Source organism: Ruditapes philippinarum, unplaced genomic scaffold, assembly GCF_026571515.1.
Source record: "Ruditapes philippinarum isolate M1 unplaced genomic scaffold, ASM2657151v2 ctg3689_1_1_1_1, whole genome shotgun sequence".
In the NCBI taxonomy this organism is placed as follows: Eukaryota; Metazoa; Mollusca; class Bivalvia; order Venerida; family Veneridae; genus Ruditapes; species Ruditapes philippinarum.
Window position 1 is genome coordinate 1,415 of NW_026861147.1, and position 72,089 is coordinate 73,503.

At 32.2% G+C, this 72,089-nt stretch overlaps 3 protein-coding genes across 3 annotated transcripts; all 3 read left to right on the forward strand.

Moving 5' to 3' along the window:
* Positions 1-1,907: 1,907 nt before the first annotated feature.
* Positions 1,908-9,746, forward strand: LOC132714692 (uncharacterized; the record flags this gene model as incomplete). Its single annotated transcript, XM_060697603.1, has 3 exons — positions 1,908-2,078; positions 2,763-2,831; positions 9,652-9,746. Coding segments are annotated over 3 exons (335 nt in total), but the record flags the coding sequence as incomplete, so codon positions are not given.
* Positions 9,747-32,440: 22,694 nt separating this feature from the next.
* Positions 32,441-42,068, forward strand: LOC132714690 (interferon-induced very large GTPase 1-like). The gene is made up of 2 exons (XM_060697600.1): positions 32,441-32,520; positions 32,967-42,068. Exon 2 carries the CDS (start codon positions 33,714-33,716, stop codon positions 36,657-36,659), a length of 2,946 nt encoding a protein of 981 aa, XP_060553583.1. The 5' UTR covers positions 32,441-32,520; positions 32,967-33,713; the 3' UTR covers positions 36,660-42,068.
* Positions 42,069-56,829: 14,761 nt separating this feature from the next.
* LOC132714688 (uncharacterized) lies at positions 56,830-61,137 on the forward strand. The gene is made up of 5 exons (XM_060697597.1): positions 56,830-57,027; positions 57,397-57,585; positions 58,073-58,141; positions 58,543-58,656; positions 61,043-61,137. Exons 1-5 carry the CDS (start codon positions 56,838-56,840, stop codon positions 61,135-61,137), a joined length of 657 nt encoding a protein of 218 aa, XP_060553580.1. The 5' UTR covers positions 56,830-56,837.
* The last annotated feature ends 10,952 nt before the right edge of the window (positions 61,138-72,089 follow it).

A 72,089-nucleotide genomic window follows, 5' to 3' on the forward strand; every position in this document is an offset into this window, starting at 1 on the left:
TCTTTTTTACGTACAAAGTTAATGTTACTTTGACCTTTGATCCTTGAATAAACAGTGGTTACCAACTTGCCAAGACAAATGCACCTGTAAAGGTTGAAGGTAAAGGGCCAATGAGTTGTTGAGATGTTGACCAGGAAGCGAGTTTACATATAAGGTCAATATAATCTGGACCTCTGGGTCCATTGCACCCCAAATTCAATTGTGGTCATCTTCTGACCAAAAGCAATGCATATGCGAAGTATGATCCATGGGTTGTAAAGTTATTGATAGGAAACCGTTTTGACTATCTGGTAGCCAATTTATAAACAGCATTTGATAAAGTTATTAGTCTCCAGTTTTTCAAAAAATGTTTTGGTTTATTTTCGTTTGGAATCCATGTTATTGTTCCTAGGTTTTGACTATTTGGAAAAGTATTTACATTATAAGTATATTTTATAACTACAAAATGTCCAATTTTGTTACAAGAAGTTTTTTTTTAAATGTTGCGAATCTATCACAGCCCGGACTTTTATCATTTTTTACATTACTTAAAATGTTAAAGAAACTTCATCATATGAGAGTAAACCTTCAAGCTTCACAGACTCATCATTTGTCAACTTTGTAACAACACCATTCCTCAGTTCTCTATCAATGTTTGACTCTGCGCTCAAATTGATCTTATTATAAACATTTCATAATAAGAAGTTTTTTCTAATGTATCCATTTGGTCGTAAATAAATGTTCCATTATCCATTTCTATAAAAGGCATGACTTTTTCTTAGCAATGTGATTTCTCTAATCTTAATAAATAATAAGAAGGGTTTACTTCAGATTCTATTGATTTTGACCTTGACCTAATCCTCTTATTTTGTTGGATTTTAACGAATTTAGCACATAATGTAAATTCAATTCAATTCAATATATTTATTGCATAAAACATGTAACATATTTATAATAGCAAACAATACATGAAGTACAATGAAAATGTATGGGTTTTTCTTATGTTTACACAATAGTTGTTGTCAAAGATTTTCTGAAGAGCTTATTAAATGTAAACGCCTGTCTGTATTGTCATTTGTCAAATTTGTTTTATAAAAATAATTTCATCCTCGCAAATATTTCTCCCTTTGACCTTAAAAGAGCTTAAGAAATGGTTTTAACTCTTATTTCCATATGAAGTGTTTCTAAAAATAAACTTATCAGAAATAACAAACTCTGTATCTTTATTATTTTTATCTAACACATTATCAATATTATAAACCGCTTAACAATATTGTAATTTAACTTCATTTATTTTCTCGTTAATAGTATTTAAAAAAATCAATCTCCTGTAAAAGAGCATAATTAAGTTTCAATAACATTTCCCATGATTCACTTAAAAAAACAAATATATTTATATATTATTAAATGGTCAGACTTAAAGCTTACATCAATATCTCATTTTCTTACATATTGATACAAATCACTTGATTAGAGTGAAAAAATCTAATATGCCTTGCTGTATAGGACATGTGCGTTGCCATGTATATTTTTTGAAATCACTATGCAACTCTCTAAATGGTTCAACACGTTCTTTTATCTTCAATAATATCTAGTAAAACATGCATAGCCTTAGTATTATATTTCTTGATTTATAATTATGATATTCTAATTGAGAATTTCAAATATTATTAAAATATTCTGTTTGTTTCAATCAGCATTATCAAACTAATTTGAGGTTTACGGCATAACTGTTTTAATCATTTTGATGCTGTACAACCACATAAGAGTAATCATATTTAAGAAAAATTTAATCGCCGATTTCAATATAATTCTTATCTGTCTCTTCTTTTCCTGTAAGTATTTGTTTTGAATTTGATTACTCCAAATGAGCAAATCGCCTACAATTTGTATTATTCTGTATGATTACTTCATATTTCATTTTTAAGAGGATATTGACCAGCCTAAAAAGATACAAATCACCAACTTCCCAGTCAATATTAATAAAGAGATGATGAAAATGTTCTTCGAAAATAAAACAGATTTTGGAGGAAAAATTATTGACATTAGCATTAAATCTAAAGAGAAAAGTGTCATTGTTGAGTTTGATGATTCTACAGGTAAGAAAGTATATAAACTTACACTGCTATGTAAATCTTTATGAAGAAAATTGATAAGTCATATCTTATGAGTAGAATAAAGCAACGATACTCATATTTCCTACGTTTAAAACGTTGAAAAGAGATTGAAATTGCACACTGCTAGTACAAATAGATTTTCTATATGTATTAACGGACAAAAAGAATCAAAAGATAATATCCATCTATCTCAAAATTTAAGTTCTTTTCATCTTTTGTTTTGTTTACCAGGATTCTACTAAATCATAACGGCATTGTGAAGACAATGTTATTTTTTAAACGAATCGTTTTTTGTTGTTCTATGTCATTTAATTGACAGGCTTAAATATGAGTACGAGTTTGTGTTACACGTTTGGTTTATGTTTTTCACGTAATACTTGGCAATAAAAATGTCTTTAATTTTGCTTTCTTTCGGTTGTGATTATGGAAATTTCAATGAGACACGCTCGTGTAATTAATTCTAGACAATTTCCCTACGGTCACCAAGTTAAGTAATGCACATCTTTTAACTAGAAAAAAAGAATCGACGGGACCAAGAAGAAAAAAATATTTAATTAGATCATGCTTACTTTGAATTACGATAAAATTGTTTTTATTCTACTTAATGTTCATGCCTCTATGAAGGCAGGTCTACGTCATTTTGTAACTTATGCATTCGTTTTACAGCTGTTTACAGGATAATGGACGCACAACCATTGGAAATTCTGGGGTTTTATGTTGATGTAGATGTCTTCGGTAAGATAAAACATACATATTTTGATACTACAACTAGAAACATTAAACATATTGCTCAAGTAAAAAAATATCCACATCAGTTCTATTTTTAAAAAAAATGAAACGTGATAATCATTTTGTCAGTAAAGGCCTCAACAGACAGTAGGATTTAGTTGTACAGCACTAATTAGAGATAAGATGTACAATTTTCAAAGCAATGCAACACTTGCATTCAGACGGTAATTCTACACTGTAGGAATCATCTGAGGTTCCCTAAAAATGATCCCTCCCAATTGTTCCTTTACATAGTTTACTCACTAAATACTTTTTTCGCCATGAGTAATGATTGAAACACCTCTATTAAAAAAAAATATATATATTAATGTTAAGCCTTACCGAGACTCAAACCTGGGACCCTCGGAATACAATACTGCGGCTCTACTGACTAAGCTATCCGGCCCTCCCCTAATTAGAGAACAGTTAAATAATCATTTTCGGAATAATTCGGAATTCGAACATACCACAACTTTGGGCCTCCTGAAGAGTTTTTCAACATCATTTTTACCTCATCTTACTACTATGTTTACCTTTTAGCCCTAATTGTATTGGAATTTCATTCATTACAGCCATTATTAGGCGATTATTTGGTAATCTGTTACTTGTCATTGTGGGAGGTCTGTACAAATCTGTACGACAAGATTTTCAAAATAGAACATGTCCTATCCCTTACATCTAGACTTTAGGTTTACGAAATCAAGAAATAGTAGCCTTCACACATTAATATTTGTCATTAAATCTTAGTTTTAATTGATGTTGTACTTATCCTACCGTCTGTTGAGGCCTTAAGAAATGAAATATTGATAGTGTTGGGACGTAAAACCTAACCATTTCATTAGGAATAGCATAAAAATATTGTTAGTGTTAACGATTTCGGTTAAATCTTCCTTTGTTTATGAAATTATATTGACCAGTTTCAATTTAGGTCATTCTGGATAAAAATCCAAGAAATGCCTACGTACAATATAAATTAATATTGTGTTATTAGATTTCATCAAATGGGTTTGCTTTCTTTGATAAAACTTAATCAAAAGATTGGTTTTTAAATTTTTCTAAGGCACGTCTAATAATCAATTATAAGGGCCCTTATTTTACGTGACAAAGAGTTTAGCGCGGAGGAAGGTAGTCCAGTACTGGTGTATCTCTCCAGGACCGATGGTTAGGAAACTACCCGCCTATATGACTGAAATACTGTTTGGAAAAAGGCGTAAAATGAAACAAACAAACAAACCAACGTGACAAAGATTTGAACAAAGTCGATTATAAATAACCGTGTTCGCAATCAGAACCTTCTTATTTAAATTATAAGTATGATGTTGGTAGTTTTGGATTAAAAACTAATTGTCAGTTATAAAAAAAGAACTTTTAATTAACGTTCTTCTCTCTGATGCAAAATTATATTGATCCTCTATAGAGCGCACAAGATAAAGGGTAATGCTAGTTTTCATTCAAGTGTAAAAACCAATTGGTGTAGAAGACTTTTGTATTTGCATGTTAGTAATCTACTGAGGTTTGAACGTCAACTATTTCAGGGTGTTTTTAAAGTTTCATTAGGCACTCGGGAGATATTTGTACATAGCTTAAAGCAAGCTTGTGGACGTCTGGTCTCACGTTTTAGCATCGTTAGAGTTTTCTGTTTAACGTATGTTTTTTGGTGCTACAAACGAATAGGAATTAGGACATTTTATATACCTTATTTCTTTATTTAGACGATTTGAGCATCGTTAGAATTAAGCATGTGCAATAAAAATAATGGATTGATCATGTCCTTCTGAATACTGCCAACATCATTTTCTTATATATACAACTTTTCCTATCTGCCTATTCACACTTGCATAAACGTATCCTTCTACTTGAGATTTATATAATTTACAACGTTTGTGAACGCCAAAGTCACTTTTAGCTCACCTGAGCTGGCTCAGTATGAGCTTTTATGATCTTTGAAAGTCTGTCGTCCTTTCATATAAATTTCGTTAACACTTGAGTGGTCACATCTTTGCCTCAATTTCCGCAAACCTTTGTCAGGATGTTTGTCTAAGTTATCGCCCGGACGGGTACGAACATTGGTATTATCGGATGACAATACTTTGTAAAAGGAGCTAAACTAAAATATTGTTAACACTCTATTGGCTAGTATTTTGATCCAGATATCATTGAAATTGTTCATATAGGTTGTTGTTGTGATTTTTAGGTCGAATACGGGTTACTTGGGGTCAAAAACTAGATCGCACAGTCCAAATACGGCAAATCATTATTAACACTCTAGAGGCTTCAAAATAGCCTGGACATTTGTCAGAAGTGTTGTTTTGATGATCACTATGTCAAGTCTGAATATGGGTTAATTTTGGTGAAAAACTAGGTCACACAGCCCAAATATAAAAAACATCGTTAACACTCTAGGTGCTACTGTTTAGATCCAGATATCCTGGAAATCGGACATAAAGGTTGTTTTGGTGATTTATAGAAAAAATAAGCATGCAAATCATTAGAAAAGAAAATACAATGCGCAATTATTCACACAAGAATGTCAAAAATATTCAAGAATCTATGACAAAGTATTGTTGTAACAAAGCAAAACATTGTCTTTTAAACGGGACAAAGACAATTCAGAAATTCAATTATCAATTATAGGAGTCTAGTCTCTCTGTGTTTGTTCTCTGCACTGACAAATTATTTTGATTATCTACATTTTTCACTTTATCGACGATTTTGTGCAATCAATTTTCTTTGACACAGATCATTTTTTACACTTTGAATTCCATATCTGATTTGAGCGAATCTAATGTCTGTATTAGTATATGGTTTCAACGTGTAGTGCGCAAATATTTTACATATTGCTTGATTAATTTAAACATGCACAAAAAGGTCGTCATTTGCAACACTTGTTTAGTTTCTTTGGCATCTTACTGTTTTCTATTTAAAAAAACACGACAATGCGGTGTAGTAAATGTTAAATGTGTTAACAATTGACTAACAAGGTGTTACTTTGTATTTTGATTCAACTGTGTTTCCTTTCTTGTTTGTGACAGCAACCTTTTGATATTTGATACCCTTTTACTGGTCAGATTCAATTGACCATATTTGCAATGCTGAAATATTATCAAATGTTCATTTATTCCTGTGTTTCAAAAAAAATCATCATTACTCAAATATGTACGATTACCATCATTTTATTTTCTATTGTTTTTTCTTTTCATTTAGAATATAGTTCCGTTCTTCGTTCTACTTATGAGTGTATTTTTAAAGTCTGGAATTCTTTTTTCTTCTTAATTTAGTTTTTTATTGTCTATTTTTGGCCCCAAAGGATATCAAAATATGCAGCTTAAAATTATGCTTGTTTTCATTTTTTTCCTTAAAGACAATATTTCTTATAACTTTATCTGTCTTTGTTTATAAATTCCTTCTCCGAACATAACCCCATAAGATAATAATAATGTGAAGGTAAAATCGTAGTTTAAAGATACAATATACTTTCAAAAACAAGAACTTAGTTTGTTAGCAATGTCTTTAATAAAACATTTAGTCCGGACATTCATGTGAGATATATATCCTTGACAAAGTTTGTGTTTTTCCTAAAAATTGATGAAAAGAAATACACGATAATAATTCAAAACAACAAAAATTACTGAGGTTGAGAAAAAGACAAACATAATGCACATTTTTACTAGATTGCCATTGACATTCAATTGACTGTAGTAAACTACGAAGCCCCGAGGTGATATTTTTTCCCCGGAACTTAATTCGTTTTTACGAAATATTAATTCGTAATTACGAAATATTACTTCGTTTTTGCGAAACAATAATTCATTTTTAAGAAATAGAAATTCGATTTTAGGAATAATAATACGCTTTTACGAAATCTTTTTTCGTTTTACGAAATCTTTTTTTCGTTTGAATGAAATATTAATTCGTTTTTACGAAATATTTCTTCATTTTTACGAAAAAATAAAATCGTTTTTACGAAATCTTATTTCGTTTTTATATAATCTTATTTCGTTTTTACGAATAATAATTCGTTTTAACGAATAATAATTCATTTTTACGAAATATTAATTCGATTTTACGAAATATTAATTCGTACAGTCATCCGAAATATTAATTCGTTTTTACGTAATACTATTTCGTTTTCTAGAAACAATGAACAATCACGATACCTACATGCAGTGATGAGGACAGCAAGCAAAATTAAATACTTAGGACATATTTGCCTGTCATAGAGTTTGAATTGAAGGTCATTGTGAGCTTGACATAGAACTAACTAACCTCATAATTTACAGAGGTAATGTACAAGTCTCGATCAACATTGCCACCAAATATAATGATTATAAGCATAATGGCTCTCAAGTTATTATATCTGAGCGAATAGGGGTTTTGAGTGAAAAGTTCTTCTCAATCCAAAATACAGAATGTATCCTCTTTTTCTCCCTTTTCAAAAACATATTTCCAACAGCTAGCAAAAATCAAAATGATTTCATTTCTGAGACAATTCATATTTTTCTTTAAAAAAAATAACAGACTATAAAACTGTCTTTTATCATTCACATTAGCAAAACTTAAAGGGGTTGGTTTCCAGATTTTCACCAAAAATATACATCCTTAAATTTTATGTATTGGCACCGTGTGACCATAAAAAACATGGCATTTTGTTTCAAAACTAAATAAAATCGACTAATCGAAACAAAATTTTTTTTGTTGTTTGTGTTTTGAGCCCCTGGAGCTAAAGTGTTACAAACTTTTCTCAGCGTCTGTACTAACTCTGCATCGCGGCAACTGATCAAGAAGCGATTATTTTAAGTTATACAAGTAAACAGTACTGTTATACCGTAGGGTTAAGGTATAAGACTAGGGATGAAAAAAGTAATGCTACGTATACTGTGTTAATCTGACTAAGATTTAGTCGGGAACTCATTTTCAAAAAATTCCTAAAAAAATTTAAACAAAATACCAAAATTCATAAACACAAAAACTCTTAAGAACATTTTTTCTATCATCTTGAGGCCAGCCAGCCCTTTTAGGACAAATCTGTAAGGTAGCTTTTTATTTTTTTAAGGATTTCTCAAATACACAAAATGTCACATAATGTTCTTAAATATAAATCAGGAGCCTTTCCCGGAATTAGCTGAAAAAGGCACTGCATGATATTTAAAAAGTATGTGAAGACTGACTAAAAAAATAATATGGGTCATCTTCTAGCAAGGGTATGACTGGCCTCTTTCCGCATTTAATATCAAGACAGTAAATGCCAAAGGGCGGCAAGAAAGAGGCTATTGTGTCTATTGTGATAACAACATTCATTTCGTAAAAACAAAATATTAAATCGTATTTACGAATTAATATTTCGTTTTAACGAATTAATATTTCGTTTTTACGAATTAATATTTCGTAGTAACGAGTTAATATTTCGTAATAACGAATTAATAGTTCGTATTACGAAAATTTTAATAATCTTTCGTAAAAAATATGTTTCGTAATTACAAATTATTATTTCGTTATTACGAATTAATATTTCGATTTTACAAATAAATATTTCATTATAACGAATTAATATCTTGTAATGACGAATTAATATTTCGTAAAAAAGAATTTAGTCCCGAAAAAAAGTGTTGAAAATGTCACCTTAGGGGCTCTGTAGGAAAGTATACATTAAAGTAAATTATTGATTTTTGCATGGGACACGTTGTCCAGCCGCAAGAGAAATGCAAAAACGTATCAGAATCTTTGCCTTTAACAGTTTGAATGATTATATTCAGTTTATCAATTTAAAAAAAAAATCCTGGTTATTACATTGTGGAAAGGCGGGCAGGTGGATGGGCGGTCTGATTGTCGTTAATCAAGATAGTTTTCGGTCAATACCCTCAGTTAATAATGGCTTATATTCTTAACACTTAGTGTATATAACATGTATAAAGCTTATTGAAAGACCGTGCTTTGGAATCCCTTTTAAGGCCTTTTAGGGTCAAAGACATGGTTACTCTTTCTTAAACGGAAAATCGGTTACCGTCAAATAACTAGAGTTTGGAATAAGATATTTTAATGCAATTTTTGCATAGCCTATTTTGGGGCTGCTTATAGACTCCTTTTAGTCAAAGTCAATGCCGCTGTTAGTAAAACGAGAATAAGTCAAGTCAATAACTAGATTTAGGAATCAGATATTTATAAACTAAACTTGTTGTATAGTATACCCATTTTTTTAAACCTCACATTGGATTGCTTTTGGGCTCCTTATGGTCACGGTCACATAAACGTATAATAGAAAATTTGTTTACTGGAGATCAATAAAGTCAGTGGTGGTATATGAAGTAACATTGGTATAAAGCAAGCTTATGGTATGGGGTTGCTTTAAGGCTACCTAAGATCATATAAAATAGATTTCCCCTCTAAAGTTTTACAAAATGCCTGTTTTCTTATTTTCTTCATTATTTGTTTTTTTTATATTGCACAAAGTTACGCTGCCTACATATGTATTCCAACATCTTAAAAACTTTCTACAATGGTGATAATTGATAACCTGGTTTCGTGTCATCGCCATGTTCCTTGATTTAAGAGAAATGATGGCAACTAAATTAAAAATGTAACTGTTTCATTTAACGTTATAAAAAACAATAAGGGAATTTGATGTGCTTCTTTTCATTAAGAACCGTTTTTTATGATTGTCGATTAATTCAAACTCGGTCTAACTACACTGGAAGTTATGTCAAGTCCGTAGCATGTCTAATACAGTAACTTCACTACGTTTTAAACTTTTGATTTCATTAAACAATTTTTTTCATAAAAATTATTTCAGAATCTGCTGTTGCTGAAACTGATGATAGTAACATTGCCGAACGTGATCATAAAAGGCCTCATTCTTCAAATTATAAAGGTAATCAAGCTTATTAGTTCTGTTGAATGTTAGATTACTTAATGTCTAATTTCATTCACTACAAATAACAAATTATGAATTGATAACAAACAGACAAGTTAGATAACTTAGTAGGCTGTGATATGATATAAATATACGGTAATTGTTTTGTTAGCATTTAGCGTTTGAAGATCAATATAAAACTCAATAGGTTTTCTATGGTCAGGGAAAAGTGATTCCTTCAAGGTCAGGGATATTTCAGAGAATTTTGAAACTGGTCAGGAAAATTTTAAAAAAGTCATTGAAATGTCATGGAATTTGATAGAGAAGAATGCTAGTCCAGCAGTTAAAAATAAAATGACAAAAGGATAAGACAGTTTTTTTCTATTTTACTTTTTATCTTTATTGTAATTTATTATTATGATAATATTTTTATGCAACCGCAGCATCTGCGATGTGGTGGCATAAAGCAATTTATTCAAAATACTTACGTGCATGTGTGCGTGTGTGTGTGCGCGTGGGTGTGCGTGTGCGTGCGCGTGTTACATAGATTATATAGTGAACTATAAAACCACAAGAAACTTTTTGACGTAAAACCAAAAAACAAAAAAAGAAACAATCAAACAAACTTGCCGGATTGTTCCTTGGATGGAGAGCTTCCAAAGTTGTTCAAATAATTTGATCAATGGATGCAGAAATCTAGTTGTCTTGGCAATCGAAAGGAATAAGAGAAAAAAACAATTTAAAAAATCTTCTTCTATAAAAGTTCACGAGGCATTGTCTTGTTAATCTCTTAAAAGTTGTTCCAATTAAGCCCTGAGGTCATATTGACCCGCTCCAGGAGTAATGTGTTTTCCTTATATTTATATACTTATCATTATTTTTCTTCACAATCACAAGGGCTTAAGTTTAGATATTTTTCTTTTTCTTCAAAATTACAAGGGCTTAACTTAAGATATTTAGCATGCAACATTGTCATATAAATATTTATTGAGATTATCAAAATTAAAGCTTTTTGGGTTAAAATCGGCACTGCCATGTCTTTTCTGCACTTTCAATTTTATAATCCATCTCATAAATTTTATAATTGAAATGATACAACTAGTATTGGAATGTCTTTTGTACAAATTTACATGCTATATAATTTTTCTAAAAAATATTTAGTAGCAGGTTTTTAGTCTTAAGGTCATCACCTCTAGCAAGAGAGATGTTACCTATGAACTGATTTGGGTACGTTAAAAGGAACGTTATGATTCTCTTGTAAATAAAGGTAGTTTAGATGAGTTTAAATGTTATACATTCCCTCTAATGATGGTTTTTTATCGTAAATGTTTTTTTATGTTCTCCGAAAAAGGTAATGTAATTAATTTAAGATTGTGTAGACTGATCCAAAAAGTAATCTACTTCTTTTGCCACTATTTAGTGTTTTATTACTGTCACTGGTGGAATAGCATTTTTGTACAAATGCAAACATCCTACTCTAAAAATATGAATACGCCTGAAGATTTTGGATACATTCTTTATCTAAATTAATTTAAAATAAAGAATGGGGGGAAAATAGTTGGCTAGTATTGGGATGAGACGGCCAACATATAAAAATACTTTGAAAGCACAAAGATTGTGAAAACTTGATGCTGTTATTACTCAGGGGAAAATAGTTTTGGTCAGGGAAAAGTCAGGGAATTTTAATTTTTCTTTTTTGACGGAACTCTGAATTATGTTTTCTGCATAAAAGGTCCTTAATTACCGAATACAAAATACAAAATCGATTCATTGTGGTGTTCATTTTCACACTAGATTTTATTTTATTTAATTATGAAATTAGTTTTAAGGCAAAATTACATATATATGGTCATATTTGCAGCTTCTGCTGAAACTGAAGGCCAGATTTTTTATCAAATACTGCAAAAGCTTGGATTGACAGACAAATTCCCAGGCAAAATATCTATACAAGATGTCATAGCAGTTACTCCGAATGAAACCATTGAGAAGGTTAATGGGAAGATATCCTTAACTGATATTCCTTGGCTGGTTCTCAATCGTTTGATATGTACCCATAGTGAATCTAGAGACATAACAGTGTTAGAAGCAGAAAGTACTGAAAGTAGTCTGAACTTTGAGGATTCAATATCACCTTCTTTGGAAGTAAATGACAATCGAGATATCAGCCCATTAGATATATTTACTGTTGTTTTTCAGTGTTGTGATCCATTTATGAAAAAAATATTTGTTCAAAAACTATATATTTGCAAACTTGCTGTACCCTTTTTTTATAGCTTTTGGGAAACTTATGAAAAACACACTCCAATTCTCTCTGTCTGGCCGTTGCGGTCCCTGGTCATAGACAATAAGCAAATATATGCCAATGAAAATGAAAAACGTGGTCGAGAGAGCGATGCCCTTGAACTGTTTACAAAGGTATTAGCCTTTGGAAGGCTAGGTCGCCCTCGCTATTCAAAATCGAAACTGATCAATAGTCTCCTTTTTAGTCAAGGTTGTAAGACATTTTTTAACATTGACTGTCCCTCTGGGATGTCTCCAAGAAAATTAAGTAATGGGCAGATAGAGATGTTTTGGTTACCTACCATCGATGAAAAAAAAGATAGATTTCAGGATCCAATGACATTTTTAAACTTAAGGGGTGATCTTTGCAAACATTTTAGCACAGATATTTTGTACTTCATAGCAAACTTTATAGATTCAATTGTTATAATTGTTGATTTACACATGGTTTTGAACCTAAGTAAGATGGTTAAAGATGTTCTTCTTCAGCCATATTGATAATTGCGGACCCATTAAGCCCTGATGCAGTTAGACTCGTTAAGAAATTTCAAAGTAGTGTAATTTCATCAAAATCAGAAATCAGTTTACGAATTTTGAGTACACATAAAGACACTGTTGAGCAAAATGTCGTAGACATGCTATCAGGCATAACAAAAAATATATCTGATCAGCTTGAAAAATTCAAAACAAAGTCTTTCGAAGAACGATTATCGGAAGCAAAATTTGTGATAATAAAAACAGACGAAGATGGTGACGTCTGTCAACAGGGCAAGTTAGAAGCTATTAATCTTATGAAACAAATGAAAGCTGACGGTGAACCAAGTGGTTGGAAACAACACTTAACACCAGTCCATAGTAACTTTTCAAAGCAATTAGGAAAACTCTTAAAAGAAAAGGAAAGAGGGAGAAATATTGTAGAAGGAGGGACAATAGATGCACAAATCATAACAGTGAGACGACAACAAATTGCATCAATTACTAAGTCTGTTACACTTTTTGTTCATATCCTTATAAAAAACAGCAATTACCCTTTGGTTCTTAAATATTTTCTTTCTTGGTTACATTTTCATATTGACAGAGAAAAACGCCAAATATTACCTCGGTTGATGTATGCATATCGATGTGCTTGGGAAAAATTAAAATCACTTAAATACTCTGAAAAACAGGTAAATGATAAGATCGTGGAAAATCAAGAAACTGTCATTCGGGATTTGGAAGAAAAAATTGACGACGCATCATTTACAGTTCAACATTTCTTTCGTGAAATTGGTCACATAAATGAGGCTATTTTAGATCTTAAAGAAGATACAACCAAATTTGGATTACCAACTTTACACCATATGTCAAATATTGTCAGTCGTCTTATACTCGATGGACACCATTTCGAGCTGATAGATGGCGAGAGCTTTTACATGCCTTACCACTGGATTAAAACTGTCCTCAAAAATGTTGATGTATGTATTGGATCTAGTAAAGTGATGACACTCAGCGTTTTAGGACTGCAAAGTTCCGGAAAGTCAACTCTTTTGAACACGATGTTTGGATCCCAATTTCCTTCAAGAACCGGTAGGTGTACTAGGGGAATACATGTCCAGCTGATTCCTGCAAAAAATACCCATTTGGGCGAAACCTCTTCGGTTTTTAGCTATGTACTTATTGTTGACACAGAAGGTCTGAGGTCACCCGAGTTAAGTAATCTGCAACATGAACATGATAATGAATTGGCTACCATTATAACTGGTGTAGGTGACATAACAATGTTAAATATAATGGGAGAAAATACAAGCGAAATAAGGAATTTATGTTCTTTCAAGTTATTGTTCATGCTTTTACGTCTACATTTTAAAATGACAAACAAAAAAATTAGATGATATAAGGAAAAGTTGTGCATTTATTCATCAAAATGTACCTGATATGTCCGCAAGAGAAAATATGATAGGTGGTTTAAGCAAATTAATGCAGACTTTGGATGAAATGACAAAAGAGTCGGCGAGAAGTGAGGGAATTCTTGACATCACAACATTTAACCAAGTTATTGAGTTTGACATAAACTCGCAAGTGTGGTATTTGAAGAATTTATGGCAAGGAAATCCACCGATGGCAAGAGTAAATAATGAATACAGTGAAAGTGTAGTTGATATAAAGTGCAACATCTTGAAAAAAGCTTTGACTATGAAGGATAAATCATACAAGACATTGACAGATATTGTTGAACAAGCACATGATTTATGGAAAGGTGTTCTAAATGAAGACTTTGTTTTCTCTTTTAGAAATAGTCTTGAAATAAAAGCTTACATGGAAATGGAGTGTGTTGTTCAAGCTGAACTTTGGCGACTTGAAAGCCTTGTTCGTGACAAATTATTACAAATATCGCAAAACAGCTTTGCTAAATGCGATCGTAAGGAAAAACTACGGAGCGTAGCAGACAATCTGATACGCGAGCTTTATGAAATTCTTTTAAATGAAAAAATCAAAACTGAAGAAAATATTCAAAATTATTTTGATGGAAGTAAATATAAAGACATTGTCATTCAATGGAAAAATATGCAGCAAATCCGTGTGAACGAGTTATTTGAAAAGCTGCAACAAATCATAAGGGAACATGTCGAAAAAAGCCAAGTAAAGAGATCATTAGAAATACTTACTGTTAACTGTCAAGGTAAACACGAAGAAGAACTAAGAAAAAGATCTATGGAAGTTGCAAATGCTCACAAAGGTCAGAAACTAAATAGCAAGAAGATTGATCAGCTTTTTGAAGACATATGGAAAGAATTCCTTGACAAAGTTGATACTTCCTCTTCAGGAACGGAAAAACACAGAAAGAAAATGCAAGATATTTTTCTTACATGCCTTGGGGATATTTTTAAGCAAAATCATTCTTTTCTTAATCAAGCTTTGAACAAATCCGATTCCTTGACGCCATTATCAAATGTTAAAATGTTAGCCAAATCGTTCTGTGAAACGGGAATCAATGAAACGGACATAAGCTTCTCAGTGATACAGAAAGGGAAAGCATTACTAGGCTTTTCTGATACAATGAAATATGTCGAGACCAGAGTCAACCAAATATTCGAATCAGTTGATGGAAAAATAAAAGAACTTTGCCAAGTTAATGATGAAGTAACGGAAATGTCCGTTAATAAATTAATGCATGAGCTAGAATCTAGTATTAAAGCTATCTTATCGGGAGACTGTAAATACAATTTCAAAGTGCCTTTTTATATAAAAATTTATGTACATGTAAGTAGGCATGCTCATCCAATTTTCGAAAGTCATAATGAAAAGTACTTTAAAACCCATGAAACTGCTGCCTTTCTGGAAAGATACAGAGTTCAACAGAAGATATATTTCGAGGCTCATTTAAAATGCCACCTTTTTGGAGATTAAGTCGCTAAACTATTTTCTCATTTGATAGAAGGCTTTTAAAATCTGCCGAATTAAGTAACTGGAAGCATACTGTCTCTCTACAATTTCAAAGTGCCTTTTTATATAAAAATTTATGTACATGTAAGTAGGCATGCTCATCCAATTTTCGAAAGTCATAATGATAAGTACTTTAAAACCAATGGCACTGCTGTCCTTCTTGAACGATACAAAGTTCTACAGAAGATAAGTTTCGAGTCTCATTTAAAATGCCGCCTATTTGAAGATTTAATCGCAGAACTCTTTGCTCATGTCATAGAAAGTTTTGCAGAAGAAAGGACATTTCAAAATCTGCAGAATAAAGTAACTGAAAGCCTTCTGTCTCTCCTTCCGAACGTTAAGAACAGAGTTATAATTGAAATATGCACAGATCTTTTGAAAGAAGGCCATTTTGAAAATTTCGTGACTTACATAGTTTCTTAACATAGTTATGCTACTTTATGGATAACTAAAAAGGCTAATCAGTATCTCTTTGAACCAGAGTTTCAGATTGTTGCAAGCACTTCGTCATCGTTACTTAAAGAATTGTTTAGAAATGTCTGCAATTGCGTAAATGGTGTCAAAAGAGATTTGGAAAGGATATCTTCACCCTCGATCGATACGTGGATACAATCTCTCCAAAAATCAATGAAATCGACAGATTTTTCTATTCCATCTGAAAGTTTTCGGAACGTCAAGAAAGAAACAACATCTAATATACAAAATGTGGAATACCTGACAAATAAAATTTTAGAACATTTGTTCAATTCTGAAGAGAAACTTGCTTCAAAGTTTAAATCACAAAGGAGTCATTCAATAACATGGGCAAGTTATAATCCTATATCACGTATTATGAAAAAGATATGGGGATGTCAAGAACAGTGTGTTTTTTGCGGAGAACCATGTGCCAAGAATCAAGATCATGTCGGATCTACACACTACAGTATACAGCATCGTCCGTCATGCTGCAGCGGTACTCATTTGAGAACATCGAAAATAGCATGCCTTGAATCGTGTGAATTTATTATTCAATCAAACACAACACCTATGTGTTCTGTTTTCAATTATATTTGCAATAGTGGAAAACAAGAAGAATGTGGTAAAACTCATTATTATAGGGATTTCAAAACATACCTTCCAAATTGGGACATAGCTCCAACGTCTAATATGCATGAGTCATCTAAATTCTGGATATGGTTTGTAGTGACATACAAAAGAGATCTTGAAAAGCTTTACTCTTATAAGATTCAAGACATTCCCTTCACATGGAACAGTATAACAAAACAAGAAGCAAAGGAGAGTCTAGAAAAAATATATTCTGCTTAAATAGCTTTATTTCTTAAGGACATTTGAAAAAGACGATTTTAAGAATTTATGATATATTGTGGATCGCTACCAGTATGCAACTATATTGGTAACTATAAAGGTTAGATGCATTAAGCTCCAGGACAATAACAATTTGATAATCCAAGTTCCGTGCCTGAAATTACAAAAAGATCTTAAGGGAAACTTCAATCGCAAATCAAATCATGCGTGAATAAATTAAATTTGAAACATTTATGAAAACGTCTGATCGTTCGACAGCATTAAAGACAACACAAATGGACGGCGTAAAGAATATATATGTAGAACATGACAGCTCACATTTTGCTGATCTGATGAAAATGAGCAATACTTAAATTCTGACATTTGCGTAACAAACGAAAAGGCAAGCATGGTATGGTCTAGCAATACGACTATGTCAATCATAATTTAAAAGGATATGCTATATACAGAATCCATAATCTAAAACTCAGAACTATGAAGGATCTACTACATCCTACTGTAAACAACATCGTCAAACACCACCACATGTTAAAAAGTATTCTTCAACATTCTAAATCTTAAAGAGCTTGCATTTATTTAAGCGAGGGAGAGATGTTCTGTCAAACGGAATGTGATAAATGCACGTATTCCATTGCAAATAACTTGCCTTTTTGATATGCATGTAGCACAAACGTCTTATATGCATCACTCTTCTGGACATTCGAAGTAATGTTTACACAAATACAAAAAAAAAACCATTTTAGTCAATGTTTTAAGAATACTCTGCATTTGTTGTGGAAATTTGTTACCAGATCCTTGGCAAAAAATAGAGATGACACAAATTTATTCTCCTTGAATGTTTTTTTCAATTGCAAGTTAGGCTAATTTTAGAGAACCTTATTTTATTTGAAGCGACAGAAAGAGAAGAATTAAAGAATTAAAAGTCTTAATGGACTTTTTAAAAAAAAGAAATTGATAGCAGAACGCATCAAAAACGCTATTTTGTCCTAACTAAAGCACCAAAGGGATGTATAATAGAAAGTTTATTTACTAAGTAATTCCTTTTTTATGTTCTGTTTCTTCTACTTATTTTGTTTGTTGATGTTTGTCATGCAGTGCCTATTTCTTTCTCATTTTTTAAATTTATGTCGTTTTTTATAGTAGATGACATTAATATATTAATTACAAACAAAAATTGTATGGTAAAAAATGATATCGTTTTCAAATTCAAAATATTTTGCATTGATTTAAAGGTTTTGCTAACTATAATTATATCACATCCTGCTTTGAGATATGACTGTTACATTATTCTTACAACATTAGATACTAACTTCAAAAGTGTTTTACTTATACTTGGGTTTATTATTTGATATATTTTTGTTCTTTTTAATAATCTAATATATGAAACGAACAAATACACCTTTTTAAGGGTTTTGATGACATTTCTGTACGTTGTTTGTAACATTTATTGTGCATTATGAATGACTTGCATCTGCAAAAGAGGTTGTTTAGAATTTAACGAATGGTGGAGTTGTTGCATAAATAACGATGATGCTTTATGGTGAATTTAGATACATTTTTGTCGATTCCGGTCATCATCCGATTCCCATAAGTTATAAAACCATTTGTAATGATTATGATGAATTAGATACTCTAACAGATTTAATATGATCGACATGTTATTCATACAAAATAGTGCGAAATGTACAATTATTAATATCGATAAATATATGACTATGGATCTGGATTTAACATTTTGAACAAGTTGTGATTGTTAATTGTAATTTACTGGCTTCATGCATATTGATGTTTGTAAATTGGGTTCAAATCAATATAATACATGTATAGTTTTTGTTTATGATTGTTAAATTGCGCTTTAGTTAGAATGCTAACCTTAAATATACTTTGTTATAATATAAAATTAGCCATTATTTTCCGTTGTAAATTGGTTTGAATGAATAATTGATTTATGTCAGAATAATGATTTAAATGGAAATGGTTTTTTTCTGTTTGTATGAGTGATTTGTGATTAGCACTTTTGTTAATTGTGGTGTGTGTGCATCAACCTTATTAATTAGGAATCATGTGTTGATCATGTGACTCGATTATCTTATTTCGAAGAAAGTCTAAACGCCTTTCTTTCATAAATTTGATGTTTAAGAGAAAGTCATTATTTATATTGGTTTCTTGTCTTCTTTTTATGCTCCTTTCAAAGTAGTGGGGGTATATTGCTTTGCATTAGTCTGTCGGTCCGTAGACCAAATGGTTTCGGAGTGATAACTAAACAACGCTTCGACCTAGGAACCTCAAACTTAGAATGGTGATTGCTCATGACAGGCAAATGATTTATATTGATTTTGGGGTCAATGGGCCAAAGGTCGAGGTCACATTGACCGTGTGGGTAAAAACAGTTTCCGATCAATAACTAAAGAAAGCTTAGGCCTAGGGTTTTCAAACTTGGTATGATGATTGTTCATGACCAGCAGATGACCCCATTGATTTTGGGATAAATGGGTCACAGGTCTAGGTCACATTGACCTTGTAGGTAAAAACGGTTTCCGATCAATAACTGGATAACCCATGGGTGGTTGTTGGCCCTTAAACTTGACCAGCAGATGACCCCTATCGATTTTGGGGTCAAGGGGTCAAAGATCAAGGTTGCACTGACCTTGTAGGTAAAAACTGTTTCGGATCAATAACTTGACAAGCTATGAGCTGTTGGCCCTCAAATTTTGTAGGTGCATTGGTCTTGGCCAGTAGATAACCCCTATTGAATTTGGGGGAAGGGGGTCAAAGGTCAAGTTGCATTGACCTCGTATTTCAAAATGGTTTTCTATCAATAACCGGACAACCCATGGACCCTTGACCTTCAAGCTTTACAGATGCATTGCTTTTGCTCAGAAGATGACCTCAATGGATTTTTGGCGTTGAGAGTCAGAGATCAAGATCACATTGGCCTTATAGGTAACAACGCTTTCTGATCAATATCCCAAATCATTGGCCCTTTACCTTCAGAGGTGCATTGGTCTTGGCCAGTAGATAACCCCTATTGATTTAAGGGCCAAAGGTCAATGTCATATTGACCTTGTATATAAAGATTGTTTCTGACCAATAACTTAACAACTCAAGTTGCCTTGATTGATATTTTTATTAAACTAAACTCCTTTTGGTATACACATTTCAAGGTCTTATGTATTATAAAAACTTGGCTGTCATTTATGAGGCCTACGTTATTAGTAAAATTTGTGCATATATTATTTGGTAAGATTGGTAATAACTTTGACATAAAATTGCTGCTCACAGCCTTTGTGGTCATAATTACCTAGTGACTAGTCATGACCAGTAATTCACCTTGATTGATTTTTGGTCACTAGGTCAAAAGTCAGTCATATTACCCCAATGACATGACTAATTGGCTGCCGATAGGGGCATACATGTTTTTTAAACATATCTTGTTTCACAAGTGATACATGCACGCTTTTCAAGATATGTGAATGGTTTAAACTTTGTTTATCTGTAATATTGTTATTTTATTATATATTCGTAATACGAAAAAAAGGATACATAAATGCAAAATTAATTTTAAATTTTAGAACTTATGGCTTTGAATTTAATTGGAGAATATCTTTATCTGCAGTTTTTACGAGGTATTTGTTATATTTTATTTGATGCAGTGGACAATATCACTATTTCTTTCATTCAGCTGTATTTTCAGTTATGAAAATTCAAAATCATCTAAACGTGCAGTCGGTCAAACATTTATGGAAGATAAGTGTTTATGGATATCAAAACATTAATTTGCATTCAGAAAAATTTATGAAACATGCTTTTTTCCTATTTCCTTTGTGTTTTTTTATTTGCAGTATATGTGGTCTTGTTCAAACCAGATAATAAATGATATCTTATTACAAATAAGTGGGATCTAACATTTTCTGTTTGGTTTGTTTTGTACAATAATTTTTTTTTTTTCAAATTAACAAAAAAAAAAAATTTCTATTAGACGTTTGCAGTTACTTTTTTACGATGATGGTAATTGCTTGATAGTTAAAATTCATATTGTATGTTAATCAGAAAAGATTGTTTGAAACATATCATGTAGTCACATAATCGCTCTACTGGTTTTTATACAGATCGTCAGCAGAGCTGCATTACTGGTACTGGTACTGCAGTATGTACTGCAGCGATTTTGCAAGTACTGGTACTGATACTGAATTACTCTTACAAAATTTTGCTACTACTGGTACTGGTACTGCATTACTGTCTTAAAAAGTGGTACTGCTACTGCATTACCCAGTACTTTTGGTTTTGATAAAAATTAAAAATAACATCAATTTTTCTCATAAAATAAAGCTGTAAATTACATTAACTATATTTTATTTTTGTGAAAAAGTAAGTTATCAAATCTAAAGATAATTTGCTGCAATATTCCTTCAAATGGTACTGATACTTAATTACTTCACCAAAAAAAGTACTGGTACTGCAGTACCGAGCTAAAATCTAGTACTGGTACTGGTAATGGTACTGCATAATTTGCCAAGTACTGGTACTGGTACTTAAGTACTACACCCTTAGTACTGATGCAGCTCTGATCGTCAGTGACGCATCAGATATGCGCTTTACGAGTATCTGTTGTTTTTTATAATGTTAAATTAAAGATACGATAGAATTTTTATATCATGACATACGAATACATCGAACATATACAAAATTTAGTTATAGGTGGCTTTAAATTATTGTTTATTGCCTACTTGACCTATTTTTTCAAGGAATATTGTAATATGGCTTCTCTTCTTAATAATCAGACTATGGAAATAAAATATGTTGTGTGTATGGAAAAAGAAGAAGTTTGTTGTTGCTTTCTTTACCATTCAACCGAGTTGGAATCATACTAGTGTGATTATCATGTTTCTCATATAACACCAATACCGGTTTGTGCCAGGAGGCTTATTCTAGATCGGTTTAAATAAGATAAAAATGTTTGTCAGAATCTAAATCATTTTAGTTAAATGCATTTCACTATTTTCTTAAGGTAAATACATTAATATAGTCAGCATAGATAAGAATACATTTTCATAATTGTATTCAGCTATAAACTTTAATCTACAAGTATGAACCTGATAAACCTTACGTCTTGGCTTAATTAATTCATTTCTTCTTCATTTAATGCCATCAGAGCTCACTCTTCTCTTATGAGTATAAACTAATGTCCCTCGTCCATTTGTCAATTAACACGATTACATTAACAAAAATCTAATGCGCCACTTGGGCAATATCTTGAAATTTTAATTTGATTTTTTTTTCGGGTGGTTCAAATTTGAACTTTGAAAAATCATCTCATGTAGAACTAACTGGTTGCTATGCAAAACGAAATGAGAGGAGTAAAAATGACCCATAATTTTATTGTGTTTTTCGAGCCATGGTTAAAAGACACCAAGACATTCTAAAAACTTTTAATACTTTACTCTGGGTAAGTGCAGACGTAAAGTACAAGCATATGTAGTCACTGGGGAAAGTATAAATGTAAGAATGGAAATATATAATATTATTTTAAATTGTCTTTAATTGAACTTATGACCAAGCCATATATCGAAGCCCAACAAACAAGTCTAAAATCATCCGCCTGAAAGAACTGCTGTTCACATCTAACGCAAGAATCTTTATCTTACTTCCTTGGATGATCCATTTTAGAACTGAATATAAAACATATCATGTAGAAATATTATTGTCATTCTAAGCGAAATGAAAATCGTAAAGGATACGGTAGCTTAAAAAGTCTGTTCCTAACACATGATTAGGTGGTCCGAGTCCCACTAGGTTCAAAACCATGTTCCCATATATATCTATAGCGGCATTGACAGCGATACAAGCACATGAACTAAACTTTAAGCTTTCATTACAACTGAGTTAAAATAGAAATGTTCCAAATCAGAGTTTGAAATTTTGATATAATTTCTAACAAAATCAACCTTTGTATAAATCGTATTAAATGTTGATACAATTAATCATTTATGATTATCATCTATGAATATGTTAGTCATGGTTTGCTTTAAATATGGCGATAACAAACAAGTTCAAATAGTCATGATTCATCTAAAATTAAAGTCCTTCAGGGCTGGTGTTCAGGTTACTATATGTACTTTTAATTCATTTTGTTTTATTGTAAATAATGATTATTAATATTATTAAAAATAGGTATTGTTATAATTGATAGCTCTGCTCTGAATTAACTTTAAACACCTCTCCTATCATGATCAATCGATGCACAAAAAGGTACATAAGAAAATGTGTATCCTTGTACTGTAAGTCAAAAGTTATGCATGTTAGCGGGAAGAACATATTAGACAAATCCACATAGAACATCGTTTAATTTCAAGAGATATAATATACGAGATACATTGTTCTAATAGAGTTACGTGTATCAAAATCGAAAACTACTCAAAACTGTATAAATACAACTGTATGTAGAAGATATCTCTAAAATATAATGAACAAGATTAACAAGAAAAGATGGAATTAAATTACCACAACACTCAAGCAATATAATAAACAATAGGAAATAATAATAACCGACAAGGAAACTAAAGAAGACGATTCATTGATTGAATAATAAGCCAACAAAGTAAAGGGACACATGGTGAGGCACTCAAGGGTCGGGAAGGGGCAAAATAATAATAGATGTTTAATAATTATGGGGCAAAATGAAGATAAACGAGAAAACAACAAGAAGGGACTCAGCAGTGTCATCATAATAGTATGAAACAATAAAAAAGACATACATGGAACGGTCAGCAGCCAAAGTACAACTTGGTAGTTTAAACCGGTTCATGGTGCACCGAACCTCACTCTGAGCCCCACAATGTTCCTTTTAAACGAGACAATGCAATTAAAATTGATTACCGCTAAGTGAAATTCAAATATATGTGATGGTAAAAACAAGAGGGCCATGATGGCCCTTAGGTCGCTCACCTGTAAATAGGCCCCTAGAGTGGGGCCATTTTAAACCCCAGGGCTTTTATTTGAACGAACTTGGAAGACACCCATTAGAAGATGTTTCATGATGTTAAGTTTTTACTACAAACATATAATGAAAAACAATGACCTCTGCCATCCCCCCAGGGCCAATTTTTACCCAAGGGCTTTTATTTGAACAGACTTGGTAGACACCCATAAGAAGATGTTTCTTGCTAAACATCTAAGCTCTAGCTCATTGGGTTTATTTGAATAAACTTTGAAGACACTTAGTAGAAGATTTTTCATGTTTTAATTTTTTAACTTTTACCCTTTTTTGGGGTTTTTTCCAAAAAAAAGATTTTAAAATTTTTTGCTTTACACATAAAAGGGGAAAATAAAATGACCCCCGGGGGGGGGCCCAAATTTTTTGCCCAAGGGTTTTTAAATTTGAACAAATTTTTGGAAAGAAAACCATTAGAAATGTTTCATGCTAAATATTTTAAAGCTCAAAAGCTTTTTTGAGTTTTTTTAAAAAGGGGAATTTTTTTTTACTATAATGCGTAAAAGGGAAAAATTTAAAATTGACCCCCTGGGGGGGGGCCAAAATTTTGTTTCCCAGGGTTTTTTTATTTGAACCACTTGGTAAACACTCACTAAAAAGAGTTTCATCCCAAAATATCTAAGCTCTACCCTTTTTTTAAAAGAAAAAATTTTTAAAAAGTTTTTTACTATATGCATATAGGGAAAATCAATGACCCCCCGGGGCGGAGCCAAATTTTGACCCCATGGCTTTTATTTAAACAAACTTGGTAGACACTCACTAGAAGATGTTTCATGCCAAATATCTAAGCTCTAGCTCTTTGGATTTTTTAGTAGAAGATATTTAAAGTTTTTTTCTTTTGGTTGCTATGGCAACCAGAGTTCTGCATGGAATTAAATTCTTTGAACATTTGTTAAAGGTGACCACCAAAGGAACATTCCTGTGAAGTTTGGATGAAATTGGCTTAGTGGTTTATGAGGAGATGTCATTTAAAGTAAAAGTTTACGGACGGACGGACGACGGACGGACGGACGACGGAAGGACGCCGGACGAAAAGCGATCACAAAAGCTAACCCTGTCACTTTGTGACAGGTGAGCTAAAAAGTATTATATGTAAAACACAGAGATGATCATGTAGTAAAATATAAAACTACACAATGACCATAACAAAAGTACCCAATGCCTTAAAGTAAGACAGAGCAACAAGAACATAATCTACAAGGGCCCGACAAAGCAGGACAGATAACGAACATTAAGACAATTCAGTCCCAAAGGGCTTTCAGAACTGTCCATCATACAGTCTCCCATTTGGTCCGTTAGATATTATCAAAAGAGGAAAGCGTATCACTTTGTCTTAAAATGGTAGGGTCATAACCTCATTTAATAAAACATTCAATAATTTTAGTAAAGACAGCAGAAAAATTACCATGACCTATGATCTTACGGAGTCTGTAAATCACTTCCCCATATAATAAGGCTGGCTAATCTCTTGTCGCAGAATTGTTTTTAAATTACTATTAAATTTTGAAATTAAACCAAAGGTACGATTGTAAAATAGTTCCGTAATTTATGATAGCGGCAGCCCTGTTTGAGGAGCTTGCTAGTAATGAAACTATTCCGCTCGTTAAAATCCGTTACGTTTCCAAAAGCTCCAGCGATTCTAATTAACTGAGACACATATACGTAGATTCGTTGCAGAAACCGTCATGTCATTTGGCCTAAAAACAAAAGCTTATAGCTTAAACTGTTTTCTTATCAATTTCCATTTTTATGCTATCCGAAGGAAAAGTATATAGTCGCCGCTTTGTCCGTCCGTCCCCTTTTCGCCAAGGACATAACTTTGAAACTACAAGAGGTATCAACAAGTTACTCTGTAAGTAGTTAGATCTCATTTGGTAAAGGTGTAGTGCAAGAGAACCGTAAATCTGCCATGTCTAATTTTGGAATTATCCCCCTTTCTTCATTTTACACTTTAAACTTTTTCCGAGACATAACTCTGAAACTAACAAGAATTTGTAGTTAGATAGATCTTATTGTGTAGATGTGCAGTGCAAAATCAACCATAACTCTACCGTGTTTTATTCTTGAGTTTTGCCTTTTGCTCATTTTGACACTTTGAACTTTGTACCAGACATGACTCTGAAACTACGAGAGATATCAATAGTAGGTAGACAAATGTGAAATGCACAAAAAAACATAATCTGCATTGCTTTATTTTAGAGTTATTGCCCTTTGTTCATTTTTACACAATGAGAATCTACAAGAAGTAGGGTTTTTCTGTGTTTCCCAAAAAATTTTTTGGAAAAATCGCCCGTTTTTAAACCGTCTTTTTTCTATTGTTTGGGGAAAAAAAATGAAAAATTATATAAAAAGAAAAAGGTAAAAATTTTAAATTTCACCCACAACACTTAACAAAATTTAAAAAAACAACTTTCAAGTGTTTTTGCAATGGGAAAACCTCAGGTTTTAACCCCCACATTGTAACTATTTTTTAAACAAAGAACTGAAAGCTTTAAAAAGTGTACTTTTGTCTGGGCCCAAAGAGTTTTTTTTATTAGCACTAAATTTTAATTTAAAAATACAAAAAGTTTGGGTTTAAATTTCATATAGAATAATTATGTTAGTATATTAAGTTTTATTTCTCAAAGCATTGTATCCAGCTGCTGCTAAGAGGCAAATTTTATATAATAATAGATAAGTGTATTTATAAAGCAACCTGACTAGAGTGAAAGAGACCATATCGGATTACACATCAAAAAGAACCATCTGTAGAGTGTCGGTCCACTCAATTTTCGCCTTCTATATTCTATAATGCATCAGTCACATATGACAAAACAACTTCTGATTTTTGAATGCCTGTGGTGAAATATACCGTTTCTATCTTCAACACCATCCAAGTAATATAAAGCCAAAAATATAAAATGTGAGCTATCGTGTTGCTAAAAAAAATCATTTGTTTAATAACTTTTGAATCTGTGAAGTACGCTGGACATTTGCAAGTATCCTTCAATCCAGTAATAAAGTAATAGTGTAATAGTAATGACGTTATCAAATTAAGAAATCCCTCACTGATTAATTACCTTAAGAAAAGAAAACAAGCTTTTTTGCATGGGTATCCTCAAATGACACATTTTGGCTGATTATTTTATATTACCCTCTCATGTGCCTGGTTGTTTTTGACCTGTGTAGTTGAGCTCTTATTGTACCACATAGCTGGTTTGTGATCTTATACACAGTTCTCGTCTCCCCTCTTCAAGCAGCATCCTCTGCTCTACTTGCAAAAGCATCTGCAAATTCACATATGTCTTTCCTAGCACATTTTTGACTTTTTTGTATTTTAGTTTTATAGGAGCTTTGTTGTTCTTGTATCCTTGTTGAGTTGGTATTAAGGGCTTTCTGTTTAAGATTATTACATTCGGAATGTTGGGGAATTTAAGTCGGTGAATGTCTATCCTCTTTCTGATACTTTCTCGCTTTGGTGTTTTCCTTACCTTGAGTTGAATTTGATTTTGACCAGATAATGATCACTGTTGGCACCTGCACCCCTCAAAATTCTTACATCTAACAGAAATCTTCTGTTCTCTGGAATTGATGATAACATGGTCAATTTGGTTAACAGTATTACCGTCTAGTGATCCCCAAGTCAATTTATGGATGTTTCTCAGGGGAAAGACAGTGCATTTTATTACAAATCTGTTTGATAGACAGAAATCAGTCAACCGTTATTCTCGTTTCGAGCACAACATCCATGTTTTCCAATACTCTGTTCTATGTTTGTGTTGTCAGAACCCACTTTGGCATTGAGGTCTCCAGTGACAAGTTCAATGTCATATTGAGGAACTTTGTCAAAAACTGTTTGTAACTGGTTATAAAAATCATTTTCGTCTTCTTCATCCACATAGTTTGTAGGAGCGTAGCACTGTATGATGGACAGTTTGCAAATTTGGAATTGAACATTGTTAGTTGTTTACTTAAAGCAACCTCAGGGGTAAAATCCATCTCATCTGCTGGAAATAAGAAACAATGCAAAGATTCAAGTATTTGTCCCCATTTAGCCGCCTGTTGCGATAACGCGAGATAATTGTTGGCTGCAAATCTGATGTCACAAGGTGGGAAATGTCATACAATGTTAATACACATGTACTTAACTATGCTAAGAATATATTCAAATCTGTTTATGCTTAGGTCACAAATAAAACAGGCGCCGCACGATTTAACGATTTTTACAGCATCGGTGGCTTTAACAATCTCGCAAACGTTGGGTGAATATATAATGATAAGTGGGGTGTGCCCCTTCTGTTTGGGGGGTTTGAAGGGGGTCGGTAGTCCCCCTCATCGCCAAGAAAATTTCGGACTTGTGAGAGGCTAAAAATTACCCCAGGTCATAAGGTAACGTGTAACCAACGCTGAAGGGCCTTTGACTCTATCTCAATCCCTTGAAAAGTTGCAGCACTTTGAAATAAATTTTGATGGAAAAAATCGAGGCAAAATAGTGATTTTTGGCAATTTTGAGATGTCCCCTCGTTGCCATGGTAACAGGAAATTTAAAACTGAGCATGTCGTTACAAAAGCAATGGCCCAGTCAACATTTGTGCCAAGTTTGATTAGTATTGAAGCATTTTTCATAGTTTCATAGCAGTTTGAACTTGTAACAGGAGGCTTTTCAATGAAAACGGCCATTTTTACAATATGCTCATGAGGGAAAGGGTTAAAGTGTTTCTAATATTTTATCGAACAGACACTTTGATATTTACGTGAAAATCGTTTCAGGTAATGTACCCGTAGTCCAAGATATTATATAACATATTAAACATCATAATGGATAATTATAAACTTTTGGTAACGGAAGTTAAAAGAAGATTCTGTTTTTCTCAATGGAAACTGTGTGATGGGCTATGATGCTCGACTTAGTACTTTTGATAACATTTAAGGGTAATTTAACAACTTCAAACAAAATTATCTGGTATTTAATCCCAAAAACACGACATTATTGCTGGTACATACCTTTCATAAACAAAGTTCAATAACTGTTACGGAAGTTAATAATGTTTTGGCGACAAAGAAGTATCAAACAAGGTTTTGAACTGAGCTGGATATTTTCCCTTTTTATAAGTACAACATAGGTCTATTTAAGTGAGTGAGAATTTTTTTTTCTATGAAATTTCATTAACTGTTGTTAAGACTCATTTGAAATATCTCACTGTTACTAGTGACAGAGAAAAATGATAGATTTTTGAGATTGGTGTAAGGTATTTAAATCACGTTTTATTGTGTTTTCTAGTGTTTTAAGCATTGGCACATTATTTCTATCAGAAGTATCGATTTACTTAACTTACGAATACATAATAACGTATGCGGAACATCCAGAAATTGCAAAACAGCATAAATTTATATCAAGACTTATTCAGAACTGTTTCTTTGCTTTCGAAATAACAACATTCCGTACAAAATATTATATTCTTTAGTTGTTTGTGCGACATCACGTTATGGCCCCTGTCAAGAATAACACTGGGGCAGGTTTTCCGGTTAGCATAGTTAACTGTTTTTCAATTGTTTTTTTCAGCTTCTTACTATCTAAAGAAAAGGCCTCCATGGTCAGTTTACAAAAAATGTAGGACCGTGAGCGCCATTTGTTCTCCATATTTTTCATCAATGGGTTTCCTTAATCATGCAAAGTTTAACATATTTTTGCTAAACTATGCGCACACGTGCGGTAAGAAAATAATGACAACACCGAAACTGCCTCCCAAACTCAGTGGAAGCTTTCAATCCATTCACTCTGCGATCTTTGCTCCCGTACGCAAAATAATCGGATCGTTGAAGGATACCTCATTGCGCTGTGTTTGCTATCTTACAGTGTTTGAAATTGTGTTTACTTTAATAGGTCAAAAATGCGACGATTTCTGCTGGCAATGACACTACAAACCTTTAGTGATGCTTGTTAACATACTGCGCACATTGACGTTCTGATTATTTCACGAAGGCTTAGGGAATGTACACGTTACTAAATAGCCATTATCATGTACTTTCGGTCCTGATGATTGAAACCGAAAAATCTTTTGAAATATATTTTTCAAAGGATCGATTACAAAATACATACACGTAAAGAATTTTCAAGCTTTCAAAACACTTTGAAATTCTTATTTAGGGCTACAATTTTATGTGTCATTTAGCAAGATGTTAAGCATTTTGCAGTGAACAGTGATGAATTTAAATCAGGTTGTCTACCTGTTTTAGGTGCTCCTGCATTTCGTGCTTTTGGTATCTTGCTACCAGTATACATGGTGTACATTTCCAAATTCAACAACTCACATGTGTTGTATAATAATTGTCTTTACACAAAAAACATAAAAACCTTTAGAAATGTTGGTCAGCATTTTGAGTTGTGCATCTTCGGGTATGCTTGTGGGTAAATTCTGTGTTTGTAGAGTAATTGCCATTGACTAGCTATAGGAAAAGGAATGCAATTTTCAACATATGTTGTGCGAATCAAAAACAATTATTTGACCTAGAGTCATGAAAATATACAGCAATGTCGATCAACATGTGACGCTTAACACATTTGATTTTGCTCGTGGATTTTTTTTTGTTTTGTTATAGTTATTTCCCTTAGCTAAGTACAAATTTCAATATCCAATTGTGGCAGTTAGCTTGTGTAATAAGAGTTTGGTAAAACCTTATTTTCGGTAAATCACCACTAGTTTTTGGCGGTCCGAAAATGACAAAATAGTGCCCGTCAAGGAGATCACTATTATACCTTTTCGTCGGACCGCTGACGTTATCGTGAATATTAATAAAATTATATTTTAAGCCCCGCCGAAAAACTTGCATAGATAAAGAAGGGGCACATTTATGTCAGGTATACTTAATAATATTGGCAATCATTATCTAAGCGATGACCAATCAAATAATTACAATAGACTTAGAGTAAGATGCTCGGCGTGAAATAAATGTATCTGCTTTCTTTTTTAATAAGGAATTATAAATGTTTAGTTTTAAGAAAAACCATGGTATAAACAGATTTTTACCACTGAGTTTGTATTTAATTATTTCGAGGATGAATCTGAAATTAAATGTTGTAAATAATAGGATAGTCTAAAGGAAAAACTATTGTTTGGCGTAGTTGCATTAGATGTTTTGACACAAATTTGTAACTAACTGAACAATCATTTACAAACGCTTCAGTTGAATAAGGGTGCTATCATTCGTTAAAAAATGCAGCAGTTATGAAACATAAGGACGAGATATGCGATGCGTATAATTATACCCCCACATATAAAGGGGATATAATTGTTTCAAGTACCTAATTTGTCATTTTGGACCGTTTGGCTAATATTTCTAGCAAAAAAACATAATTAAAAAAAAAAAAGATTTTATTTTTTAAAATATAATACACATCCTTACATGGTTACAAAAATAACAGTGTGTGAGAGTGTGTGTGTGCGTGCGTGCGGGTGTGCTGAATTATGTAAAGTTTAAAATATTCTATATTCTTCTATAATTCCTCATAGTTACTTTCGTTTGTGTGTAATTTCAAAAAGAAATACAGATTTGCTTTAAAGCCTGAAGCTGCAAATATTCTTGTTTCTGAGTCATATCTTTATGATCACAAACTATAATTCAAATCAGATTTTTAATCTGACAAAAATATAGATATGAAAATTAAATACAGATAATAAATTAAGCTTTAATATTAGCTTACATTAAATTGAACATTGAATAGTAAAAAGGCTGAATTCTTGTTGTTTATAATCATTTAAGGAAATCAAAACACGAGTCGTTTTAAAAAATACGCAATGTCAAAAGAAAATAATTTCGTTTTACTTTCTTAGAGATAAAATCAACTTATCAATCCTAGATTGATTATGTGTTGAAATATAATACCTAAATTATTAAATCAGTCCGAAGGACGTTTTTAACCTCACCTCTTATCGCTCCAAACAACGATCCATGTATGCAAATGCATTTCGTTGTTTGCCAGACAAACAACTGTGGTTGTCTGAACAATATCATCCTGTTATGCGTGCAGGCATTCTTGTCAGACCTATGACAGTTTCTTATAAAATATTTATACAATTTATTTTTTAAATCGTTACTATTATTCTTAGATACTAAGCTGACTTTCTTACCTTTTTGTAATTATTTTAACCTTGTCAGAAAGAAAAGTTTCAAGGGTCTCCTAATTCCAGATTTGTATAAAGACATCTGATTTTATCAGTTGACCACTGTATATGTATTACGGCTGTTTACATCACTTTCCGTTATATACGCGAGTAATTTGAGCTGATTGTTGATTGTCTAGCTCAACATTCGTTTTGATATTATATTTAAAACTTAGAAAACGCATAATTGAGATGAATGTCGATTGTCCAGATCAACATTGGAAATTTGATATGCGTGGCTGATTGTAGTTAGCTTATCATTAGTTTTTAAATTATATTGAATACTTACGAATGTTGAACTTTCAACTAAATGTCTTTTGCCTACCTCTACATAGATAATCTTGAATGAGTTGCTATCATTGATTGTCTAGACTTATATTCGGTTTGAAATTATGTTTCAAACTAATGAATATCACATTCTCAGCCAAATGTTGATTTTGAAGCTGAACATTGGAATCGGAAGTTTACTAGATTTTTTGTTTGTCCTGCTGAACAATATGTTCGAAATAATATTGAAAAGTTACTGGTATCCAAGGTTTAGATAAATGAAAAAACTTCATTTCATAAATCTTTTCATCTAAATTCTTTCAGAATCTGCTGCTGCTGACACTGCTGATTGTGAGCAGGTCGAAGGTGATCTTAAAAGGCCGGATTCTTCAAAGTCAAGAGGTAATAAAGTGGATTTGTTCTGTTGGATATTATTTTATTGTAACTTCATTTCTTATTTCACCCACTACAAATTACTGTGATGTTATCGAGTACATTTAAAAATCAAATCAAGGCTATTTTTTTAACCTCAGCCTGTCCGATGATAATGAAAAAGTAAATTCTTAAAATCTGTTTTTTTCTGGATGACCATGATTTTATTGTATTTGCTGAATTTTTTAACTGTAACCTTTAATTGTTACAGTAGTCCTTAAATTCTTAACATCGATGGCGTTTGCATTTGCTCTAAACTAGTTCTGCATTATTTGCTACTTATAAAACTTGTTAAGAAGGTTTCCTATCTTTTTTGTCTTTTGGTGTAATAAATTTTCACACGTAAATTTATTTTATTGAACTTTTGTATTTTTATTCAGAATAAGATATACGGTATGTGGTTTAATTTTTCGTAGATTCTACAGAAACTGAATCCCATATTCATCAAATACTTCAAAAGCTTGGATTGACAGACAAATATCCTGGAAAAATATCTATTCTAGATGTCATAGCAGTTGATCCAAACGAAAACATCGAGCAGATGCATGGGAAGTTATCATTAACCGACATCCCGTGGTTGGTTTTGAAGCGACTGATGTGTGCTCATAGCGAATCAAGAGACATCAGGTTGTCAGAAGACGACAATTCTGACAATAGTTTAAACCTAGAGGACTCATTATCATGCATGTCAGAAATACCAGATATCTATCAAAACATCAGTCCACTAGATATATTCACTGTTGTTTTTCAATGTTGTGATCCATTTATGAAACAAATATTTGTTCAGAAACTATATCTGTGTAAACTGGCTGTCCCTTTTATGTATTGGGGAACACGTGGGAAGCAAACTCCAGTAATTTCTGTTTGGCCGTTGCGGTCTCTAGCCATAGAGAGTAATCAGACATTTACCAATATAAATAAAAACAGAGTAGGGAAACTGATGTCCTTAGTATGCAAACAAAGTTGGTAGCGTTTGGAAGGCTAGGTCGCCCTCACTATTCGAAATCTAAACTAATCAATAGTCTTCTTTTTGTTCAAGGGTGTAAGACATTTTTTAATATTGACTGTCCCTCTGGGATGACTCCAAGAAAATTAAGTAATGGACATATAGAGATGTTTTGGTTACCAACCACCGATGAAAAAAAGATAGATTTCTAGATGCAATGACATTTTTTAACTTGAGGGGAGATCTTTGCAGACATTTTAGCACAGATAGTTTGTACTTCATAGCAAACTTTATAGATTCAATTGTAATGATCGTTGATTTAGACATGGTTTTGAACCAAAGTAAGAAGGTTGAGGATGTTCTTCTTCAATTTTCCTCAGTTATTTTGATATTTGCGGGCCCATTTAACCTTGATGCAGTTAGATTCGTCAAGAAATTTCAAAGTGGTGTCATTTCATTAAAATCAGAAATCAGTTTACGAATTTTGAGTACACACAAAGGCACTGTTGAGCAGAATGTCGTAAACATCTTATCAGGCATAACAAATAATATATCAGATCAGCTTAAAATAATTAAAACAATGTCCTTTGAAGAACGATTATCACAAGCAAAATTAACAACAATAAAAACCGACGAAGAAGATGACATCTGTCAACAAGGCAAGCTTGAAGCTACTAAACTCGTTAAACAAATGAAAGCTGACGGTGAGCCAAATGTTTGGAAACAACACTTGACACCAGTCCATAGTAACTTATCAAAGGAATTAGGAAAGTTATTAAAAGAAAGAGAAAGAGAAAAATGTTTTTTAGAAGGAGAGAAAATAAATGTAAAAATCATAACAGTGAGACGACAACAACTTGCATCGATAACTAAGTCTGTTAAACTTTTTCTCCACATTCTTATAAAAAACAACAATTGCCATTTAATTCTTAAATATTTTCTTTCCTGGTTACATTTTCATATTGAAAGAGAAAAACGCCAAATATTACAGGATACTGCCATTGCAGATTTTGAAGAAACAAATGACGAAGCATCATTTACAGTTCAACATTTTTTTCGTGAAATTGGTCATATAAATGATGCCATTTTAGAACTCAAAGAAGATACAACCAAATTCGGATTACCATCTTTACACATGATGTCTAATATTGTCAGTCGTCTCCTTCTTGATGGACACCATTTCGATCTAATAGAGAGTGAGAGCTTTTACATGCCTTATCAATGGATAAAAGCTGTCTTCAAAAATGTTGATGTATGTATCGGATCTAGTAAAGTGTTAACACTCAGCGTTTTAGGTCTGCAAAATTCCGGAAAATCAACTCTTTTGAACACGATGTTTGGATCAAAATTTTCTTCAAGAACCGATAGGTGTACTAGGGGAATACATGTCCAGCTAATTCCTACGAAAAGTACACATTTGGGAGAAACCGTTTCGGTGTTTAGCTATGTACTTATTGTTGACACAGAAGGTCTGAAGTCTTCTGAGTTAAGTCATCTGCAGCATGAACATGATAATGAATTGGCTACCATTATTATTGGTGTAGGAGACATTACAATGGTTAATATAATGGGAGAAAATACAAGCGAAATAAGGGATATTCTTCAAGTTATTGTGCAAACCTTTCTACGATTGAAAATAAGAAATGAAAAATTAGATATAAGAAAAAGTTTTGCATTTATTCATCAAAATGTACCTGATACGTCCGCAAGAGGTATGATAGGTGGTATTAGCAAATTAATGCATACTCTTAATGAAATTACAAAAGAGTCGGCGAGAAGTCAGGGAATTCTTGACATCACAACATTTAACGAAGTAATTGATTTTGACATAAACTCGCAAGTGTGGTACCTGAATAATTTAAGGCAAGGAAATCCACCGATGGCTAGAGTTCATAATGAATACAGTGAAAGTGTAGTTGATATAAAGTGCAAGATCTTGAAAAGAGCTTTGACTATGAAGGATAAATCCTACAAACCATTGACAGATATAGTTGAGCAAGCACGTGATATTTGGAAAGGTGTTTCCAATGAAGATTTCAGTTTTTCCTTTAGAAATAGTCGTGCAATGAAAGCATACATGGAAATGGACAGTGTTGTTCAAGTTGAACTTTGGCGATTTGAAAGCCTTATTCATGACAAATTAACAAAAATTACACAAAACAGCTTTGCTGCTCGAACGGAAAAATTGCGAAACTTGGCAGACAATCTTATAAGCGAGCTTTATGAAATCCTTTTAAATGAAAAAATTAAAACTGAAGAAAATATTCAAAATTATTTTGAGGGAAATAAATATAAAGATGTTGATATTCAATGGAAAAGAAGCCAGCAAATCCGTGTGCACATGTTATTTGAAGAGTTTCAACACATCATCAAAGAACATGTCGAAAAAAGCCGAGTAAAAAGATCATTAGAAATTATGATAATACATTGTCGAGGGAAGCACGAAGAGGAACTACGAAAAAGATCTATGGAAGTTGCAAATACTCTCAAAGGTCAGGAACTAAATAGCGAGAAGACTGATGAGCTTTTTGGAGTCATATGGAAGGAATTTCTTATCAAGGCTGATATTTCTTTTACAGGAACGGAAAGGCACAGAAAGAAAATGAAAAATATTTTTCTGACATGCCTTGAGACTATTTTTAACAAAAATTTTGTTTTGCTTAAGCAAGCTTTGAAAGAAACCGATTTTTTGACGCCATTATCAAATGTTAAACAGTTAGCCAAATCATTTAATGAAACGGGAATAAATGAAACGGACATACGCATCAATATATTACAGATGGGTAAATCATGGTTCGACTTTTCTGATACACTGAAATATGTCGGAACCAGAGTTAACAAAATATTCGAATCAGTTGATGTCAAAATAAAAGCACTTTGTCAAAATAATGATGAAGTAACAGAAATGTCTGTAATTAGATTAATGCATGAGCTAGATTCTAGTATACAAACTATCGAATCGGGAGACAGTAACTACTTTTTTAAAGTGTCTTTTTATGTAAAAATTTTAGTACATGTTAGCAGGCATGCTCATCCAATTTTCGAAAGTCATAATGAAAAGTACTTTAAAACCCATGAAACTGCTGCCTTTCTGGAAAGATACAGAGTTCAACAGAAGATATATTTCGAGGCTCATTTAAAATGCCACCTTTTTGGAGATTAAGTCGCTAAACTATTTTCTCATTTGATAGAAGGCTTTTAAAATCTGCCGAATTAAGTAACTGGAAGCATACTGTCTCTCTCCTTTCGAACGTTCAGAACAAAGTTTTAATTGCAGTATGCACATATCTTTTGAACGAAAGCAATTTTGAAAATTTCGTGACATATATAGTTGATCCACATAGTTATGCTGCTTTATGGGTAACTAAAAGGCTAATAATTTTCTGTTTGAGACAGAGTTTCAGGTCGTTGCAAGTGCTTCGCCATCGTTACTTAAAAACTTGTTAAAACGTATCTGCAATTGCGTTAATGGTGTCTTAACAGATTATGAGAGGAAATCTTCAACCTCGATAGATATGTGTATATTATCTTTCCAAAATTTAATTAAATCATTTAATGTTTCCATTCCATCTGAAAGTTTTTGGAACCTAAGGAAAGAAACATCATATATAATAATATATAAAATTTCGAAAACATGACTACAAACAATGTTAGAAAGGTTGTGCAATTCTTAAGAGAAACTTGTATTGAAGTTTAAATCATAAGAGAGTCATACAAAAGCATGGACAGGTTATTACCCTATGTCACATATTTTAAATAATATGGGGGTGCCAGTTACACAGACGGTCGGTCCCCACTCGGTCATTTAATTTTAAATTTACTCGCTGTTGTGATCGGTTGTCATACGTGATTTTATTTCTGGTTTTCTGTGTAAACGGTAATCGGTGACAGAAAGCAAACTCAAACGGTGATAAAAATGCTGAAATACTATCGGTTTTTATCGTTTGTAAATCGGAGCACATCCGGGCGTAATGCTGATTAATCGGTGTTTGATAGCTAGTCATCAGTGGTTAACCACTTTCCGTCAGATATGGCAGGTGATTCATATTTGGTTATCTTTGTCCGATCGGTGATAACGGTGATTTAGAGCTTGCATATTTCGTGATATAGGTTGCTGTCGGTTATTTGTAAAATATTTTTACCGATCGAGAATTTTAAACATGTTTTAAAATCCCAATCGGTAATGTTTCACCGATAAAACTTATCTTTCCCCAATAGCAGTTGATATGTGAAAAACAGGTGACCAATAGGTGATATCGGTGTTAAATACGTTATCATCGGTTCACTCCATAGTTTGGCTAAAAAAACTACCGATCAATCACCGATGCCTCTGTGTAACTTGGGTGTTAAGGAGACAGTGTATTTTGTTCGGAAAACTATGCAAAAAATCAGGACCATGACTGATCCACACACTACAGTATACAACATCGTCCCCCATGCTACAAGGTGTCTGTACCGGAACATCGAATATAGCATGCATAGAATCGTAAGCGTTTGATATTCAATCAAGCACAATACATATGTGCTTTATTTTCAATTATATTTTCAATAGTGGAAAACGAGAATAATGTTGTAAAATTCATTATAATAGATTACAGAATATACCTCTTTCAGATTGGGACTATCACTGACGTCTTATTTTGCATGCCAATTCTAAATATGGTTTGAAATTACATACAAAGGAGATTTTGAAAAGCTCTATCTTTATAAGTTTCAAGACATTACCCCAACAGAGAACAAAAAAACAAAATTAGAAGCGAAAGAGAGTCTCCATAAATATATTCTCAGTGAAAAGCTTCAATTATAAAAAAGCATTTGAAAGAAACCAACCCCTGAACGCCTAAAATTATGTTAGAAAATATTAAATATTATAGAAATCTAATAAACTTTATTATGCAAAAAGATAGATAGTTCGACAAATTAAAATTTAATCATGTTTCTTGTCATAGAAAATATCATTATCTTAACAACATGTAGACAATAAAAATTGTAACATGAAGACAATAATAATTGTAAAAAAAGTTGCCCCGTACATCACTAGAGTGTTGATTAATTTTTCTGGTCCTTTGGGATCATTGTGTTTTTTCCAGCACTTTGAAGTGAATTAAGTACCGCTAAGGCCGGTGCTAGGGAACGTGACGTGTTGCATCTTTTCGTTATCCCTCATGTACAGTCTCAATCAAATAAAATCTGCAATTTTCATGTATTTTTCTGTTTTTAATGACGCTAGATATTCAGTAAAGGAATTAGTATATGCAAAAATGTATTTTCAGTAACTGATATGCATTTACAGAAAATAACAGAAAATTAACTTAAAGTGAGACACAGGCAAACTTTTCATAACATCTTTATGAAATTTCCATTCATCATTCTATAAATGTCCTGAAAATTAAATATACTAGGCAGACACAAGAACAAAACTCTTCTCCTAATAAAGAATAAAATGGTGGTTTTCGAACAAGACCAACTCGGGTTAAGATTTCACAATGGTTGTAACAGCGAACACTGGAAATGTTAAAGAACATGTCAAATGAATGACTTAGACTTGTTTCAATCATACAATATCCACAATATCTGTTATTGTTACTTCCAGGAATGGCGAGTCACATGAATTGTTTTAAAACTATTCGGTGATTCTGTTGGCGTCTTAATTTCGTTCATCATATATAATTGATATAGGACAATAACAATTTAATAATCCAACTTTCTAAAAGAATTGTTTACAATTTCGTGCATGAGATGCAAAAACGATCTAATGCAAAACTTCAAAAAGTATTATTTTAAATTCTGAATATTAACTAGCTTGCATTTATTAAAGCGAGAGTGATATTCTGTCAAACGGAATATGATTAGTGTACGTATTAAATAGCAAATAACATCATGAATCAAATGATGAGCAAATAGAGGGGCGTGGTGAAGGCGTGGCTTTTGCTTTGAGATCTTGGTAAGGATATGCATATAGCACCAACGGCTTATATGCGTGACTGTTTTTGAAACACGAAGTGGTTTATTAAAAAAAAACTATTTTAGTCAATTATTTTTGAATGCTATAAACGATTACATGCATTTGTCGTAGCAATTTGTAATCAGATCCTTTGCAAAAAATAACAGAGATGTCAATTTATTCTGCTTGAAGTTATTTTTCATGTTAAGCTTTTTTAAAGATCATTATTTATTTGAAACGACAGAAATAGAACAGTTAAATGACACTTCCTAATGGACATTTTTTACAAAAGAGATAGAATAACGCATGAATAAAAGGTATTGTTTACTAACTATAAAACCAAAGGAATGTGAAATAAAAAGTTTATTTACTGCTTAATTTCTTTCTTATGTTTTATTTCTTGTTCTTATTGTGTCCTATCTATAGTACCAAAGGAATGTGTAATAGAAAATTTATTTACTGCGTAATTCCTTTTTATGTTTTGTTTCTTCTACTTATTTTGTTTGTTGATGTCTGTCACGCAGTGCCTATTACTTTCTCTTTTTAAAATGTATGTACTAGATGACATTAAAATATGCTAGCAGGAATTGTATGGTAAATGAAATTGATTTCAGTTTCAAATTCAAGATATATGTTTGCATCGATTTAAAGGTTTTGCTTACTATGGTTACATTAAATCCTGCTTAAGATATGACTTTAACATTATGCATACAACATTAGATACTAACTTCCAAAGATTTTTACTTTCTACTTGGGTTTATTATCTGGTATATTTTTCTTCTATATAATTATTTTATATACCAAAACGACAAATTAGCATATTTTGGGGTTTTGATCACATTTCTGTACGTTGTTTTGCAAACCTTTACTGTGCATTATGAATAACTTGCATTTGCAAATGAGGTTGTTGTGCATTAAATGAATGGTAGAAATAATGCACACATTATTTTATATAAATAAAGATGATGCTTTATGGCAAATTGAGATACAGTATTGTCTATTACGGTCGATTCCAATAAATTTTATAACCAATTCGAATGATTATGAAGATTTTCATACTGAAACAGATTTAATATGATCGACACGTAATACTCGTATATGATAAGAACAGCATAATGTATTACTAATATAGATAAGATATTACTATTGAACTGGATTTAAATTTTGAAAATATTTATTTTTTAATTGTAATTCACTGGTATTATGCATATTGATGTTTGTTAAATTGGGTTGAAATCAATATATTACATGTATATTTTTGATGTATGATCATTGCTAAATTGTACTTTAATTAGAATGCAAACCTTAAATGTATTTTTTGTTATATTAGAACATTAGTCATTATTTTCCGTTCCAAATTGGTTTGACTGAACAGTGGATTTAAGTTAAAATAGTGATTTAAATTGATTTTATTTCTGTTTGTATGGGCGATTTCTAATTAGCACTTATGTTTTGTGTTGTTTATGCATCAACCTAATTAATCAGGAGTATTGTTGATCCAATGACTCGATTATCTATCATATTTTAAAGACAGTCTTTAATATTTTATATCTACGAATAATTGATTTTTAAGGAAAAGAAATTATATCTTTAAACTTGTTGGTTACTTTTATTTCCTTTTTACAAGTGATGCATGCACATTTCCAAGCGTATGTACCGTCTACAAAGATATGTGTAATGTGTCAGTAATATTGTGAATTTATTAAAATAGATTAGTAAAAACAAAAACCCGATAAAATATTACAAAATGAATGTGAAATTTTAGAAGTAATTGCTTTGAATTTAATTGGAGAATGCCTTTATCTGCATGTTCACCAAAATATTTGTTATATTTTGTTCGATGCAATGAACAATATTACTTTTTTCTGCAGCTAACATTTAATTATAGAAATAAACAAAAATCATGTCAACATGCAGTCGGTCAAACATGGATGTAGGATGGTAAATGTTTACGGATATCAAAAACATATAATTTGCGTTCAAAGACATTTATTTTTTCATATTTCTTGTTTGTATTGTTTATATTTGCTGTAAATGTGGTCTTGTTTAAACCAGGAAATAAATCATATCTGATTACAAATGAGTGGGATCTAACACATTCTGTTTGGTCTGGTTTGTACAAGAATAGTTATTTCCAATTAACACAAATAATAAGTTTCTGTGAGACATTTGCAGTTACTTTTTTAAGGTTGATAGTAAATGCTTGTTAGTTAAAATAATATTGTACGTTAATCAGAAAAGATTGTTTGAAACATTTAAATAGCAATCACATAATCGCTCTACATGCTTTTATACAGATCGGCAGTCAATCATGCCCTTTTAAAATATCTGTTGTTGACTTTTTTCTAATATTAAAGTAAAGGTATGATAGAAATTTTAATTCATGACATAAGAATACTTCAAACATATACATTATTAAGATATTTGTTGCTTTAAATAACATTTATTATCGTAATATTTTATCTCTTAGTTTTCAATTTTGAGTTCACTTTTTCTTTTTATAGTTTACTTGAGAGCATAAATCAACAATTATTGAGATAGACTTTTTTGTCAAGGAATATAAAAATATAGCTAGCCTCTCTACTTAATAATCAGACTATGGAAATAAAATATGCGTGTGTGTGGAAAACAAAAATGAAGTTTGTTGTTTTTTTCTCTACCATTCAACCGAGTTGGAATTGTACTAGTGTTACGACAATGTTTCCTCATATGACACAAGTATTGGTTTGTTCTTTGAGGCCAATTCTACATCGATTTAGATTAGATAAAAAAAAATGTCAGAATCAAAACATAAGGTTTAAGCAAATATTCAAATCTTAAATTAATGATATTTTATTATTTTTCTTTGGGTAAATACATTAATATAGTCAGCATGGATAAAAATACATTTTCATAATTTTATTCAGATATAAACTTTAAACTACACGTATAAAGTTTATAAACATACACTGATTAACCTTACGTTTATGTTTAATTAGTTCGTTTATTCTTTGTTTAATCCTTTTAGAGCTCATTCTCCTCTTATGATTATACACTGTCCTTTGTCCGTTTGCCAATAATCAAGTTTACACGAAAAAGGTCTAATTGCACCACATCGGCGATATCATGAAATTCTTAGAATGATTCAATTTTGAACTATTAAAAGATATCTCATGTAGAAATATCTGGTTGCAATAAGAGGAAAAAAGAAACGAGAGAAAAGAACCATCATTGTACTTTTTGTGGCCATGTTTAAAAAAAGACACCAAGACTGGAGAACACATTCAATACTCTATTCCGGGTCAGTGCAGACGTAAAATTATGTAATCACTGGGGAAAGTAGAAATTCAATGTAGATATGGAAATATATGATATTGTTTAAACTAAGCTCCAATTAAACTTATGACCAAGCCGTATATCAAAGCCCAACAAACAAGTCTAAAATCACCCGCCTGAAATAACTGCATTTCATATCTAACGTAAAATCTTAATCTTACTTCCTTGGATGATCCACTTTAGAAATTTTGAAGAAAAAAAACATATCATGTAAAAATCTGGCTGTAATGCTATTATATAAGCGTAATAAAATTCTGAAAGGAAACGGTGGCTTAAAAAAGCTTTGCTCTCAACCCAGGAATAGTCAGAACGAATCGTGATGAAGGCATATCATGCTTTGTTATATATTTCATGCTGACATCAAAGTGGTACAAGAAAATATCAAGCTTTCATTACAACTGAGCTAAAAAAGATATGTTCAAAATCAGAGTTTGTAAGACTCATATAATTTTTCAATTTCTCTAATTGAACATTTGTATGAATCATTACCAAGCTTGTTACAATTTAATCATGTATGACCATCCTCTATTAATATCTTAGTCATGATTTGCTTGAAAAAGGATGATATCAAAGAATGTTCAAAAAGTTCTTATTCATCTGATATCAAAGTCGGTAAAATAGATTGAAATAAGAATCCCTAAAGAAAGCTCAACGCGGCAAAATTAAAAATTTTGCAGGCTCGGTTTGATTGAGCCTGTTCATGGAGTACTGGAAAGTGCAATTACACCCCCCCCCTAACCGGTTTAAGCAAAATTCAAAATTTAACTTGAAAGGGTAAATAAAATTTTAAAACCCAGATGGGTTTCATATGGGGGTTTCATGGAAACCTTCAATGTGACACTTAGTGCTTTTCCATTGAAAAGCGGTATGGTCCCAAGAAAAAAAAAATGCGTTCCCATCGAGAAACAAGGGGGGAACAAAATTAAATGAAATTTTTGAAAGATGATTTTTGAGGTTTTAAAAATTTGTGTTAGTTTCCTTATCTATTCTTTTGCATATGGAATATTTTGAATTTTCAGAATTTTGTAAAAAGGTGGAGGCATGACCCTTTATTCCCAAAATTTTTTGGCCGGTTAATAAAAAAAAGACAACAAAAACCGGGGTATGGAGCCGAACGGGCATCCCGGGAATTAAAATCTATAAATCTTTGTTAAAGGAATCCTGTGATTGCTTATTGGAGATTAAGAAAGTCCGCTCAATACGTTTCTATAGGATTTAAGTTTATGCAGGAATAGTGGTACTTAAGTATTCTTTGGAATGAGTCTCGGCCATCAAATGACCATGTTTTGATCAAAGCCTAATAACCCAGTCTATGATATAACATATAGATTATTATCCGACAGAAATATATTTATTTCTTATCTAACATAAGAACATTAGAATATCATAAAGATTAACATTACGGCACAAAATAAATAATATAATCGAACTTACGTTCTGTTTTGCTATTATTATTATTATTATTATTATTATTATTATTATCATCATCATCATCATCATCATCATCATCATCGCGTCTTTATCTTCTTCATCATTATTATTTTCATTTTTCGACTGAGCATGAGGGGTTTTTATTTGTTTATTATCATTACTATTATTCCTCTGAATTGAGTCGTTGCACAGACCATGTTACCATTTCCCCTTTTTTATTTTGCTTGGAAAATTAATCATTTAATTTATATAAAATGAAATGGTTTCTGCGGGCTTTTGGTTAGTTATTAGCACGTGTAATATTGCCCTTATTTTTGTTCTGTTTTAAATAAAAATATCGCATATTCTTTTACATCTAAAAGGGATACTATCAAAAACACATCAAAAGGAACCATCGATCTTTGTAGGTGTTGGCCCTCTCAATTTTTGCCCAGATATTTAAAAAAAAATAGTCACATATGATTATACAATACTGATTTTAAATTCCTTGGGGAAAATTTACCGGTGTGTTTTTCAACACTGCCCCCAAGCAATATAAAACCGAAAATAATCATTTTTTAAAATACTTTTTTGCTTTAAAATCCCTTTTTTAGAAAACTGGAAATTTGCCTTTTAGACATTTTCCCAAAAATCCGTCTCACTAATTATGAAAATAATACCCGACAAAATGAAATTGAAAGGTAACCCAAAGATCTAACAAGAACTTAAGGAGAGATTTTCAATACATAAAATTAACATATGACCGTTTTAACTAGGAAGACTTTCATGGGGGTCATTGCATTTTTTTTACAAAGGTATTTTTTCGGGGTCCTTGTTTATTTCCTTTAAACCCTTTAGTTTATGGGGAGTTCTTTTGATAAGCAAAAAAAAATGAGATTGGGAAGGAAAGGTTCGACTATTTACTTATTTTTAATTTATCAAATTTTTGGGTGTTTATTCCTAAATCCTTTTGTAATTTTCTCTATGACATCATTTTTAAGGGTAAATTTTTTTGTTTAAAATTAGGGCTTTCTTGGTTTTGAATGCATTTAATTTTTACCCCACACTTGGAAATTGTTTAATTTTAAAAATGTTTTTCTTTTATATTGGGGTGTCATTGAATTAAAAAACGTGAAAAATAGTTTATAGGGTATTAGTAGGGAAACCGTTCTTTTCTATGCAGTTTTGTGGGAAAATTTTGTTTTAAAAAAATGTCTTTATTTAAATTTTCAATGGGAATACTATTTTTAGAAGGTTTTAAAAATTACGATTTTTGGGGTAAATTGAAGAAAGTTAAAAAAGATTTTATATCTTGGGGATTAGTATTTAAAATTTTATTTTAAATTTCCCAATGTATATTAAAATCAAAATTTTTCCCGGGGTTAAAAAATAATAAGATAAAAAATAGCATAAAGATTCAAATAGTTTTAGTTTCACTTTAAAATGTAAAAAAAACGTCCTTTTTAAAAAAGAAACGGAGGGTAGAATTTATAGTGATAAACAATTTATAATAAGGGGTTTTAAAAATACATTTCATGTTAATTTAACCCATTTTGGGTTTGGGGGTTTTACGCGTTTCCAAAACTCAAAAACGTAGTTGCGACCCTTCTACCCTTTACGTGGGATTTGGGGAAAGACTTTTTGGCGCCCCTTTCTTTTTTTATTTTTTGGGACACCCAAACTTTCTCTAAAAAAAAAAACAACTCGTAAAGGGGGCTTTTGGGAAAATTGCCTCTCATAAAATACTTTACAGTAAACTTTAACCCCGATTTTAACCCCCAGCAAATTTAGGGGACAAGGGCATTGAAAATTTTTGATTGAAAAAACAAGGGACGGGTGTCCCCCTGTGTAAACTTATGACCCTTAGCCTTTCTTAATCATGGTGATATGAAAAAAAATTAAAAAGTATAAAAAATGGCTTTTTTATTCTGTATGGGAAATTGCAGTTTTTTTTTAACTCTGGTTTTTTATCAAAAGTAAAATTGTTTTACCTCTGTTTCCCGTAAATGTTTTCCAGAAAACAGGAAAAATATTTTTTTGGGGCTAAACTTCGGGGTGTTTACTTAAAGGGGAAAACCAAGGTTTTTAAAAAGTTTCACCTGCGGAGGTCAGAAAAAATGCCAAAATTCCAGTTATTGTCCCCCATTTTTTTGCCTTTTTACCCAAAAAACACGTGGGAAAAAAGGGCCCCAAAGGTCAGGGGGCCGGGGTAACGCCTACCCCATCATAAATGGGTCGGACGGTTTGCCGCAAAGGGGGTTTACATTTCAGTTTAATTTTCAAATTCACGGGACAATGAAAAAAGGCAAGGGCCCTTTTTCCCCAAAACTTTCTCATGCCCCCTTTTGCTGACCCTCTTGCCAAAAATTTTTGTTTTTTAGTTAACCCAAAAATTTGTAGAAGAGGTAGAAAGGAAAATTTTTTGTTTAATTAAAGGGAAAACACAAATTTTGGGTTTTTTGGCAATTACAAAAAACTCAAACCGCCAAATTTAAAAAAACCAAGCTGTTCGGTCAGGGAAAAAAACGAAAGACCTCCCGTTCATAAATCGGCCTGTTTTCTTAGTGTCCATTTTACACAAACGGAAACCGGCCGGGTGGGCCCCCGGGGTGCCTTTAAATCGGGACGGGGGTTGTTTTTTTTCACCCAAAAAAAACATAACTGACCTTTTAAAAGTGATATCCGGAAGGGGTTACTTTTAAAAACCCCAAAAAACCCGCCCCCCGGTAGGGAAAAATTTGTAGGGGTGGGTTTTTCAAAATAAATCATGCAAAGGGCCGGCTGGTTTCCCTTTCTAATTTAGCTGATGTAAAAAAATCCTATAAAACGATAAAAATTTGTTTTTAAATTTATCAGCGTCCCTTCCTAAGGGAATATTTCAAAGCTTTTTACCTGGAATTAACACTGCCCGGTATTTTTTTACAACCTGCAGTTTATGACCCCATTCTCCGCCCCGGGGTTTTCAAAAATTTGACAGTTTTCTGGGTTTTTTTCACAAAGTACATTTAAATAGCCTTTTATATTTTTCTGCCATTTATTTCAAAAAGTTGCAAAAAAGTTTTACAAAAAATTAAAAGGGCCCAAATTATTCTTTGGTAATTTTCTAAATTAAAAAAAGGGGTTTTATGTACATGTCAAAAAAAACAATGAAAAATTTTCCCCGCGGCCCCTAGTGGGGTTAAAAAAGTAAATTGGGTGTTTAAATTTTACTGTACTTAAAACTTTAAACGGGGGTTCCCCCACGATGGGAAAATTTTCAGCGGATGGGCCCATGATTTTTCAAATGCCACCGGGCCCCGGGTTTCCGGGCGTATATTGCCCATTTTTAGGGGGGTTTCAGACACCGTCGGGCGGGCCCCTTTGTTATTTTTGAGTGAGCATTTAAAACTCTGCTGCAAATGGGGCATGTTTCCAAAGTACAAGTATTTGTTATCAAGGGGATACGGGAAAATTTTTGGGCTAATAACTTTCTTTTTTTTTCCCGGGTTTAAAGCAACAATGTACATGTGGAAACGTGGAAAATTCCTTTTTTTATTTTTTTAATGGGGTTTAAAGTTAACTTGTTGCGAAAGTTCCAAAAAATAAAAACCCCCTTTGATTTTGATTCCCACCTTTAAACGTTTTCACTGATGTTTGTAAAAGGGTTTTTTTTTTTCCCAAAACAAGACATTATAGGGAAATTTTTTTTTAATATTTCTTTCCTTTCAATTTTTTGAGAACAACCTTGCAATTGGAAATTTTAAAAATTTACATCATATATCATAAAAGAGATGGACACCTTGTAAATACTTTTTATATAGGGGGTGTATTTAGCAGCTTTAAAAATATCAAAAGGGGTTAAAAAATTTAAAATTAAATTGGGGTTTTTTCCCAAAAACCTGCAATCTTTAACAAACTAAACCTTTTGGGTAAAAATTCGTAGCCCTTTTAACCGCCCTGATGAAATTCTCAAAAAAAAGTTACAACTTAAATTTCCCTTTTCAAAAAATATTTTGGGAAAGGGATGTTCTATTAAAAAACCGGGAAGAAAATATCCTTTAAATTTGATAGAGATTTTAACAAAATTAAAAGTTTGGGAATTGCCACAAGAAATTTTTTACATCCCCGTGACCCAAACAAAAGCGAATTAGTGTTGCCCGTATTACTCCGTTATAGAAATTTTTACCCGTATGGCCCTTTAAAGGTTTAAAAAACCGTTTCCCAAAAAGTTTAATTGGTCTTTTGTTTTTAAAAAATTTAAAAAAAAAATGAATTTTTTGAATTGAAGGGGGGGTTTAGTGTGTCTTTCGAAATAAATTAACCCTTTTTGTGGGTATCACATTTCCTTTCTAAAAGGGAGGTGAAATTTTGTTGTTTTTAATTTTTTAAATTTAATAAATGGTCATTCCCCCTTAAAAAAATATTTTTTGTTTTTTTTCTTATAACTCCCGCAGCTTTTGGCTTCCCACAGGGTCTTTTAAACGGTTTTAAAAATTTTTTAGGCCCATTATAACAATCCGTTTAAAAATTTTGTAACTCCAAATTTGTTATTGGCCCCCTTTAACAAATTGTATTTGACGCGACGTCATTTACGTAAAACAAGCATTAGCGTAAATGTACAGTTTTTTTTTTGGGGGTATATGTATAAATTTTGGAAAAAAAAAATTTATTTCCCCCGGATTTGACTTCATTACTGAATTTATTTAACTTGAAAGGGTGGAAAAAAATACTTTGTCGCAGAGGCTCCTTTTAAAAAGGGTTTTTATTTCCCAAAAATTTTCAAACCTTTCAAAAATTTAGTTTTAACCCATACCCATTTAAAATCCTCTATTTTCCCCAAACAAAAATTTTAAATTTTCAATTTTAAAAATGTTTTTGCTCTTTGTTTTTAATTCTTTTCCCAAAATTATTTGGGGTTAAAAAAAGGTATATTTAAATAGAAATAAAAAAGGTAAAAAGAAATATTTAAGCAAAAAATCAAGAAAAAATTAAATGTTTAAAAAGACCTTATTGAATTTTTTAACATTTTTTCCCCCCCCCTTAAAATGTATTTGATTTTTAATATTGACAGACACTCAATATATTTACATGAAATTGTTTCAGAAATGTATGTCAAGTTATTATAAATCATATAATAAGTCATACATTCATTTGCTAATTTCCTGCCGAACATTTTAATTGAAAAAGTTGTTTTACTTTGCAAAAACGAATTAAAAATTATTTATTGCTTTGGATTACCTTCATAATATTGTTGTATTTTTATATATTCAACACACGTCGTTTGTTAAAATGGAGGAATCAAAATCGAAATGGCAAGAACAGTTTAAGACGCATTGATGGTCTTCGTTTATTATATCGGCTGAACTGCTTTATTATACCATTTTAGAAGGTTCCTTAAAAACGTGTACGCAAACTACTTCATTTTTTCTTTGCTTTTTTGTAATTACAAAATATTGCTGAGAGGTCTGTACAAATCTTGTATTCTGTTGTTATTGTTTCATGGCAAATGACTTCACTTTATGGACCTCTGATTTAAGAAAAATATGTCCATATTGGATAAAAAAAATCATTTGCAAAACGACTGAAAATAAACTTGCAAAGAGGAATAATATAAATATAAAGATATGGTTGAATTTAAGTTCGATACTACTTTCAATGACTAAAAGAAGAACTGACTTTTATGGTCAGGTGACAAAAAATGTTGGACCGCGGCCCCTATTTGTTCCATATTGTTTATCAATGTTTTCTGCTTATCATGCAAAGTTTAAAAATATCTTGCTAGATTATGCTCACACGTGCGTAAGGGACACAATGGCAACACGTAGACTGCCTTCCAAACTCAATGGAAACTACAAATTTGCATTTTCACTTTGCTATTACACTGCTCCGTTCTCAAAATACTCGTTAGCAGTTGAAGGATAACTTTTGTGCGATTGTTGATGTATCTTACTGTAGTTTGTAACGGAGCTTTTTTTAAGAATATCCAACAATGCGATTCAAAACTAGTGATTTTACTACAACTTGGGCATACTTCGCACGATCCTGAAGTTTCTTGGACACTTATGCAATGACCGCATAACTCAATGCACCATCACTGCGAAAATACACTTATATACGGGAATATACGGTCCCGTATTTTTAACAATTACGGGCGTGTATGGAATGTATATGTCGAATATACGGTCCAAGTATACGAGTCCGTATAGGAACATCGCGGTATACGGGGATGACCAATAATAAAAAATAAGAACCATCGCATATACGGAATTCCGTATTTGTTCCACATACATGTAATATAATTTGCCCTTGAAGTGGCAAAAAATACTTAAGACATTAAATTCAAAGGTGGATAACAAGTACATCATGTTTTGATTCCCATATTTGCTTGAAATAGGTCTTTTTATCATGTTTGATCATACAAAGTTCATTTCAAACATTGCAAACACTTTATTAAAAAGTTTGGGTTTCTATTTGTCGTTGGACAAGACATTTCATCACATAAACTGCAGCGTAAGAAGTGTTATTAAGCCATTTATTAAAAACGAAATATACATGTGTAATAATACTTTGACGTAACGCTATTTGCGTTATGTATAAACATAGCGTTAAAGTCATAATACATTTGTAAATAATGTTAGCGTTGCACTACAGACGTGTCAGTGAAAGATTATTTTAAAAGATTACCTGTTCTAATTATAATATATATGATAGATAGAATATAATAATTGTGTAGATTTAATACTTAATTTATGGTAAGTCGCATTAAAGGCTCAGAGACTCGCATGATATGATTTTATTAAACTCGTTCAATAAAAGTATTAAACCCTACACTCATTTGAATATCCTGTATTTACATATCACCATGTTTCATATAAATGTACAAGTCTGTGGTGAAATTTTATCTTTTGATGACAATTTCTTTCAAAATCGCCCAAACTTCATTGTGAGGGATGGTAGTATAAAACTTTGTGAGATACGACAATGAATTTGATATGTAATAAATAATATTGATTGCAATCGAAAGAGTCGAGTCAGGAATGTTTTCTCTCCATTGCATAGATTGAACAATTTTCAGCTTAAGCATAGGTTTTACTAAACTGATATATAAAAAAAGAATGAAACACACGTGTTGGTTCACATTACAATTCAAGTTGATTTACTTGTTTTTTTATTTAAACCTTGCCTATTAGTGATAATTCCTGGTTATACTTGACATAATTCGGTGTGGATATGCTCGAAAAATGTTTAAGGAATAGATATAGATATAGTTCCTTTTAATAATTTAGCATTCCTACATTTCCTTTTTTTCCTTAACCACCCTTTTAATTTAAAGTTAGGCAAAGCAAAATGTGTATTTGCCTGATGTTTGTTGTTTAAGCATATTTTATATTTAAAAAATTGTTTTTCCTTTTTCTATTCTTATTTTATATACTTTCGTTTCTGAAAAATATGACAAAATCGTATTGTAAATAATTAGATCTGCAGTTGTCCTAAATAAAATTAACCTTGTTGGTAAACAGAGTCATATGACATTTAAGCTTTATCATGAATGTTACTTTTTGTACCGTTAAGGCCATTTACGCCATCCTTTTTGATACAGCAATCAACTTTAATATAATTATGTATAATTGCAAGATTTTTTTTAAGGCTAAGATCCATTTTGTATCGTTCAACACTGTTTTAATGGTTTAAGAATTAGCATCTAAAATAATAGGAATCCTAATTATCATACCCATGCTTTTCATGTTAGGTCCATTTTCGTTAAAGGTTTTAATAAAAACAACACACTTAAAATTGAAAATATACATTTCATTTACTTCAATTCTGTGTTGTCTTTTTTTCGAATGACTTCATTGCATTTTGTAATTGTTTACAGAAATGATTTAATAACAACATTACCAAAGTAATTTTCTTAAAAGGTACTATTTAAAAACATAAAATGTTTGCTATGTCTCGTTGAATTTTTTTTTCGTTTTTAAAGCATTTGTTTTCAATCGATTTTGTTAAAAATTGCCAAAAAAAATTTAAAAAATTTTTTGGCCAACTAATATTTTTTCAAATTTTTTCACTTACTTTCAATCCCCTTAAAAAAGTGGGAATTTCTACAATTTTTAAAAAAACCCTTTAAAGTTTTACTACGTATCGTATTTTTTCCACATTGCCCGTGATGAATAAACCCTACGTGTATATTTATTTTGGTGTGGTTTTTGTTGTTTTAAGACTCTTTTCATGCATCAGAAAAGCTTTGGACTAAATAAAATAAAGAATGGCCAATGTACATGATTTTAAATACATTATAAAGGGGCTTTTTAAATTTGGGAGACAAGTGGTCTAGCATTTGACAAAATAGTCTAATGCTTACTTTCAAAGCAACCATCAACCACTAGAACCAAGCTTTATCAATTGTTCAATTTATAAATGAACAATGTCATTTTCGTTCATGATATCGACAATTTCCTGTAGGTCAATCAGACATTTTGTAAAACATTTCGTCGGTTGCAATGTATCACTATTGAGTCTCTTCTTAACATAATCAAATTAAAAGATGAATGGATGAACTTAACGTTATTTTAGATCGATCGCAAACTTTCTAAAACTATATATTATTTGGCTATCATTTCGACTTGTCTGTAGCCGACTAAGTTGTAAACTATTATAAAATGAGAAAACAAAAACACAAGTTTTGTTTCCACTCAAAATTCAAATTTATTTACTTATATTCGATTTAAAACTAGCAAGTAGAGTTACCTCCTCCTTTGTGAAGTTTTGGGTCATGAAGGTGAATAAGCGTGCAAAGTTTCAATGCCATATGTCAATGGACTTTGAAATAATTGAGGAGTTACAAAAACTTAAGCGTAAATTCTAAATCGAAAAAAGGGGCATAATTCTGTAAAAATCCTTGATACAATTACCTTCTCATGTCAACAGGTTAGGGTCATGATGTTAAACAAGTGTACAAAGTTTCAAAGCCATATGTTCATTGACTTTGAAAATATTAGAGGTGTTACAACAACTTTAGCGTAAATTCTAACTAAACAATGGGCCATAATTCTGTCAAAATACTTGATATAAGCACATCAACCTGTCTACAGATTGGGGTCATGATGGTTAATAAGTGTGCAAGTTTCAAAGCCATATGTTTATGGAATTTGAAAAAAATTCAGGTGTTACAAAAACTTTAACATAACATAAATTCTTAGTCAAAATAGGGGCATAATTCTGTCAAAATAATTGATATAAGTACCTCCTCCTGTCTAAAGGTTGGGTCATGATGGTTAACAGGTGTGCAAAGTTTCAAAGCCATTTGTAAATAGACTTTGAAAATATTTGAGGCTTTATACAAAAATTTTAACGTAAATTTTAAGTCAAAAAAGGGCATAATTCTGTCAAAATGCTAGATACAGTAACCGCCTCCTGTCTTCAGGTTTTTGTCATGATGGTTAACATGTGTGCAAAGTTTCAAAGCAATATTTCAATGAACTTTGAAATATATTTAAGGTATTTCAAAAACTTTAAGATGATTGGTTACGCCGACGCTCAGGTGTCTACAATAGCTCTTCTAATTCTTATCGAATAGTCCAGCTAAAAATGATGTTTAGATTGATGACACGTCTTTCCATTCTATAGCTAGTATACTGTTGTCTCTGAAAAATATGACAGAAATCTTTAGGTAAATGATTAGATCTGCAGTTGTCCTATATAATATCAACCATGTTGATAAACAAATTCATATGATTTTAAAGCATGATGATGAATGCAAGGTTGTACGGAAAAGGTTCATTTAGCTATACTTTTTGATAATGCAATTAACTTTAATACATGTAAAATTGAAAGATGATGTTCGTTCGAAACATAGTTTTATGTTTTATATTTTGTATTTAAAATAATAGGAACATTATCTGTATCCATTTTCATGTTAAGATCCATTTGTGTAATCCTTTGATAGAAACACTTTATTAAAAAACATTTTTTGCATTAGATTGAATGCCATTCTGCATGCGTTGTTGACTTCATTGTAATTGCTTACTAAAATAATTGTATGACTTTATTTTTAAAGCAATGTTCTCATATTAGTTTAATTTACTGTCTACATACAATGTCGCTATGGTTTGTTCATTTCTGTTTAATAGCAATAGTTTTAACCGATTTGGTTAAAAAGCTATTATAATTTAACAAAATTTGTAAACAAAATTATAGCTGTGATATTTTAATGCCACTTACTTTCATGTTGTCATGTATGTTAAAATCTATTAAGCACGTTTAAAGTATAATCTGCGTGTCAGTATTTTTACCACTTTGACCGAGCCCTTGAACCTTGATTTATAAATACGTCTCAAGAGTTAAATGAAGCTATTTATAATTGCTGGCGTTGGAGGTAAGTTATCTTTGTTAACTACTTCTTCAAGTGTATTGTACTAATCATGTTTAATCTTAAAAATATGATAATATTTGGACGCGACTGTTACATGTCTGCTTTTAAAGGAAGACACAGGCAAAGTTTTCATTTCTTGAAGTTTTCATACATTATTCTGTAAATGCCCTCAAAATGAATATATTAGACAGTCAAAGGAACAAAACTTTTCTCCATATAAAAAAAATGGTGGTTTCCTAACTTGACCCTCGTGGGTCAGGTTAGAGCGCTAGGATTTCACAATTGTTGTCAAAGTGAGTGACTTAGACTTGTTTAAATCATGCAATATCCACAATATCTGTTATTGTATCTTCAAGGGTTTGTTCAAGTCACCTGGCTTGTTTTAAACCTATTTGGTGATTCTATTGGGGTCTAAATATTGTTCAACATATATAGATTTATTTACGCTTCAAACCCAAAATATATAGAATTTGAAAGGAAATGCATGCTGCAACTTCAAGAAATGTCATTTTAGCGTGATTTGATTACATAAAATCATTTTAATATTTTTGTAATTATTTTGCCTGAATATCCCTTTAAAATTTAGTTATGAATTGCTACACAGTATAAATGTGCTAATTCGTTGTTAAATTAGCCTGATGTAACATACGATGCCAAAATATGTTTTTTCAAGTTGTTAAACATTTTTACTTTACCGATTTTTATGGACTGGTGTGTCACATTGAAATATCTGTGATAACCGCCGTATGAACATATCTGCGAATGTTTCAAAATTCCAAAATTGACCATGCCATGTTAAATGTTTAATACTGCTTAAACCGGTGCAGGGGGGCGTAAACAATAGTTTGAACATGACATTACCGTCCATGAACAGGTTTAACCAAACCGAGCCTGCAGACTGTTCATTTTGCCGCTTTGACTGTCTTTATCTGTTCATAATATCACAATTTTATAATTACCTTGGATGAGCTTTATTCCAAAGATTGCAAAAATAATGGTGTACAATATTTTAATTTATATATGGTATAAGAACAGTAAGATCTTATATATTATAATCGGAAAAGCTTGGTCGGAATCAAATCCAAGAATCGGCCGAGGTACAAGATTCTTAATACACCATCAGCTTCTTTAAAGCTTGGAGGCAAATGCATAAAATTATTTCAAAGCTATCGCAAACTTTACAAAATATAGACGATATGTTATTTAAGAAATAATATATCCCAAACAGTGATTTTATCGCTCCATAACATCACTGTTTGGAGTTCGGATGCGAGGAATTATATCACGAGGGCGTAGCCCGAGTGATATAATGATGCGCATCCGAACGACAAACAGTGATGTTATCAAGCAATAAAATCACTGATTTGGATATATTATTTCGATTCTAACACGACATCAACAAATAAATGTTGCCGAACTTGATAGTTGCGCCTGATTTGTTTCCGTTCTTATTTTCAGCGCGTCGGGTTTTTAGTGGCAACGTCACGTGCATAATGATTACGTCACGTGTCTAAATATAGAACGTCGTGTTAGAATAAGCCATAAGTTTGACATGCCTGGAGCCGGTTGCCGATTTGTTTGGTAAACTACATAACACCGGATCCCGTATTTAGTTATAATTATCCTTATTTTATAACCATATAATACTTTGATTTTTTCTTAATTATATGAACAGGTTTTTCTTCAATAAAACAATATTGAACACTTCAAAATAACATTAAACAATCTTTGATTTTAAGTTATGGCAATATAATACTGATTTATATCTGATCTTTTGGAACACTGATAAAATACATACGTTTGACTCAGTATTGACCAGTAAAATCGGTCGAATAAAATGTAACATGACATGGAAATGTGAATGAATTATGTAGTATATATCTTTGAAAATGAAGATTAAAAAGTTTATGTTCATTGAAACAGCAATGCAAGTAAAGTGGACCTTTATAATAAACAATAATATATGATAAAAAGAAACATAACTATAGTTAAAGGGAAGGCAATTGAGCACACATATAACAAATATTTTTCTTCTTACTCTGCCAAATAAAAGAACCAACGGAACGGTCTTACAAGAACACAGCTTTGTTTAACACAATGTCACGTTGATTGATTGATTGATTGATTTATTTATTTATTCAATGGTCGGGGTGCTGTTTTTGCTACTTAATAACTTTTTAGATGAAACCCTTATCTTTTTTCGAGTAAAATTTCAATTTAGAGGCAACATCATAAACCACTCACTTTCAAGTTTATTTTAGATAATTTTCCGATTTTATATCAGTCCTGACTTTGATTCATATTAATATTATTCAGAAAATATGGGTGTGGATATTCAAACGTACCGGGCGAGAATTGGCACCTACAGTAATTCTAGGGCTGGTGATGTAGTCACAGTGACCAAGCAGGTTAACATCAGAGATGGCATTAAAACTATAGGATGTTTGATATTCATTGGAATTCTTTTAGTGATGGCTGGCATTGAACTTAACCCTGGACCGAGGGAGAAAGGTATTTGTTTAAATTCATTTATATGATGTTTTTTGTTGTTGTTTTTTGTTTTTGTTTTGATGATCACCAAGAAACACAACACATATTGAATTTTTATGCTAACCTCTGAAATACTGAATATTATTTACGAAATGAAATCCCAATCACTGACAGTAGATAAAGATGTACTATACCTTTTATTTGCGAGTGAATAAAACTTGTCTGAGATCGTTATTCGTTAATAGTATTTTATATACACATTTACTGTAACAGTTATAATAATTATTATTCATACGGCAAAATGAAGATTTTTTTTTCAAAAATGAGATAGCACAAAGATAGCCTTGAGTTTTTTTCTGCCAGTCGTATTAAATATAGATCATTTTTTAGATTCAACATCTAAACGGACGCCTGCAAATGCTAAAATTCTTAAAGTGAGCGGCTTGCCAAAAAGCATTGGGAAAGATTCTTTGATAAACATTTTTGAAAATACAAGGCGACAAGGGGGTGGCAATGTTTTAAAAGTAGATATCGATCAGAATGACTCATTTGCTCTTGTTGAGTTTGAGGAGCCGGAAGGTAAGTTGTTACATTGATATTATCACACAAATTGTGTGGCTGTTATATACCGATGTCTAATTAATGAGTTTTTGTCTGCAAAATGTTCCTCTACAGAAGCAAAATGGTGAAATCGAAGGAAAGATAACTAAAAAGCGAGAAAGTAGAAGATGACCGAATAGACCTAGCTTTATATCTTAACTTAATTATGTTGTGAGATCTTACAAAAATAGTGGTGTCTTTATTTCTGTCACAGTCCGTTTCGTTCATTTTGTCTACATAAAATAGTAAATAACATCATTTGAGTCCTTGAGAGATTCACGGACTGAACTTTTTATCTTATTGTCAGATATCCAACTATTCCAATATTATAGAATAATAATATTTTTTTGGAATGCATAATATGTAGGTATTTGAGCTTGAATTTAAAATCAAAATGAAAAGAATGGGGCATATTTCGTCAAGATATGTTTACAATAAAATTATACCATATTTCGATTTTTTTCAGCTTTACAATTAGTGCTGAGGAAAGTACCAATTCAGATAGAGGGTAAAGAAGTATCTGTTGAAATATACAGTGAGTGATAAGTGTCAAAAGAGTGTCACTTTTTTACATTGAAAAACGTTCATCAAAATTTACACCCGTATTTAAGTCTTGGTAGCCTTATATTGCCAGTCATAGATTACTTCTTATCATTAAAGAGGTCCATGCGTATGTCCAAAAGCACACAATATAAAGTTTGCAAATCATATGTTGACCACCTTTGGCATATTAAATAAAAATGTATGAGATACAAACAGACAAATATAAATCTTTGTTTTGTTTTGTTACTTTTCAGTTAAAGCGCATTTTCATTGCGTAGTTCATTTTACGCAATATAAACGAGTAAGTGAATGATCTTAAATTAGGTACACAAGTTATTGGTAAAAACCTACATTATATTGTATAAAATCACGAAAACATATTGTACATTTCAGTTGATGAAGGTTCTATAGGTGATGATAAAAGCCGTGCTGGTGAAGTCTTTGCAGATAAACCCAACAGTCTAGAATCTGGTTCCGATTTTGAGCATGTAAATAAGTCAGGCGCCGGTATGTGTGTTTTAACCATTTTGGTTTTCACCTTTTATTTTATAGGCATTATATTTTCATATCCCGATTACTTTGCTGAACATAAATCAATATATTAATTGGCAGAAAATTGTTTGTTTTTACGTAATAATCCGCCAGGGTGTATTTATCATCGTTTGTAAATAAAATTTGTTAAACGGTTTGGTAGATGAAAGGTCATAGCTGTATTGTGTATGAAGACAGTAATAACTTTTCATATTATATATTTATTCTAGATTACTACTGCCTTTCGGCAGGAATTATGAAAATATGTCTGCATAAATAAAAAGCGCCCTCTATTGGTATTTGAGCGGTCATCCATCTATTCGAGCTGCTTTTAGCAAAATTTGAGAAAATGGTCTTGCCTTGTGCCTGGCAAGAAAACAAATTTAAGTGAACGGGATGTAGTAAGTTAATGTACAGGATTTAGTATTGGAATAATCCCATTTCAGACTAAAACATCTAGAAATTAGACGAAGATGCAGATTTATTTAGTAAATTATCTAATTTATCAGTGTTTTGAGCCTAACAGTAAAAATTCGTTTATTTTATTTTTTTCACACCATCACAACCATAATATAAGATGTAAAGTGTCTGTTGTTATTTATAAGACATAATGAAGTGTCTTCTGAACATTTCAATGAATAAGCATGGTCTGATTTCGGGGATATATCAACTTATCTACACACAAGACAGGTCGATAATTGATCAGACACTTAATTGATTTATTTCTACAAAACAGAATTTGCATGTGACTCCCATAATTTTAGGCTGTCTCGAATGAGCTATATGTCGACTTGGACTTGAGACACTTGATTGACGATTTTAATTTGACAGATTCTTAACTTTTAGATTCAACGTTCACGATCAACTATACCTATGCTTCCACGATGTTGTGTAACCTTAGTGCATAGTTATATGTTGCTGGCTATTATCATCTCTTAGACTAGTTCTCAATGCAAAACTCGAACGAATGATTTGATATTGTTTCGTACAAATTATAATGTTCTACTGAGTGTAAAGTTCTACCAATTTATGATAAAATAAGCTCTACAGAGTTGTACATGTTTCCTACTTACTCAAAGTCGGGCATAAATAGTAGTCTGACAGGATTGAAACGGTTTATAGTTTACCATGATTATATATTCATATTGCATTTTTCATTTTCTATTAATTTTATGAAAATGTTTCACTTTACGATAATTACGTGTGACAACGATCGTTATTCCGTCATCAGCTTACGTGTATGCAAAATAAACAACAACAGTTAATTCTTGGCATCATGTATAAAATGGCATTAGTTTACCTACTTAACCCCGTACACTCGCTTACAGTTTTTCATATTTGTCTTGTTTGTTTGTTTTAATTTACGCCTTTTTCAATCATATAGGCGGGTAGTTTCCTAACCATTGTTCCTGGAGAGTTACACCAGTACTAGACTACCTTCCTCCGCGCTAAACTACCAAAGCATCTCCCGGGGATCGAACCCACGCCAGAGAGGTAACTGGATTAGAAGTCATCGACTCTAACCCCTCGACCACGGAGGCGGTAGTTTTTCATATACAGCCCGTACACAACCGGCCAGACTGTGCACACAAGACAATGCTGTTTTCCGCAAATTTTGCTAAAATTAGCTCGAGTTGATAAGTGACAACTCAAATACAAGTAGAAGTAAAATCTATATTTTGTATTAAAGACTTACTTTGATACAACGAAAGTGTTTTAGGTTTGATTTAATGGTTATTATCAGCGTCGTTCGCAAATTTGAACAAAAACACTACAATTTAACGCCAATTTAGCGAAAAGTATTCAATTTGATAAAAAAAAAACATAACGTTGGGATTATTCGAAGTATGCCATAGTGCCACAAATTACTTTTGTCTGTAGTAGTAATGCAAATTGATTTGCCTTAAGTCGATGGAATTTTAGAAAAAGAAAAAAATGTTTTTTATTACGTCTGAATACAAAAAATGAACCACAATGCAATAAATTTTTCACTGAACCAGTCATTGCATAAATGTGCGTGACTAAAATGTGTACAATCATATATTTAGCAAAATCTTCATGATATGATTTTGTACAGCCACGGATTTGTCTATTCGATAGCTTTAGGCAAGTAGAATATTCTGATTTAATTGTTGATTGAATATTTTTATGATGTAGGGAGCACTATGGTATTGTCATGTCGACAATGTATATATGTTGAACTAAATACTCATTTAGTTCCAACTGTCTAGCTCCTACATTGTATAAGTATCTTACGTGAAAAGTTGTGTGTTGATCCTTAAAATTTCTCAAAAACATTGTGTGCCAATATAAAAAGAAAATGCACCAAATTTTCTTATAAGGCTGTTTTCTTTTGTTGTAGGTGCTAAAGTGACAGCTGTAAAACATGCTATTTCAAAAGGATTTAAAAAAAGTTTCCGAGTTTTCAAGGGTAAAAAAGGTAAACTTACATGCTAGTTATAGTAAATTTTAATAGAGGTATTGATATTTGAATGATTTTAACTTTTGAATGCTTGTTTATGTGATGGGATACACGTAGGATGTAGATATACTGTATTCAATATTCAAGTTCAGATGCATTCTTTGACGAATTGAAGTATTGCCCATCTTCAAACCATGCACATTCATTTTGAGTTGGTTGTAAAAATACTTTATAGTCTGTAATAGTAATTCAAAACATGATTCGTAAGTTTTAATACAATCCTTTTTATTTGTAAAAATTATAACTAAGGGAAATAGGAAAAGATACGGAAATAATTTATTTCCAGTACCCGCAGATATCAATAGTTTCTGTGATCTTAACCTATTAACTTTAATGAAGTTTGAAATTAACTACAGTTTATAACAAACCTACTTTCAGTGTGGGGAAAATTGTTTTTGGGTAGGGTTTATTGATAAAATGTCAACAATCTAAAAGTAAGCCACATTTCTCGTTATTATTTTTCTTTTGGATTCTGGTTCTTTGAAGGTATACTATGCTCAAATTTGATATTAGAAAATATTGATAATTGCTATACTGTCTCTTTGTAAATATAAAATAAACATATTTGTTTTTCTTGTTTCAACTGTGTGTTCCCTCTTGTTGATGTATTTTCATTTAGCATAAGTGTTTGTTGTTATAGCACTTCTCAAGTTTGTTTATCATTTATCATTGGATATCGTCTTTATCTTGGTTTCTATTCATTCTTAAACACTGATTGTTTTGATTTTCTTCGGTTCTCCTTGGGTTTGTGTTAACTTAATTAGCCCTTCATTTATTAGATGTTTTCAAAATACAACTTGTAATTTGAATATTAAGTCATTTTCTAAACTTAATGGGAATCAAAGTTCTTTAAAGTAAACTTTTAATTTAAAATATTACCAGTTTCTTGTATTAATGTTGAATTCTACTTAAACCGCTGCTACAATGGCATAGACCGTTACTTGTTTTTACTATGACCGTCCATGAACAGCCTTAATCAATCCGAGCTGCAACATTTTCAATTTAGGCCATACGCCGCTTGCCATGGAGTAGCAGGAAAGTATCACATTGAAGGTTTCATATGAACACATCTGCAAATGTTTCTAAATTCAATATTAATATTTCCCATTTTTGTGCTGACTTGTTGAATTCTGTTTAAGCCGTTGCTATGGTGTGTGGACGGCCTTCATGCACATGCTCAATCAAACAGAGCATGCAACATTTACAATGATGTTGTTTTAGGCGATCTGTAGGGATTCCGTTTTTCTCTACTTTAGTTCTGTGATATATTCTTAATTTTATTCCTCTGTCTGTATTTCGGATTTAACTGGTATCTCGTAAAACGTTTTATATAATATCATATACATATGAGTTCAAAAGCCATGTCTGGTCTACTTCCTTGTACAGCCCAGTTGATCTGGCCAATAATTTGTCTGTAGGTGGATTGTTCTTCATCTGTAAGAATGTCTTCTTTCTGTTGCACCCTCTTAGTATCTAAACTTTGTGTTTTTATATTTCCTACATACCGGGATTGGTCTAGCAAAATTTCACTGGACTGTTGCATGACTCTGAATCCAATATAATCAAAATTGCCTTCCTCTACTTTTCCAGCTACAAACCTTTTTCGCAGACTTATCATAATTCTCTCAAGGCATTCATTTCCAGCATGTAAAAAATCATCAACATGGCAACATATTAAACCGCTCAACTGTCCATTTGTATGCAAAAAGAACATTGCAGGATCCATTTTAGACATTTGACATCTCAGCAAGTCTCAGCAATTCTTCCTTTACACTGAGATAAAAATGTCTTGCACCAACTGTCCATTTGTATGCAAAAAGAACATTGCAGGATCCATTTTAGACATTTGACATCTCAGCAAGTCTCAGCAATTCTTCCTTTACACTGAGATAAAAATGTCTTGCACCATCCTTGAGTCCATACAGTCCATGACGTAATTTCCAGACAACTCCTTCAGCCTTTTCACACTCCTTTGGGGGCTTAATGTACACATCCCTTTTTATCTCTTGACCTTGTAAAAATGCAGACTCAATGTCAGTGGTCTTGACAATCCAATTGTCAATAGATGCAAAAGCAAGAAACATTCTCATAGTTCCTTTTCCCACTGTTGGACTGTCACTTTGCATTTAGAATTCTTCTTCAAAGCCTCTTACAACAAGACGGGCTTTTGTCTGTTCATTTTTTGTTGTTATGACCCATCTAGTTGATAATGTATTTTGGCCACAATCCTTGACTTCTACGTATGTACCGAATTCTTTCAATTTCTGTAATTCAGCAAGTTTTGCCTCTGAGACATTATTGTTAACTTTACAGTTCTCCAACACTAGGTTCACATTGTCATTCACCAGTTCCCAGTCAACTTGATCCAGATTGATACTCTTCTTCTCTTTACTGATGTCTTCCATAACATTATATCAGTGTTTGTTCTTCCCTGTTGCCTTTCCTGTCCTTCCAATAACTTTTGCATGGATCCAAACATCAGTGTCTTCTGTTTTATACTGAATATTATCATTGGGTTTCAGAAACTTTCTATCTTGTGTCTGTCTATCTCTGTCAGACCCGACAATTGGTATCTCTTCTAGCCTTGTTTGTAAATTATCATCAGCATTTCTTGCAGGTAGTTCTTCAGAAATCATTTGTTGATCATCTGTGTTTGTCAATTCTTGCTGAACCTTGGTCCCTCCATCTGCATCTGAACTTTGATCATGGTCTTCTCTATCCCACAAATTGTTCACTTTTTGAAGTCTATTAGAAGATACACGCACAAAAACTGCTCCGTGTCGCACAAACACTATTTTCCCATCTTGGAAAACTACCTTTCCTGGTCCAAGCCAGCATTCTCGACCCTCTCTCTTGTATAAAACACGGTCTCCATGTTCAAACACTTGTTCTGAAGCTCTTACCTTATTTCTTAGTGCTTTTCTTACTCTTTCATCAGCTTCAGACTGTATAAAAGCCCTTCGAGTTACATGCAGAACATTAAAGTGCTTTGCAAAAGCTTCACTGCTAGTCGTTCCTTGTAAAGCTGGCACATTTTCGCTCATGGTGTTTGGAATGTTGGGGTTCTGGCCAAAGACAAGTTGATGGCTGCTGTAACCATTCCACATTTGCAAAGAATTCCTCGCCATATTTGCCCATGATAGAAGTGTCTGCAAATTTACCTTTTCATAATCTGCATGGAGCTTGGTCAGCATCATATCAGTAATTGCATGCACTCTTTGACACACTCCATTTTGAAATGGACTGTCAGCTGCAGTTGTACATAACCGAATATTTAGTATGGATGTAATTTCCCTTACCTCATCCAAATTGAACTCCCCTCCGTTGTCTGTCTTCAAAGATCTCATCACTCAAAATCGCCAAACCCATCCTTTCATCAAAGCATTTATGATATTACATGGCTTCTTTCTGTTTACAAAAGCGGACAAAGTGTATCTTGACCACATGTCTATGATATGTAGTATCCAGCGCCCATATATTGCAAAGTATCTCTACATTTTATAACATACATAAATAATTATATTGCCGTCTCTTGATAGTGTTTATATTGCGCCCTTGCGCTCAAAACGACGGAATGGAAATTTTTTAAAACTTCAAAGCATATTGATGTATATGTAATAATCAGTGTAACGAAAGTCCGCTAAAACAATTTTTTCATTTATATCTTATATTCTAACACGATTCACACTATTCACATATCATTAATACACGATAAATTCATAAAATAAAAAACAAATGCACGTTATATGACATCATGTATGACGTCAAAAAACCATATGACGTCAGGAAAATTTCTCCTAAGCAAAATGTAATGCAACATATTTCTATCAATTATCTTTTTATAAGCATGTTAGAATTGAAACAGACAGAAATTGCTCGTGCAATTCAGTATAAGAGTGCCAAGTAAATGGTTCAAATGCTTTGTAGTTATTCACTCAAGTAAATCGGTCTTTACGCATTTGAACTTGAACCATGTAGTATTCTACAACAATGCATTCAAAATTGATATCTTTAATCTAAATGTTAATATTTTTGCTCTTTTTGATGCTTTGTCCTGACAAAATCCTTTGAACATGGAGAAATACTTTAAAGGCATTTCCCTTTTGATATATTAATTATACATGATATATAAATAAATAGTCAAATCGATGAAAATCAATTTTCCTATGAAATGTAAACAACGTACGTGAATGAAGAAACTCACTTAGAACGGGAAATGAAATTGCAAATATAACAATATTGATTTAACGTTAACAGGCAAATCTGATAAAATGGAACAAACACAAAACAAACAATTTTGGTCGTAGCTAACTATTTTACGCCTATTTAAGTACAAATTTACATTAATATGGGAGCCTAGTCATATTTGAATTAACGTCAACGAATGTGTGCTAAATATGCAAGCCACAATGGTATTCCATGCAAGTGACATGCATTTCTGCTGAGTGATATGGAAGCATTCAATTAAACGCGACGTCCATAGACACAAATAGATACTTTATGATCCTCCGCGAGAATTAGCTGAACAAATAAGTACCGCAGTATTAACATTCATAAAAGAAATTAAATATACAAATATAATCTAAACTGTGCGTTGACTGCTGATTTTCAAATACATATTTGAAATGCCACGGATGGACATAAATGACAGATATGTATTATGATGACGTGTTTTGTCCACTAGACTACAGTACAGCCAATACCCAAGTTAACGATATTACATGATTCAGTACAAAACTATTAAATTACGGCAATACGCTTTATCTATTAAACTATAAATTCCTATTTGAACACATTAAATAATTGCCATATGTAATGTGCCTAACACGTATCGTCTGTCACGCGGCGGAATATCACGGATACCTCCGAAAAAAAATATACCGAGTCATAACTTATGTTCTTTATAATATGGTGTTTTGAATGCACTGACAACTTTTGATAGTAATTCTTTTATGTTTGTGAGTAGAAAATGCGCAGTATTTTTGAATTTTTACCCTTAATTAAACATTTCGGTAGCTTTGTGTGAAATGTAGGTGAAATAATTAAAAATACAGCGTTAACAGTTGGAGCCAAGCAAGTTAGAAACTTTGGGAAAATCTAAACGTACGACTGTTAGTTTATTGGACAATTTTGAAAGTGCCATTGATTGCGATTATATAATAAGTGAGTATATAATAATCTCAGTTTAAACACAGGAAAATTGCTTGTATTGCCGAATTTTATCTCTAAGCCTGTTCGGACAAGTAGAAATTTTCAAAATTTACTGTATAAATAATCATATAGACAAGTAACGAAATGCTCCAAATAAAGCGGACAAGCAATTCAAAATCAGATGTTGTCGGCCCTGTTTTAAATTCTCTACTAAGACACAATTGACTATACTGAATATTAATCAATAAAAGTGTAATCGAATTCTGATTTAGCTAAATTTAAAAAAGGGTTTATTTTCAATTTCTTAATCTTAATATTTTCTTTACTAAAACTATTACTTGCCTTCAAATGAATATTTAACAGTAAGTTATAGATTATATCAATGACTACACTTGATTTAAACTATGTAATGTCTACAAATTTATGCAATAAAGTCAACTTTATTACCCTATATGTTATTGCATTTGAGAATCAGTTTAAAAAAACCTTCTGAAGACATAAGAGAGTCACATCAGTAGTCGTACACATCGAAAAGCTGATTAAGTGATGTTCTACATCGAAATGAAAGATCCAATTGGTCATCACATTGCATGTTTCATCGAACATTTTGTGCAATGAGTCCTGACATTTTGAGCAATGAGGCATTGGCTCGACACTCCGGCATACCCTGTAAACATTCAATTACCACTATTAATAATTAAGGAAACATGTTTATGTGAAAACGTGTATTAAATGTTATCCAATACTGTTAATGTATATTTAGGTATCACTGAATTATCATGTACATGTAGAAAGCAAAATGTTTCATTGATAATTAATTTAGATATAACAAGACATTTGAACTGGAGTATTCAAACCTTTATTTAAAATTTCAAAAAGCTTGAAGCTATTCAGCAACTGTCAAGTTTTGTCTGCAGAACTTGGTCATTGTCTTTAGAAAAAGGGTCCCCAATTTGTTATTCGTTGTGTCACGGTTTAGAACTGTTCACTATATAGGGGTGAAGATGTGTAAGCGGCCGGATAGCTTAGTCGGTGGAGCCGCGGTACGGTATTACAATGGTCCCGGGTTCGAGTCCCGGTCAGGCTGCACATTTGTCTCACCCTGTGACATTTGGCGCCCAACCAGGGGCCATGACTGAATACAGCTCAGAGTTAAATTCACATTGCTCTGTAACTCGGTGAAATTTGAGGACGAATTTCAATATAGCAGGGGAGTATGTCACGGTTCAGGACTGCTCACTATATAGGGGAGAAGATGTGTAAGCGGCTGGATAGCTCAGTCGGTAGAGCCGCGGTACGGTATTCCGAGGGTCCCTGGTCCGAGTCCCGGTCAGGCTGCACAGTTTTCTCACCCTGTGACAGTTGTTAAGTATCGAGCATGCATTGATCAAACGCAAATTCACAGCATTATCCCTCCCTGCCCCGAACAAAATTGGACGCCGCCTGTCCATCCGCCAGGAGCGTTTTTAATACACGAACCATCTTTTAAAATAAATAACATGTACTAATTCCATCTAAAAATGATAAACTAGACTGACAACCAAAACACATCAGTAGTTCATCCATAAAAATGCCAACGAACTTCAGCGCATTGTGTAATCGGATTCACCTGTGAGCTTATAACATTCTTAACTTTAACTTAAAGTGTTTGTATGAAAATAAGAAAGGTCAGTCTAGGACAAATACCTTTGTTTATTAACTGTGACAAATATTTAACATACTTAAACATATTATTATGGTGAAGGAACAGACCACTTCTTTTTGGAAATATAATTCAATCTTAAAATGGCACTATTATTCTTACTTTTCACATGTTTTGAATTGATGTATCAACTATTTTACCGATGCAAAGATGTACCATTTATTTGAAATTGCTTTTAATTAGATCACTGTTTTTCCGTGAAAATTTAATTTGCTAATTTCATTGTTAAAATTATCATAGTACTATTTCACACTTTGCAAACAAGACACTACTTTTAAAGATTTTCCCCATGCGGTACCTCACTACGATTCCGATCTACGAGGTATGGTAAAAAAGTTCTCGGCTCGATATTCTTCTACTGGAAATTTTGACATTTACACACAATACGTCGATACCGATATCTTATTATAGATTACTGACAGAGTTACACGCAGTTTTACACATATTAAGTAACATAAAACAAAGTTTGAACAGTAGAGGGTTGTGTCATAAGGACCAAAGGGACTAAAGTTGAAATCAGAGCCGCCATAAAGTACCTCAGTAAGAAGGGGAAAAAGGAAATCCATGAAGACTTCATGGATATACTTTGGAATGAGTCCCCTTCCTATACTTTGAAAAATGGGCTACCACAAACATGCATACACAACAATAATGTCAAGGATAGAAACAAAATCTTTAATCATATGTAAGGACCGACATTTGACGGCCTCCACACGTTACAAGTAGCACCGATGTGCCAATAAAATAGAGAAAATTCGAATTTGTAAAGAACGCCAAAAAAACCCGACAAATTGGAAATGTTGCAGGCTCGGTTTCATTGAGCCAGTTAACAAACGATAATGGCAATACTCCTTATCATCGGCTTAAGTAAAACATTAAAAAAACAGAGATGGTTAAATTTCAAATTAAGAACGATTCGAATTTGCGATATTTTTCCGGATGCTCTCATGAGAGAGAGAGACTTATTCATAATGGCGCTTAAAGGCCGGGGAATGTGAACTCAGATATCCGTATGGATGGCCATTAAGCATATTAGGTACAAGACGCGTGATTTTATTATCATGATCTGAGGTCAGCATGCTTGTAAATATAAACATGTGGTCTGCCAATAGTATAGGAGAGTTCAGCATTCAGGAGAGATAAAGAATTTGAGTATTTATTGGGGAGGGGTAATGATTTTGCAATTTGATGAAAAGGTAAAAGCAGTGCTGTCAGGATGTATATTGCAATTAGAATATTTTTACAACGAAGAGTATTAGTTATGAAATCGGTGATAGTCAGTATATACAAACAGTAAATACTAATTGTTTAGAAATGCCTTGTATATAGAAAAAATGTAACTTACATTTATCTGTTTGTCCACTTGTCTCTTTTATTTTTTTGGGAAACAAAAATTATTTTTTATTGAATTCTGGTGAACTAAATTATGGTTATGAAAAGTAAAGTTAAAAATATTAGATGTTTGTTTCATTTTCACCTTAAATGATTTCTATTAGGAAACAGTGTACACAAAACCTATCGTTATTTTCACATAATAATTATGTACAAATCACTTATGATCCATTAGTTTGAATACAATGTATACTGTTTTATTTATTGCCTATGTTGTTGTCTTACTCTGCGCGGCCGGTAGATAGTATCCATATATTTATTCCAGATTTGGTCTCTGTAGTTGTAGTTGTAAGGCTTGTTATTCTTTTTACCAAGTTGCCTGCGTGGTGCCCGTGGATCTTTTGGATTCCATACTGATGTAAGATCCCGGTCAACATTGTGATTCCAGTGCAGATCACTTAGCATTGACCGGATTTGATATGTGTCATCAAACTGAATGCAATCCCCTTGTCCTGGAAGATGTTCATCACATTACTGAACGATTCCACGTATGATGTGTCCCTAGTATATAGTCTTGGGGAGATTTATAAATCACCGACTTTTCAATGACAGTCTGTAACATTTTTTTTTCTGCTTTGGGTCAGTAATGACTGTCCTTGAAGGTTCATAGTTAGAATTTTTTGCATCTGGATATTAGGTGACAATCGCTGTGCTTATTTTTATGATGTGAGGTAATATTCTTCAGAAGTTTCTTCAGATTTTTCAGATTGCTCGTGCAGTTTCTGATTTGGCCCAGTGAAAATGAGTGGCAATTGTTCAACCTTGTCTACCAACTGCTCCGGCCAATTATTCCCTTGCTTGTATTTTGGTCCAGAAGATACCGCTTTCATTGCTTTTTTTCACAGTTTTCACGCTCCATGCCATGAGTCATTCCTGGTTTTCAGAGTTTCAGGCCTGTCTTTCACCATCTTATTAATGGATCCATGCTCCTGTCGTGTGTATGCCACATTCACAGTTTTAGCATCTTTGGAATCAAATGTATTCATATGCTTGTTCAGTTGCGCAACTTTCTCATGTCTCTGTGACACACAATATCATCAGACTTTGTGTACAAGTCACAACATTGAAAGGACTTTGTGTGATTTTTCAGCACCACGCAGCAATCGATGAGATGCTCAGCTGTCTTTGGCATTTTTTTTCTTCACCATGACCGACGTCCAGTCATGATGTCAATGCCAGTACAAGGTTATTTCATACAGGTGTTAAGTCCCAGGCGATTTCCTCAAGTAAAAGCTTCATCTAATTGATTGATTTCTCTTCAAATAGACCTACTGACACTTTGATTGAAGACCTTTGATTTGTTTTGTCTCTTTGTGTTTTGTGTATAGTCTACCATCTTTGAGCTGTATCAGCAAACCTGTGTAGGTGAAGGCAGCCTTTGTCACTTTCATGATAAATTGCATGATTGCATTTCTGTGGTTGATCTAATGTAACAATAATCATTATTCTGGAAATTGACAGGTAGGAAGTGTGTCGTCGAACTTGGATGATGTGTGAGAGTATCTCGCATTACGTGCACTGTAATTCCGGCTGTATTTTTCACTAGAACTAGTCAACAGATGGTGATCACAAACAGTTTTTACAATTTTCTGTTTATTGCATCTTCTACATAACATAGCATAATATTTATCTGATATTGTCACGCCCTAGCCGTTGCAAAAACTCGATGTTGATTTAAATGGGCCTCACAAATAGGGGAACTTTCTGTCGGCAGTTGTGTCAAATATGTAGTTGTTGAGTCGTCTTTGCTACTGGGATAATGACTGTCAATCACAATTTGAGAACAGTAGATCTAAATCACTACCTATTTTTGACTGCTCTGTATAATGATTCTTGTTCAATATCTGTCCCTTTTACATGAGTATAGACAGGTTGTTTTGCTATAGACAATCTCTCTGTTTTTGATCATAAGACTCACACTTTAAAACTAGATGGTCTTACTCTATCATTTTGGTCAATTAATTCGCATGATATCAATTCCTGTATAAAACGTGTACTAATATTCCTTTTTATTTTGATGTTTAGTCACAAAGTTATTGTACTTGTTTGATATATAGGTAAGATATTGGTATATTCTATATGCATGCTATGTAAATAATTATAACTTAGTTGGAGGGAGTCTTACTTGTTTGTCTATGGGTGAGGCAACGATCGTGCATATATTAATTTTGATCAATTAGTTGGGCAATTCGCTCAATAAGATTCAATAATCAAGCGTATATATACTTGTAGATGTGTTTCAATTGTAATCTTTTAGTACTGTGTACTGACATAAGCCGAATTATTGAACTAAATAGATGAATGCACTTTATTCTATTTATTTATCTTAAGATGTTACTCTTTACTTTCGCGCATTAACACTCTTAGATAAGAATCTATTCATTCTTGTGGTTAGATCTGTAAAATACCTCACACATTATAAGTGATGTCTAAAAGGGGACTTAGTAGTTTAAATTAGGCCAAACATTTGAATATTTAAGTGTTAGATTTTTGTTGTCTTGGTTCTCTTTGTTTGTTTAGACTTTTGGATGCGATAAAGTACATGGCTATGTTTTTGAGTTTGTTATTCTAGTATGTTGTCAAATATATTAAGAGACGCGATTATCTATGTTTTTTAGTATGCTCTGTGTGTTGACTGTGTGTGTCAGTTTGGTTGCATATTTGTTAGATTCAGGTGTTTGC

What these genes read in the sequence shown, in the direction of transcription:
- LOC132714690 (XM_060697600.1), top strand. Translation starts at nt 33,714, where the DNA reads ATGACATTTTTTAACTTGAGGGGAGATCTTTGCAGACATTTTAGCACA.
- LOC132714688 (XM_060697597.1), top strand. Translation starts at nt 56,838, where the DNA reads ATGGGTGTGGATATTCAAACGTACCGGGCGAGAATTGGCACCTACAGT. An exon ending in CCCTGGACCGAGGGAGAAAG is followed by an intron (nt 57,028 to 57,396) that starts GTATTTGTTTAA and finishes ATCATTTTTTAG; the next exon opens with ATTCAACATCTAAACGGACG. An exon ending in TGTAAATAAGTCAGGCGCCG is followed by an intron (nt 58,657 to 61,042) that starts GTATGTGTGTTT and finishes CTTTTGTTGTAG; the next exon opens with GTGCTAAAGTGACAGCTGTA.